We start from the raw sequence: 72,089 nt of genomic DNA on the forward strand, positions 1-72,089 counted from the left end.
AATGAAATTGCTGTGTCTGGTCTGCGAGTTTAGGAGGGGTGATGGAGTTACCGAGAGTATGTCCTTTACTACCCACTACCTTCAATTGCTTCAGAAATAGCAGTGGGTCAATGGTGATTGAGATGGAACTTGCACTGCATGAAATTACTCCGTCCACCTGTAAAAGTCTGTCCTCCCACCTGCCGGTTCAAAGAATGACGTGAGAAAACATCAGAGGGAAAGGCATTTAAGCGCACCTGTAATTGCCTTCGTAGAGATACTCTACAAAGGCTTCTGAATGTTGCGCTCCACAAAGCACAATGGAACCCGTCCTGATCTCCATTTTGAAGTAGTCAATTTTCTTCTTCACGATCGGCTGATCTCTGCTGATGACCCGGTTGGACATGACTCCAACCGGGTCACCAGGAGGGAGCAGCCAATGAAGTTGGAAGTCCCACGCAGTTAACTACGTGGGACTTCAATGGCTCTGCCCATGCTAATACAACCTTTTGGTCACTAGAGGCCTCTATCATTCAATTAACGGGGTCACCTTACGTTCCCTCAGCCCTATTGTTGTGAAGGTCCATGCCACTCCTACAAGCTGCCAATTACCCCAGGTCACGCCCCTTCCCACTCCCTTAATCACCTCTCCTCTACCTTTTTCACTCCTCTGTTTCACCATAAGGCCCTAGGAGAGTCTGAGGAGCGGAATGGCGAAAGAGATTTATACTTTTCAATTCACATTACATCCTTGCCTTGCGTTGTGGCTGGCAACGCAACATTCTTGGTCTGCAGCTCAAATTGACAGTAAATATCACAGTAGCCACTAGCCAGTAAGTAACTATTTAACAATCCAAGCAATTCTTCTTCTAAAACTTAACAATATTGAATAATGCAACCAAACCATATTTCACTCTTGAATAATGCAACACTCCACAAGCATGTGCAGACAATTAAAGGGTTTATTTTCTTGTCATACACATTAAATTAGCCGACAATACACAGCTAACTTACATTTAGCAGAAGCTCTTATCCAGAGCGACTTACAGTTAGTGAGTGCATACATTTTTCATACTGGCCCCCCGTGGGAAACGAACCCACAACCCTGGCATTGCAAGGGCCATGCTCTACCAACTGAGCTACAGGGGACTCGAATTTCTGCTAGCGCTAACAATGTGCTTCATGATCAAGTAACGTTAGACTATCAATAATGAACGTTTACCCCTCCCATACGCATATAAAAGTACAGTAATGTCATCGTACAGTGTCATTCATATAATATAGGCTACACAGCTAGGTAACGCTAGCTAGCTAAACAAAATTATTTCTGCATCCTCACATAAATGTGCTGGTTGTAGCTGAATGCTGACATTTAGCTTAACCATAGCTAGATAGAAGCTCCTATAGGCTTACACTAGCTATCATATTAAAGTTACCTAAGAACAAATCCGACTTCATTTGATCAAGATCAAACGCAAACATGCAACAATTTGAACGATTTTACTGAGTTACAGTTCATATGAGGAAATCAGTCTATGGATTTCATGACTGAGAATACAGATATACATATGTTGGTCACAAGTACCTTGGGATCTCGTCACAGTATTTCTGTGCATTCAGATTCCCATCAGTAAAATGCAATTGTGTTCATTGTCCATAGCTTATGCCTGCCAATACCATAACCACACCGCCACCATGGGGCACTCTTCACAATGTTGACATCAGCAAACCGCTCGCCCACATGACGCCATACACGTGGTCTGCGGTTGTGAGGCCAGTTGGACGTACTGCCAAATTTTCTAAAACGACGTTGGAGGCAGCTTATGGTAGAGAAATCAATGTTCGATTCTGTGGCAACAGCTCTGGTGGACATTCCTGCAGTCAGCATGCCAATTGCACGCTCCCTCAAAACTTGAGACATCTGTGGCATTGTGTTATGTGACAAAATTGCACATTTTAGAGTGGCCTTTTATTGTCCCAAGCACAAGGTGCACCTGTGTAATGATCATGCCGTTTAATCAGCTTCTTTATATGCCACACCTGTCAGGTGGATGGATGATCTTGGCAAAGGAGAAATGCTCACTAACAGGGATGTAAACAAATGTGTGCACAAAAGTTGAGAGAAATAAGCTTTTTGTGGATATGGAACATTTCTCAGATATTTTATTTCAACTCATGAAACATGGGACCAACACTTTACATGTTGCGTTTATATTTTTGTTCGGTGTACATTATATCCCTTTGATATCTCCATGTCCTCAGTTTGATCATGCTATTTGCTCCTTTGTTATGTTTATCCTGGCAGTCTCCTCAGTTGGATGTTATATGTTAAGCCTATTACCCATAGTCACCTGGCACTATTGCAATGTCTGTATCTTTATGTTATGTGCTCCTAATGTTTGCCTTTTGTATCTCCCTTCCAAACCACCACATCCTTGTCACCCACATCCAATCCTATCTCCAAGGCCTTACACGCCACAACTCCTAACAAATCCTTTCTAACCTTCCCACCGGCCTTACAGGCCCTACAAAACCTCCATCCCAAACCCTTCCCCCAATGTCCCTCTGTTTATTCAAGTATGTGTGTAATACCCCCTAAACCTGGATTCCTGCTCCATCTCTTCATTTGCATTCTGACAGATGTGCCATGGTGGCAGCAACAGTCCTGAACCTAACTTACAATCAATCCATGCCTTAGTCCTTTTCTTTGTCTATGTTCCCTCAGCCCTATGTTACCTCAATACCCCCTGAATGGCACAAATGCTTATTGTTATAAGGTAGAAAATGCTGATGATTTTTGCATCTACAAGGGTGTACTGTATATGGGATCTACTGAATATGTTAAATTACTATGACCTTGACCTTTTGTCAATATTACAGTGGCCAGAATTGCATTTTCAGAGATTTCAAAAAAATTCTCAGTATCTACTCAAGTAGTTTTTATAATGATTGGCTTAAATATGTGAAATTATATGGCCTAGGACCCACTGAAATATTGAATCATTGGGGACTGGAAACACATTTCTGAGTTGAATAAGTGGTTATTTATCTCGGCATTTACAGAACTATTTTGATTAGATTTGGCACAAATAAGCAAGGCCATTGGACTGACTAAAAATGTCTAAAGAATATGTACTTCGCAGAAGGTCAAGGTCACAGTGACTGGAAATGTGTAGTCGAGGTAATGACCTAGATTTATTATATATGGCCTGACCACCACGTTTATTGAAAAATTATGTTACAATAGACATACATCTGATCTGTCATTGACGTTCCTTATTTATTAATTAATGCAACAGTGGATCAACTGACCTGTAACAATTACGCTATGAGTCGAGAAGCAGGTTCAGGTGAAACGTTTAATAAAACAACAAACATGAAACGAGACAGCGTAACAGTGGCGATATAGCATAAACACAGGAACAATACTGACTGAGGACTAAACGTAAGGGAGGGACATATAAAGGGGGAGGTAATGGAGTCCAGGTGTGAATCATAATGAGCTGCAGATGTGCGTAATGATGAATCCCAGGACCGGTCGTTAGTATTCCGGCGACGTGTCGTGGGGGACAGCTTCAGCTAGGGGACCAGGAACCACTGGCCTGAGAAGGGCGACATGAAAAGAGAGTGAGATACAATAGTGACTGGGCAGCTGTAACCTATACATCACCTCGTTGACCCTCCGGAGAACCTTGAACGGCCCCACAAACCGGGGCCTCAGTTTCTTGCAGGGCAGGCGGAGTGGGAGGTTCCTGGTAGAAAGCCAGGTGCGATCCCCAGGGTAGAACATAGGGATCTCACTGCAGTGGCGGTCTGCCTGTTCCTTTTGACGTTGGACGGTTTGCTGGCGTCTCATGTGAGCGTTGCTCCACACCTCTTCTGCGCGACGGAACCACTCATCAACCGCAGGAGCTTCGGTCTGGCCCGGGGTCCACGGGGCCAGGGCCGGCTGAAAACCCAGAATACACTGGAAGGGGGTCAACCCAGTGGAGGAGTGACGTAGCGAGTTCTGGGCGTACTCTGCCCATGGAAGGAATCGTGCCCACTCTCCCTGTTGGTCCTTACAGTGACTCCTCAGGAACCTCCCCAGCTCCTGGTTCATCCTCTCCACCGGTACCCGGAAGTGAGGCTGACCGTGACCCTGAGCTTCTCCATGTAGGCCCTCCATACTCGTGATGTGAATTGAGGCCCACAGTCAGAGACGATGTCCTCCAGAAGGCCATAATGGCGGAAGACCTGCTGGAAGTCTATCCACTACCACCAAAATGGTGGTGAAACCATCAGAGGAGGGGAGATCGGTTACAAAGTCAATGGATAGATGTGACCAAGGTCGCTGAGGCATGGTAAGTGGCAGGAGCTTCCCTGCTGGAGCGTTCCGGGGGGACTTGGTTCGTGCACATACGGAACAGGAGTTGACATAGCGAGTGACGTCCTGCGCTAAGGTGGGCCACCAGTATTTCCCAGAGATGGATTGGGTAGTGCGAGAAATACCTGGATGTCCAGCGACGACAGCTGTGTGTGCCCAGGTCAACAGCCTATCCCTTATCCCTGTGGGAACGTAAATGCGCTCCGGAGGACAATTAGTGGGTGCGGGCTCCCTCCCCAGAGCCTGGCGGATGTCCGCATCTACGTCCCAGACCACAGGAGCTACAACTCGAGAGGATGGAATTATGGTCGCATTCTAGACAGGACCCTCTCCCGAATCGTAGAGACGGGACAGTGTCGGCCTTGGTGTTCTTAGAACCTGGGCGATAGGTCAGCGTGAAGTCAAACCTTGTGAAGAAAAGGGCCCACCTTGCTTGTCCGTATGTACTCCAGGTTCCGATGGTCGGTGAGAACGACGAATGGTTCCTTGGCGCCCTCCAGCCAGTGTCTCAACTCCTCTAATGCCAACTTCACCGCCAGCAGCTCACGATCACCGACGTCGTAATTCCTCTCTTCAGGGGACAGTTTCTTAGAGTAAAACGCACATGGGTACAACTTCTGTGGGTTACGCTGTCGTTGAGACAGAACTGCCCGCACACGTACCTCTGAGGCTTCTACCTCCACCACAAAGGATGTCGTGGGATCTGGGTGTTTGAGCACTGAGGCGGAGGTGAAACGTCCTTTGAGTAGACAGAAGGCCTCATCGGCTGCTGGGTTCCACACCAACCTACGGGGCCCTCCTTTAAGGAGAGAGGTGAGAGGAGCGGCGACAGAACTGAAGTTCCTGATGAAGCGGCGGTAGAAGTTGGCAAACCCCAAAAAACTATGTAAACCCTTTTAAGGTGGTTGGAACAGGCCATGACCTGACTGCATCTACCTTCTTGTCATCCATCTTCACACCCTGCGGACTGATTTGGTAGCCTAAGAAGGACACCATCCTCTGGTGAAATTGGCACTTCTCAGCCTTGACAAACAGGTGGTTGGCGAGAAGGCGTTCCAGGACTGCTCGAACGTGAATGATGTGATCCTCCAAGGTAGCCGAGTAGATCAGGATGTCATCGATATACACGACCCCCCGGTGGCCGAGCATGTCCCTGAACACCTCGTTAAGGAATGCCTGGAACACTGACGGAGCATTGGCTAAGCCATATGGCATTACCAAGTTCTCGTAGTGACCAGACATCGTGCTAAATGCAGTCTTCCACTCATCCCCCTCCCGGATGCGGATGAGATTGTATGCACTCTGTAGGTCGAGTTTGGTAAAGAACCGGGACCTGCGGAGCTGCTCGATTGCTGACGGCACCAATGGGAGAGGGTACAGATAATTTTGAGGTGATTCCTCTGTAGTTAATGCAGGGACGTAACCCTCCATCCTTCTTGGCCACAAAGAAGAAACCAGCCGACGCAGGGGAAGTGGACGTGCGGATGAAACCTTGTTGGAGCGCTTCTTGGATGTAATCCTCCATGGCCTGGGTTTCAGCAACCGACAGAGGGTAGATGCGTCTGTGCGGAGGCGCAAAACCTGAAAGCAGGTTGATGGCACAGTCCCAGGGGCGATGAGTTGGAAGACAGGTGGCACGGGTCTTGGAGAATACGTTCCGCAGGTCCTGGTATACCTCTGGGATGTTGGGCTGAAGGACAACCACAGGACTCTCAACCGACGTGGAACCACAGTGGACAGGAAAGCAGGTCCTCCGGCATTTGAGTGACCAGTCTGTAATCCTCATTCTCGACCATAAGATGGTAGAGTTGTGGCGTTGAAGCCAAGGGAGGCCAAGGATGATCTTGTGGACTGGTGCACTGGTAATGAAGAAGGGAATGTTCTCCTGATGAATGGACTCCATGGTGAGGGTGAGTGGTTGAGTGATGTGGGTGACGGTTCCGGATCCTAAAGGCCGACTATCCAGGGCTTGAACCGGAAAAGGAGAGGAGAGCGGGTATGAGTTGATGTTAAGGCAAGGGTCTGGTCAATAAAGATCCCTGCGTCACCGGAATCCACTAACGCTGTAGACACAGTACATGAGGGACAGTCAGATAGTGTAATGGGGACCAAAAAGAGCCTAGTAGACAGTGATGAAGATGGAATACTCACTCCTGCCCTAGGGGGTGGAAGATCACGTGACCGTCCCTCTGCTCTTGTGGATCCCGGATTCGGACATGCCGGACACTTCTGGACCTGTGCCCTCCCTCTCCACAGTACAGACAGAGCCCCAGCTGTATGCGTTCTGCAGAGACGAGTGACCCCTACCTCCATGGGTTCAGACTGATTCCGAGTGTTTACTGAGTGAGGGAGAGAAGCGATGAGTGTACCGGCGCTCCCGAAGTAGGTTATCCAGACGGATGGCCATCGCAATGAGTGCGTCCAAGGAGAGGTTGTCGTCTCGTCAGGCCAGTTCCGTCTGGACCTCTTCATACAAACCTCTTCTAAATAGCGTACGAAGCGCCGGCTCATTCCATCCACTGGATGCTGCTACTGTCTGAAAGGTGAGCGCGTACTCAGCAGCCATTTGGTTACCCTGCCGTAAATGCAGTAGCCGCTCACCTCCCTCTCTGCCCTCCGGGGAATGATCAAAAATACATTTAAACAGATCCATGAACCCCTCATTAGCATCAAGCTTCTCCTCTCCTCTCTCCCAGACGGCCGTAGCCCACTCCAACGCCCGCCCAGTCAGCAGAGAAATCCCTGTGGCAACCTTGGACTTCTCGGTGGTGGGAGCTCCCCTCTGATGCGAAAAATAGAGAGAGCACTGAAGTAGGAAGCCACAGCATTTTGATGGTGTACCGTCATATTTATCCAGAAGGGATAAATGGGCATCGCTGACCTGATGGATTGTTGAATGGGCTGATGTGCTGGCTCGTTGGGTCGACTGGATGAAGACAATGCCTCCTGGGTGTGTTTGAGACATTGCACACTGGAAGAACCTCCTCCATAACCGATCCCAGTTGTGCCAGCTGGTCATGTTGACGTAGAAGTTAACCCTGTTCATATTCGAATTTCCTGCTGCTTCCATGGTTTGAGTCGGTATTCTGTAACAATGACGCTGTGAGTCGAGAAGCAGGTTCAGGTGAAACGTTTAATAAAACAACAAACATGAAATGAGACAGCGTAACAGTGGAGATATAGCATAAACACAGGAACAATACTGACTAAGGACTAAACGTAAGGGCGGGACATATAAAGGGGGAGGTAATGAGGAAGGTAATGGAGTCCAGGTGTGAATCATAATGATCTGCAGATGCGTGTAATGATGGATGCCAGGTATGCATAATGATGAATCCCAGGACTGGTGGTTAGTATTCCGGCGAAGTCGCACGCCGGAGGGGAGGAGCAGGAGTAGACATGACATCACCAAAATACCTGTATACATCAAGGGTGTGAAAAATATACGCTTTGTGAAATATTTGTTATCACATAACATAATGTTTTTGTCTATAATGTCCTCAGGAAATTAGTCTTCATTCTTTCAACACAACCCCCTTAAAAATCTGAACTTTATAAGTCGGCCTATTTGTAAAGGAACAAAACCTGTGTGTGTATATAGATGGGTTAGCTGACAACGTCACGAAAACAATGTGCATGCTTCAATGGGGCAGAAGTGTATGAGTTCTGGATGGCCAAAAGGAAAGCAACAATGACAAGAAACTGCCATGTGGAGAATCATAAGTGGTTCAATTGAGCTAGTTTAATCTTGTTGTTGATACCATGTCTTGTTTAGAATTTTTTTGTTGTTGTTGGTATTTTACCCCACTTTTTCGATCTTGTCTCTTCGCTGCAACTCCCCAATGGGCTCGGGAGAGGCAAAGGTGGAGTCATGCATCCTCAGAAACATGACCCGCCTAACCGTGCTCCTTAACACCCGCCAGATTAACACGGAAGCCAGCTGCACCAATGTGTCGGAGGAAACACCGTTCAACTGGCGACCGGGGTCAGCCTGCAGGCACCCGGCCCGCCACAAGCAGTCGCTAGGGCACGATGAGCCAAGTAAAGCGACCACGATCATATATTTTCTTGTAAACTCTCATCTAAAAATATAGATTTTTTAAGTATCTTAGGAACGGTGGAGAACTGACCCTTAATCTAACCTTAACCCTAACTCCTATTCTGACCCTAACCTAACCCTTAACCCCTATTCTAATCCTTACCCTGGCCCCTATTCTAACTCTGACTCCTAACCCCAATCCTAACCCTGCTAACTGGGGATTAGCTAGCTATGCTAGCAGACATTATCTTATGTAACTAGCGGGCTAGTATTTATTTCACCTCAGACTTTCTGCAAGTGAGGTTGCTAGCTAGCTAACTGGGGGCTAGCTAGTTATGCTAGCAGACATTAGCTTATGCTAACTAGCTGGCTAACATTTATTTCACCTCAGACTTTCTGCTAGTGTGGTTGCTAGTTAGCTAACTGGGCTAGCCAGTGCCTAAATTACAGCTAGAAACAAATTATCAACCATGAAGGGGCATGGAGGGGGGCCATCCTGCCCCAACATACTAACCTAACATATTACTACTTTACTCAAAAACAGTCAACATTTTCTCTCTAAACAAGTGGATGATTTATATTAAGGCTTCCCTACATGTATATATACAGTGCATTCGGAAAGTATTCAGACCCTTCTACTTTTTCCACATTTTGATACATTACAGCCTTATACTAAAATTGATTAAATACATAGTTTTCCTCCTCAATCTACACACAATACCTCAGATATTTGCAAATGTATTAAAAATAAAAAACAGATACCTTACTTACATACGTATTCAGACCCTCGAAATTGAGCTCAGGTACATCCTGTTTCCATTGATCATCCTTGAGATGTCCGCCTGTGGTAAATTCAATTGATTGGACATGAGTTGGAAAGGCACACACCTGTCTATACAAGGTCCCACAGTTGACAGTGCAATGTCAGAGCAAAAACCAAGCCATGAGGTCGAAAGAATTGTCCGTAGAGCTCAGAGACAGGATTGTGTCGAGGCACAGATCTGGGGACGGACACCAAAAAATATCTGCAGCATTGAAGGTCCCAATTTTCACCTAAAATGACATACAAATCTAACTGCATGTAGCTCAGGAACTGAAGCAATGATATGCATATTCTTGGTACCATTTGAAACACTTTGAAGTGAATGTATCAAACCAGTTGCCGTGACAAAAGTGTTTTGTTGTTATGCACTATCCTCAAACAGTAGCATGGTATTTCTTTGCTGTAATAGCTACTGTAAATTGGACACTGCAGTTAGATTAACAAGGATTTCAGCTTTCTGGCCATATAAGACATGTCTATGTCCCGGAAAGTTGTTTACAACGCCAGTCTAGTCACATATCGTATATTGAGCTGCAACCGTCCTGGTATAGGGATACTGATCCCGTAGAGGTTAAATGGAAGAAGTTTGGAAACACCAAGACTCTTCCTAGAGCTGGCCGCCCGGCCAAACTGAGCAATCGGGGGAGAAGGGCCTTGGTCAGGGAGGTGACCAAGAACCCGATGATCACTCTGAAGGAGCTCCAGAGTTCCTCTGTGGAGATGGGAGAATATTCCAGAAGGACAACCATCTCTACAGCACTCCACCAATTTTTTTACCAATCAGGCCTTTATGGTAGAGTGGCCAGATGGAAGCCACTCCTCAGTAAAAGGCACATGACAGCCCGCTTGGAGTTTGCCAAAAGGCACCTAAAGACTCTCAGACCATAAGAAACAAGATTCTCTGGTCTGATGAAACCAAGATTGAACTATTTGGCCTGAATGCCAAGCGTCACGTCTGGAGCAAACCTGGCACCATCCCTACGGTGAAGCATGGTGGTGGCAGCATCATGCTGTGGGGATGTTTTTCAGCGGCAGGGACTGGGAGACTAGTCAGGATCGAGGGAAAGATGAACGGAGCAAAGAACAAAGAGATCCTTGATGAAAACCTGCTCCAGAGCGTTCACGACCTCAGACTGGGATGAAGGTTCATCTTCCAACAGGACAATGACCCTAAGCACACAGCCAAGACAACGCAGGAGTGGCTTCTGGACAAGTCTCTGAATGTCCTTGAGTGGCCCAGCCAGAGCCCGGACTTGAACCTGATCGAACATCTCTGGAGAGACCTGAAAATAGCTGTGCAGCGACGCTCCCCATCCAACCTGCAGAGAAGAATGGGAGAAACTCCCCAAATACAGGTGTGCCAAGGTTGTAGCATCATACCCAAGAAGACTCAAGGCTGTAATCGCTGCCAAAGGTGCTTCAACAAAGTACTGAGTAAAGGGTCTGAATATTTTTTTTTTTAATAACTTTGCTAAAAACCTGTTTTTGCTTTGTCATTATGAGGTATTGTGTGTAGGCAGTAACGTAACAAAATGTGGAAAAAGTCAAGGGGGATACCTAGTCAGTTGTACAACTGAATGCATTCAACTGAAATGTGTCTTCAGCATTTAATCCAACCCCTCTGAATCAGAGAGGTGCGGAGGGCTGCCTTAATCGACAACGCCCAGTAAACAGTGGATTAACTGTCTTGCTCAGGGGCAGAACGACAGATTAAGGCAGCCCTATAAAAAGGATCTAACTTCATTGGATTATATCTACAACTTTTTCTAAATGAAAAAACAGCCCCATAGTATCCTACATGTCAACGTTCTAGGCCAATCCTGTCTGTTTTGCCCCATAGTTGCACAAGCATTGGTTATGATGCTAAACAACCAACCCGTCTATAGGATATGTATGGACAGTGGACTGGCTATTGTGTCCTAGAGATGACTGTTGGTGTTTTTGGAAATGATGGACACTGATGGATTTGGCCTATCTTGCATGGTTGACACCTAGGAACACCTACGTGAGAATGCTATTCATTGACTACAGCTCAGCATTCAACACCATAGTGCCCTCTAAGCTCATCACTAAGCTAAGGATCCTGGGACTAAACACCTCCCTCTGCAACTGGATCCTGGACTTCCTGACGGGCCGCCCCAGGTGGTAAGGGTAGGTAACAACACATCTGCCACACTGATCCTCAACACGGGGGCCCCTCAGGGGTGCGTGCTCAGTCCCCTCCTGTACTCCCTGTTCACCCATGACTGCATGGCCAGGCACGACTCCAACACCATCATTAAGTTTGCCGACGACACAACAGTGGTAGGCCTGATCACCGACAACGATGAGACAGCCTATAGGGAGGAGGTCAGAGACCTGGCCGTGTGGTGCCAGGATAACAACCTCTCCCTCAACGTGACCAAGACAAAGGAGATGATTGTGGACTACAGGAAAAAAAAGAGGACTGAGCACGCCCCCATTCTCATCGACAGGGCTGTAGTGGAACAGGTTGAGAGCTTCAAGTTCCTTGGTGTCCACATCACCAACGAACTATCATGGTCCAAACACACCAAGACAGTCGTGAAGAGGGCACGACAAAGCCTATTCCCCCTCAGAAGACTGAAAAGATTTGGCATGGGTCCTCAGATCCTCAAAAAATTACACAGCTGCACCATCAAGAGCATCCTGACTGGTTGCATCACCGCCTGGTATGGCAACTGCTTGGCCTCCGACCGCAAGGCACTACAGAGGGTAGTGCGTACGGCCCAGTATATCACTGGGGCCAAGCTTCCTGCCATCCAGGACCTCTATACCAGGCGGTGTCAGAGGAAGGCCCTCAAAATTGTCAAAGACTCCAGCCACCCTAGTCATAGACTGTTCTCTCTGCTAACGCACGGCAAGCGGTACCGGAGTGCCAAGTCTAGGTCCAAAAGACTTCTCAACAGCTTCTACCCCCAAGCCATAAGACTCCTGAACAGCTAATCATGGCTACCCGGACTATTTGCACTGCCCCCCCACCCCATCCTTTTACGCTGCTGCTACTCTGTTAATTATTTATGCATAGTCACTTTAACTCTACCCACATGTACATATTACTTCAGCTACCTCAACTAGCCGGTGCCCCCGCACATTGTCTCTGCACCGGTACCCCCCTGTATATATAGCCTCCCTACTGTTATTTTATTTTACTTCTGCTCTTTATTTCTCAACACTTTTTTTGTTGTTGTTTTATTTTTACTTTTTTGTTAAAAATAAATGCACTGTTGGTTAAGGGCTGTAAGTAAGCATTTCACTGTAATGTCTGCACCTGTTGTATTCGGCGCATGTGGCCAATAAAATTTGATTTGATTTGATTTGTAAGATGTCTGAGGTTTGGCCTCAGACCATTAATGCATTAAAAAAATTATGCATACTGGTATATGACAGTGATATATGACAAAATACTTAATTTTTCATAACTACATTTTGCATTGTCCCTGTATTTGCTCCATGATGGCCCTGCCATGGCAACACAGGAAATGTGGAACTACATGTCCCGACATGCCAGTGTGCCAGAGCGAGGTCCTCCCCATAGAGAATGATAGAGGGCTTTTTTTTTTTTACTAAAAGGCTGTATTAATATGGGCAGAGCCATTTAAGGCTTCTACCATTTTAACGTAGTCAACTGGATGGTACTTCCAACTTCGTTGGCTGATCCCTCCTGGTGACCCTGTTGGAGTCATGTGGAACCGGGTCATCGGGAGGGATCAGCTAATCGTGAAGAAGAACATTTACTACTTCAAAACGGAGATTGCCTCAATGGCGCTGCCCATGCAGTCAGAGACTCTATAATTGAACAGATACAAAGATGCGTCCTTTATCTACCTCTATGGTCCTCGCCTTCTTTTGATTGGCAAGTTGTTTGTTTCACTGTTACCAGCTGCTGGACTATTCCAATCCCTGTCGGAGAGAAAACACGCGGACCGATAGTCCTTCTCAATTTTCTTCCTCCCAGTTTACCTCATTGTGCTTTCTTTTATTTCACCCTGCTTCTATCTTTTGCTCTCTTTTACTCTTTTCCTAAGTGGTTAACTTTTCCTTCTCCCTCCCTTGCTTTCTGCTCAGTTTCACGGTTTTTATAAACTCTACCTATATAGCGTAAGGTATTTTTATTAGAAAGGATATACATTTCTATATATTTTTTTTTAATGTTCCTCAAATGAGAAGACGCAAAAGATGGAGTTGCATATTTTAGAACACAGTTTAAAAGTAGCGAGTATAGCAAAAGAGGGCATTCAGATTTGCACTCATGGATTAATCAAACTCGCCTTCTTGCCCTCTAAAACAAGGTAAGAAGCTATATAGATATGAACACTGTTATTAAATCCGTTAAAATATAACAAATTAATCATAAATATCGTATTGGGCAGTAATGTTATTGCAAACTAATTGCGGGACTGGATTATGTAGCCGATCGTTGTAGCAAAGCGGTGCAATTTTAATTGTGTTTAGTACAGTTGTCTTTTTAGCTTTAAATGAAATGCATGCTCTGTTGTTTTTGCATGTGTCAATGAGTGCTGGCAGTGGCCTATTCTTTAAATTCAGTAGGCTATTTCGTTTTGTATTTACATGTTCAGCTTTTGTAGTCCGACGTGAAGGGGTGTGTGTACGTGCATAGTTTTCAGCTCTGCGGTGTTGTTTTTCGTTGTGTGTAGCTGTAAAATTATCCGGGGTGAGGTGATTGATTTGAAATCGAACTTGAACCGGTGGCGTGAGACATTCATATATAGGCCTATAGTCGGCATTTACGTAGTCCGCGATGATGCCGAATATATCATTTGCGATGTTGCAATCATGATATGTTGTTGTTTGCGCCGCGAGCCATTATATCTGCTGCCGGAGAAGTGATTGCGCTTGACCGGTGGTTGTGTTTCTGACTACAGGCTTTGTGCCTTTCTGTTTTTAATAATTTTAATAGGCTATTAAGGGATCACAATAACAATGTAAAGATTCTTATATTAATTTCACCTGGCATGATGAGGACAGGGCAGGTTATAGCCAGGATATCTTCTGTAGGTTAAGCCTATTGCGATAGTTATACGATTATGGCATGCCACTGAGAATATTCTCAATAGGCTATAGGCCTACTCTCTAACCTAAACTTCGTTAGTGTTATTTTCCTCAAGTGATTATTTCCTCAAGGGTAATTTACATGTATGTGAGATGCATTCCAATAATATTGCAGTTTTGCATTCCTACAAAGATCTTTGTATCATTGCAGTTATAACTGCACCAGGACACAAGTTGAAGGCAAGTCTTTTTTTAGTGAGGATCCTTACATTAAGGACACATAGGATTGGAAAGGCCATTGGCTAGCCTATATGGCCAAGCTGTCCTCAGGGCAACTCCCCCTCCACCTTTCAGTGACCTTTTTTTGTGTGCTCCACTGACCCCTAAAAATACTTGAAAAAGAGGTAGAGGTCCACAGGATGTAATATACATTTTTATCATGGAGTGTTTTTATTTAGAATATTAGACTGTCCTCAGCTGTGATTTGGGCCTTGTTGCAGCTTTAAATTCATGGCATTACTACCATTTGGGAGTCACTAATATATTTTTTTATACAGTACTTTTAGATTTTACAGTACTTTTTGTAATTGCCTCATATTTCGAGTCAAGTAAGGGTGTGTTGTTAATTGTCCAGGGGTGTTTTAACAGCCTGAAACAAACTCATTTAGAAGCTCCCTGTGAAGTGCCTCACATTCATGTAGAATGTGAATGATGCTGACAAAATGTGGAGCCACACAAACACAAGGGGATGGCTTGGAAGCTGCGTACCACCTAGAATGTTGTTGATGGTCAAAGATACCTAAAAAGAAAAGGTAGGGGCGTGGATCAGAAAACCAGTCAGTATCAGGTGTGACCACCATTTGCCTCATGCAGAGTGACACATCTCCTTCGCATAGAATTGATCAGGCTGTTCATTGTGGAATGTTGTCTCACTAATCTTCCATGGCTGTGCGAAGTTCTGCGGTTGTGAGGCCGGTTGCCCATACCATAACCTCACCGCCACCATGGGGCACTCGGTTCACAATGTTGACATCAGCAAACGGCTCACCCACATGACGCCATACACGTGGTCTGCGGTTGTGAGGCCGGTTGGACGTACTGCCAAATTCTCTAAAACGACGTTGGAGGCGGCTTATGGTAGAGAAATTAACTTTTAATTATCTGGCAACAGCTCTGGGGGACATTCCTGCAGTCAGCATGCCAATTGCACGCTCCCTCAACATGAGACATCTGTGGCGTTGTTATGTGACAAAATTGCACATTTTAGTGGCCTTTTATTGTACCCAGCACAAGGTGCACCTGTGTAATGATCATGCTGTTTAATCAACTTCTTGATATGCCACACCCGTCAGGTGGATGGATTATCTTGGCAAAGGAGAAATGCTAACTAACAGGGATGTAAACAGATTTGTGCACAAAATGTGAGAGAAATAAGCTTTTTGTGCATATGGAAAATTTCTCAGATCTTTTATTTCAGCTCATGAAACATGGGACCATCACTTCATATGTTACATTTATATTTTTGTTCAGTATAATAATTTTAATTGAAAAGGGCATTTTAGAATCCCTACCTGTTAATTTACTGTGCATCTTCGCACTTATTAGCCTAATACACTGTGCAACCATTCAATTGCAAGGCTGTAGAGAATCATATTACCATGGTTGACTTGTTTCAAGTTCTTCATGAGCAATGCGAGAAACACCAAGTACTTTTAACTACTACAACAATATTTTTATGAGGACATTTTTTATGAGGACATGGCCTTGTTGCACAATCCCTCAGATTCATCTAACGTTTTTCAAGATGAGAGAGGTCAAAATTAGAGATCAAGTTAAATAAGTATATTCTGACAGCAGTTTCCAGGTACATATGCACCAAAAGTAATGGGGTAGACCTAAACTTCAAAACAGCACTCTAAAGCAGGGCTCTTCAACCCTGTTCTTGGAGAGCTGCCCTCCTGTAGGTTTTCTCTCCAACCCCAGTTGTAACTATCCTGATGGGCTAGACTAGGGTTGGAGTGAAAACCTACAGGACGGTAAGCGCTCAGGAACAGAGTTCTAGAGCCCTGCTCTAAAGGCTATTGTTAGATTAGCATCCTTTCATCAACTCAACACCTTAAATTAACACAAATCCAATAGTGGAAAAGCGCCACGTCGTACTGAAGGTGAATGTAATCGGAAGTCTCCGTTATATTAATGGCAGTGAGACACCCTTTCTCCATGCATATGTATTAGTAAAGCTCTCCATCATATCAACCCAAGGACACTTGAGATGATGATAAGATGACACAACAACAGGAGATGTTTTGGACAAGTAGGCCACTTCAGCATTTAGGAGATGACGTACGCCATCATCATTAAAGAAATGACGCATGGCATCAGACTTTCCACAATCAACATGTATCATGGTGCCCCTCGATTAAAAGAGAGGTGTGGGTGAATTGGACAAACATAGCTCATCAGCCAGTGTCTCCTCTCTCCCAGAATTGTGAGCCGGTTCAGGTTTTACGATCAGCATAAAAGTCTGCAGCAGCTACTGGCAGTCCCAACTCAAGATACATGTATTTGGGTATGTTTGCATAGACAGATGCATGGAGCTAAAATATTCAAAAAAACATCTCTCCGGTTTTGCAATTCCTCTGGCAACGAGGTTTACACAACTGTACAGAGCTCCTATCACTCATAACTGAGGAATGAAATGTAAGAAATAGCTGGGTTTATTTCAAGCTGAGAAATACCATGGCGTATTTCTGTGTTGTCTTGATGACCTGATTGGCCTCAAATATAGCCCATATGTCATTAAATACGGTGATAAAGAAGATATTAACAGACTTGTGATCACACACACATTGTTTGCGTTGAGTGTATGCATGTGTTGCTTGCTTTCCACAAAAGGAACTTTGGGGGCCATGTGGGGTCACAGAGATTTTTTGGAGGCTGATTACCTTAGATTCAGACAGCCTCTCTGTCTGACCAGGGCAAGCTGGTGTTTTTTCTCTGATCCATCTGCTTCCTTAAAGAGGTTGTACGGAAGTTTAGTTGCTAATTGTTTACCAAAAATGTTGGCTTGAGTTGACTGAATAGTTCGTATACACATAGGCAATAGGCATATGATATAACATTAATATAAAAAAAATGTACTAATGAAACCACAATACTTTAGGCTAACAATATGCTTTTGCTCCTCTGCATTGTCCAATGCGGTAATTTCTGGGCAATAGGTAAAGGTTCATTATTGCCTGCAAGCAGCTTCCAATAACTCCTTCCCATTTTTTATAATTGAACTTAGATAATGAATATGTTCTGTTGAAACTAACTGGTGATTTACAAGTAGCATAATGAACCACGTTATTCACTGTAAAACTCTTTCGTTTCCAGATGCAAATTTTTCAGTTTGACGGAAACTCCGGAGGACTATACCATTATCGTCGACGAGGAAGGCTTCAAAGGTGGGTTTTGTAGTCGCTACCTCTGGATCTTTAAGGTTACTGTGGAAACAAGGATCGGACCACGGGAAATAATTTGTAGCCCTATGATTTTCTCTAATTACTCGTATCTTGACTGGCTGTCGATGTTTGATCACATATTGCTCCATCAGTTTTCCCCCCTTTTCCATTATGGGTTAAGAGGCCAAGCTGTCACTGATTTGGCTTTGTGGTTGAGTGAGTGAATCCATGTCATTACAGACTGTTTCCAGGGTGACCCTTGTTGGTCACCATGGATACTAGAAGCTCTGCGTTGTGAAACAGGTGCAGGTATTCTACTGTAGATTGGCTGGAAGTTTCTATTGTGCTTATCTGTATGTGGGCAATTAATGGTAACGGAATTGCGCTGAGACTCAGATTTTTCACTTAAAATGTATGCCAAACAATAAACATTGATTTAAAAGTTTAACAAACCATACAACTATATGCACAAGGACTACTTTTAACATTGTACACTGAAAATGTAACAAAAACACATTCACTGAAAGAACTGTGCAGATGAAAAGTTTGGTAACAGAATTTTGGTAATCTCTCTGTTTGTGACCATGTTTTCACACCTTCACTTTGAAAAAATCTGTTTTGGTTATTGAATTACAGTAAGTGAAGTGAATGTACACCTGGTAACATTATTGCGGTAACGTAATTTCATTATGGGTCCCTGATTTGTACCTCACAACATAATTATGGATATTCATTTCTTTCTCTTCATTATTATAATATTATTTTAATGAGATCCACCACCAAACAAGACCAAAATTGGTTGGTCTGGATCAGACAAAATCTGAACCAATCATAGACGTTTCTCTTTCACAAGTACAGCGCAGAACAGTAGACTATAGTTCAGTACATTACAGTAGAGTTCAGTATAGTAAAGTATAGTACAATTCAGAGAAGTAAAGCATTTATTTTTTCCTACACTAAATATAAATGTTGATATTAGTTGGCAGGGGCGTTTATGTTAACATTATTGTGTTTGTATGTATTTCTAATACCTTTTAAAGGCAGAGAGAGCGAGCAATGACTTCAACCAATGAGCTTCAGTCCCTCGCCATCTGAGTGACAGCTAGAAAGATGCACATGATGCACACACAGCAGAGAGAGCAATGACATGGTGCACAAATCAGATTTTCGAGGAACACTTTTGGCTCGTGAGTGCTACTTTCAGAACTACTGGCTAAAAAGTATACAAAAGTACAGGAGAATCTCTTTTAAGACTTTTTCTGGTAGTTGCTTTCTAAGGCCCATTTTTCCACTTATTTGACAATAAATCAAATCCTTTGCCTATACCAAATTTTTAGGATGGAAAATGGTTGAAAAATGTATATGCCTTAATTTCTCAAATATGGACTCTTAGCTTTCATTTGACACCCAATTTGCCATGCTCCTATGAACTTCACATGTTGGTGCTCATGGGGCCTTTTACATGGAAATGACCATGTATTACGTTATTTTGCAGCATTACACGATGAACGATGACTTCAAATACTTGTTGTTTGGTCATGCCAGTGCATGAAAATAGCCGCACACACATTTAGCTCTATATCGAGGCTGTTAAAACAAAACCGAGATTGTTGGCATAGCTATGCTCAGTGGTAAATGAGTTATTATAAGCTTATTTACTCATTCCAATGACACTCATGAATGCAGTTTGTTTAACAAGGTTTCTTTCAAGGTTTTTCTACACACATTATTGATTATATGATGAAATAAGTAAGCATAGTCAGTCGTGTGATATCTTATTGTTCTTAGCAATGGAGTCAGGTCTTTTTCCAAGTCAGACCCCTCTCGTATTAATGGCACCCAGGCTTGACAATGCCTCCTCCAGCTCATCAGCGGAGGAGAAAGTCAAACAATCATCCGTAAAATAAGGGACATTGAGAGTCCGGTGACGCTGTTAGCGGCCTCATTTATCGCTAAGGGGACCACTGACAGACAGACACGTCCATCTGGGGCCACACCTTTTAACGGCATTTTCTCGTCCGGTTTCAGAACTGCCTGAGTCGGAGCACCTTAGTGTCGCCGAGGCCACGTGGTTGGCTCTCAACGTGGTGTTGGGGGGCGGGAGCACCACCAACTCTCAGCCAATCGGAGTCACCAAAATAGCCAAGTCTGTCATCGCTCCCCTGGCAGACCACAACATCTCTGTGTTTATGCTGTCCACCTATCAGACGGACTTCATCCTGGTGAGTGCAGTTCCACTACAGACCCCTCTTAAGTCTAATTTATACCCTACGGCAGGGGCAACTTTGATGGGGACCACAGAATATAAGGGGCGGCAGTGGGTCTGCGTACCCATATCCATACCAACACATGCAGTCAACTGATTTGCGCAATCAATCCATTTGTGCAGTTAAGCTACTTAACCCTTTTAACTAAATGCATTATACCAATAGCCAGGGCCGGCCCTAGCTTTTTGGGGGCCCTAAGCAAGATTTGGTTGGGGGGCCCCGCCACCTCGCTGGCAAAACATTTGGTGGTGGAGAGAACATTTTTAGTTTGAAAGTACATTTCCTGCAATTCTACACATTTTGCTATGGGGAGGAGAGAAAATGTTGCAATTTTAGAAAAAAAAATCATGCTATTATACTCATTTTGCCATTGGGCAGAGAGGATTTATTTTCAGTTTTACAGCTAATTTCCTGCAATTCTACACATTTGGACATGACTTATGCCATGTTAATATGACACCTGAGTGAGAGTGACTAACAAAATCAATGGGGGCTCCCTGGAGGTCAGGGCCCCTGTGCATGTGCCCTACGTGCCCAGTCAGTATTCGGCCATGATATCTGGCTAGACTAACTTACCAATAAAAAAAAATGTTAGCTGACATGACTAATTGAGTGACTGTCAGTGACTGACATAATGAGAGAAACCGCTGATGCACAACCACATTTCAAAATGTCACCTTGTGTATTCTACTATTCTAACTCTCATCAGTAAGTTGAGACCCGGTTATATATTTTTGGGTCGGGGCCCCGGTTTTGGAAATTCATCCGCGGGCCGTCTGTTGCCCATCACTGCCCTTCATAGTCGACAACGCAAAACTTACAAATAGCTGCACAAAATGGTGATCCTGCGTAGTTGCGTAGCAAAACTATGCAGATGTGGGCAGCCCCGCAGTTACAAACTTGACGTAAGTAAACAGGATTGCCGTTTTGCGTTCTTCAATTGCGTACCTACTGTACAAATGAGGCTTTAGAAGTGCTGTTGTATGCCTTCCTCAACTCTGCAAGGAACACATGCAAGATAACAGCCAGAAAATTGCAAAAACATGGTTATTGCCAATTGTCATGAGCATCTTGGCACGTCATTCTCCCGTCACGTGTTATTGATCCTCAGTCACATTCAGTTTGAGGATGTACAGTGAGCTCCAAAAGTATTGGGACAGTGACTCATTTTTTGTTGTTTTGGCTCTGTACTCCAGCACTTTGGATTTTAAATTATACAATGACTGAGAAGTGCAGACTGTCAGCTTTAATTTGAGGGTATTTTCATCCATATCGGGTGAACCGTTTAGAAATTACAGCACTTTTTCTACAGCACTTTTTCTACATAGCCCCCCCCCCCCATTTTAGGGGAACAAAAGTATTGGGACAAATTCACTTATGTATTAAAGTAGTCAAGTTTAGTATTTGGTCCCATATTCCTAGTATGCAATGATTACATCAAGCTTGTGACTCTACAATCTTGTTGGATGCATTTCCTGTTTGTTTTGGTTGTTTCAGATTATTGTGTGCCCAATAGAAATGAATAGTAAATAATGTATTATGTCATTTTGGAGTCACTTTTATTGTAAATAAGAATATAATTAGTTTTCTAAACACTTCTATATTAATGTGGATGCTACCATGATTAGGGATAATCCTTAATACAACGTGAGAAAGTTAGACGCACAAATATTATACCCCACCAAAAAATGCTAACCTCCCCTGTTATTGTAATGGTGATAGGTTAGCATGTCTTGGAGTTAGGATATTTGTGCGTCTAACTTTCTCACTCATCATTATTCACGATTCATTCAAGACTAGAGGTGTTTAGAAACATATTGTATTTTTATATTCTATTTATTTACAATAAGTGACTCAATACAATATTTACAATTTTTGGTGGTCCTCTGTAGCTCAGCTGGTAGAGCACGGCGCTTGTAACGCCAAGGTAGTGGGTTCGATCCCCGGGACCACCCATACACAAAAATGTATGCACGCACGACTGTAAGTCGCTTTGGATAAAAGCGTCTGCTAAATGGCATATTATATTATACAATTCATTTCTATCGGGCACAAAATAATCTGAAACACAAACAGCAAATGCATCCAACAAATTTGTAGTCACAAGCTTGATGTAATCATTGTGTGCTAGGAATATGGGACCAAATACTAAACTTTTGACTATTTTAATACAGTGAATTTGGCCCACTAAAATGGAAATACCCTCAAATTAATGCTGACAATCTGCACTTCAACCTCATAGTCATTGTATCATTTAAAATCCAAAATGCTGGAGTACAGAGACAAAACAACAGCTCACTGTATTTGTCAGTTTAGCTGCTTATTCTTGCAAGTATTACTGAACATGGTAACCTGTTATGTTACCAGTGGTCCAGTGGAAAGGAATGAAGGTAGCCTACTGTTATACATAGGTAATGGAAAATAGCTTATGAAACATGCCATTTTAGTCTAGTATTCCCCCACTCGATATGAAAAGACAATAGCAGCAGATCTACAGTACCTCCCTGGGCGGCACTTTTGCTTTGACCAGCTGCTTAATTACACCAGTCCTTTCTCATGCCAGGCCTTTTTGGCCACAGGGAGTCTTTTTATTACCTGCTACTAAGAGGGGGAAGAAGAAAACAAGGTCTGCTGAATAACTGTGGCCTTTGTAAGGAAATAATAAATAAATTGTTGATAATCTGGCTGTAGTTATTTAAAGAGGATCAGTCTCGGCTCAGTCTCTTGCTGGAATTCCCGGTAACATTCATGGCCACTGTTTTCCCTCCACGCCACGGCCTAATCACTGGCTCTAAAGAAATGGAGGAAACAACCTGCGTCTCTCTCATCCGTTTCTCTCGCTCGCTCACTCTGCCTCAGTCTCTCTGTCTACTTGTCTTGATGTCTTACTCACTATCTTTCTCTATGGTTCTATCTTGCATGCTCTCTTTATCGGTATTTGAGGGTCAGAGGAAGACCAGCCAGGCCGAAGCCTCTTTTTTTAAATGATGATTTACGATGATTTGCGTTACATAAACGGTGGGGCCCGACCCAAATGCAGAATGCAGTCATTTAGAGCAGGGTTTCCCAAACTCGGCCCTGCCCCCCCCCCCCCCCCCCCCCCCCCGGTGCACGTTTTGGGTTTTGCCTTAGCACTACACAGCTGATTCAAATAACCAACTCATCATAAAGCTTTGATTATTTGAATTATTTGACCTAGAATTGCATGAAATGCATTTATAAAAGGCCACATTCTTTCCGGACCCTAGACTACTAAAAATTTTCCCCATGTGGCGACTTCTGTAAGTACCTCTACTCTACTGCTCTATACCACTACGCAAATGCGATGATATGCATGCAATGCTTTATTATAAAGGTGATTTTTATTTTAAAGGTCACCCCCCTCTCTCGCTCACTTTTTGTTCCGGCACCTCCCGATTTACAAATTATGCACTGTAAATTGCTCTGGATAAGACCTAAATGACTAATGTAAATGGAACTGACAAGGTAGCTTTGCATTAGGCCCATGTAATGGGCAGCTATTTGGGGCATTTTAATTACACTTTGAAATTAGATTTGGAAGCAGAAGACAGTCTCCACCCTTTTAAAGCATTGCATTCATTTGGGAGGTTGTTGGGCCAAACTTTTTACTAATCAGACATACAGTACCTGCCTAAAATGCTTTATTAACATTTGCTGTAGCCACGGGCTCCTTTCTTTTACTTACACTTGAAGTGTTCAGATAAGCAATATGCAGAAGCTCTGAGTTCTTTTGAAATGTCACTGAATTGTTTGCTATTGGGACACCATTGTTTCTTTTCCCTGATACGTGCAGATTAAACTTGCAGTGTTTGAAGTGCAAATGTGACTTACTTTCTGATGTAATTGAATCAACCGTCAACCGTTCAAATGCTATTTCACGTTTATATAAAACTCTAACTTTTAGGTTTTCCCGGTTGTAACAAGTGTGTTGCGTTTTGGTTGACCCCTAGTTGTTGATGGTGTTGTGGTTGTCAGGTTCGAGAGCGGGACCTGCCCATGGTCATGCACACCCTGTCTTCTGAGTTCACCCTGATGAGGGTGGTCAACGGAGAGACCGTGGCCGCCAACAGCCTGGGAATCACCAATGGCTTTGTCAAGCCTAAACTCGGTAGGCACACAATACTTTTATTCACTATTATTCAATATACAAGACTGACATTTTATCCCTTTTTCACACTATTGTGTGGACACAAACTGTACTGTGCTTGCTCGGATATTGACTTTTGACATTGTCCTTTCCAGTACGGTTCCAGCAGCTATGGGACATAGTAACCAGGCCAGCACAGTACAGCTCGGCTCAGTAGTCTGAGGATTTACCCCAGTGTTTACCCAAAAGTCTCAAACTTTCTGTTTCCATCTACGCGGGCCGGCACCCGTGACTGTGAAAGTTCCCAGAACATTCTTTAGGTTGTAGCAAAAACTGTCCAGTTGGGTAGGTTACTTTCTAAATGTAATCTGTTACATTTACTAGTTACCTGTCCAAAATTGTAATCACTAGCGTAACTTTTGGATTACCCAAACTCAGTAACATAATTGAATTACTTTCAGTTACTTTTAGATTACTTTCCCCTTAAGAGGCATTACAGGACTGCCCAACCCTGTTCCTGGAGAGCTACACTCCTGTAGGGTTTCACTCCAACCCCAGGTGTTACTAACCTGGTTCATTTTATCAGCCTCCTAATTATTAGAATCAGGTGTGCTAGATTAGGGTTGGAGCAAAAACCTATAGGATGGTAGCTCTCCAGGAATAGGGTTGGGCAGTCCTGCATTAGAAGAAAACAAATAATGTATATTACCAATTGAATGAATGAATCTATTGCAGGATAAATCAATGTTAGAGTTTACATAGCTGGCCATAAATGGGTGTTGCATTTTACTTTCTACTACAGATAATAATAATATGAGGCTATATATTTACATTAAAAACCAAGTCTGTCAGATTTCCAGTCAAGCCAATTAATTGAATATCACTTGATCTTCAAGAATAGGACTCGGAAATATAGATTAGCCAAATTGTTTTACCTGACCATAACCCAAAAACGAATGACTTATTAGCCTACTCTGTTTATCTTGTTGTCATGGAGGACTGATTGGACTCATTGCTTTGAGTTGAAAAATAAATGCTGCTCTATGGAATGGCATGCTCTGAGCACTAGACCAACCGAAAAATGCTATTTGCATGTGAAAAATGTATTATTCTGAACAAAAATATAAACGCAACATGTAAAGTGTTTCATGAGCTGACATAAAATATTCCAGAAACCTTCCATACGCACAAAAAGCTAATTTCTCTAATTTTGTGCACAAATCTGTTTACATCCCTGTTAGCGAGCATTTCTCCTTTGCCAAGATAATCCATCCACCTGACAGGTGTGGCATATCAAGAAGCTGATTAAACAGCATTATCATTACACAGGTGCACCTTGTGCTGGGGACAATAAAAGGCCACTCTAAAATGTGCAGTTTTGTCACAAAACACAATGCCACAGATGTCTCATGTTTTGAGGGAGTGTGCAATTGGCATAAACAACATGTTTGAACTATTGCATTCCATGCCTCCATAGGCTGTATTAAGCATAAGCGCGATTTCATGTTATTTTTTCAGGAGGGGAGTTAGGCTACATGCAGCTATTTACATGTTGTACACAAAATACATGATCAACATGTTCGTACAAACTCGCTGATAGTTTTTTGCCGCAATGCAAAACTCAAGTGGGGAGTTACATGCAGTTATCTACAGTGCATTCGGGAAAGTATTCAGACCCCTTGACTTTTTCCAAAATTTGTTTTACATTAAAGCCTTATTCTAAAATTTATTAAATTGTTTTTTTCCCCTTATCAAACTACACACAATACCCCATAATGACAAATCCGAAACAGGTTTTTAGAAATGTTTGCAAATGTATATATATTTTTTTATGGAAATATCACATTTACACAAGTATTCAGACCCTTTACTCAGTACTTTATTGAAACACCTTTAGCAGCGATTAAAGCCTTGAGTCTTCTTGTTTGTGACGCTACAAGCTTGGCACACCTGTATTTGGGGAGTTTCTCCCATTATTCTCTGCAGATCCTCTCAAGCTCTGTCAGGTTTGATTGGGAGCGTCGCTGCACAGCTATTTTCAGGTCTCTCCAGAGATATTAGATCGGGTTCAAGTCCGACCTCTGGCTAGGCCACTCAAGGACATTCAGAGACTTGTCCCGAAGCCACTCATGCGTTATCTTGGCTGTGTGCTTAGGGTCGTTGTCCTGTTGGAAGATGAACCTTCACCCCAGTCTGAGGTCCTGGAGCAGGTTTTCATCAAGGATCTCTCTGTACTTTGCTCCGTTCCTCTTTCCTCTGATCCTGACTAGTCTCCCAGTCCCTGCCGCTGAAAAACATCCCCACAGCATGATGCTACCACCACCATGCTTCACCGTAGGGATGGTGCCAGGTTTCCTCCAGATGTGATGCTTGGCATTCAGGCCAAAGAGTTAAATCTTGGTTTCATCAGACCAGATAATCTTGTTTCTCATGGTCTGAGAGTCTTTAGGTGCCTTTTGGCAAACTCCAAGCAGGCTGCCATGTGCTGTTTACTGAGGACTGGCTTTTGTCTGGCATCTCTACCATAAAGGCCTGATTGGTGGAGTGCTGCAGAGATGGTTGTCCTTCTGGAAGATTCTCCCATCTCCACAGAGGAACTCTGGAGCTCTGTCACCTCCCTGACCAAGGCCCTTCTCCCCAGATTGCTCAGTTTGGCCGGGTGCCAGCTCTAGGAAGAGTCTTAGTGGTTCTTCCATTTAAGAATGTTGGAGGCCACTGTGTTCTTGGGGACCTTCAATGCTGCAGAAATTTTTTGGTACCCTTCCCCAGATCTGTGCCTCGACACAATCCTGTCTCGGAGCTCTACGGACAATCCCTTCGACCTCATGGCTTGGTATTTGCTCTGACATGCACTGTCAACTGTGGGACCTTTTATATAGACAGGTGTGTCCCTTCCAAAATCATGTCCAATCAATTTAATTTACCACAGGTGGACTCCAATCAAGTTGTAGAAACATCTCAAGGATGATCAATGGAAACGGGATGCACCTGAGCTCAATTTCGAGTCTCATAGCAAAGTGTCTGAATACTTATGTAAATAAGGTATTTCTGTTTATTTTTAATAAAAAACAGTTTTTGCTTTGTCATAATGGGGTATTGTGTGTAGATTGATGAACATGTTTATTTCATCAATTTTAGAATAAGGCTGTAACGTAACAAAATGCACTGTAGGCAGCATATGAAACACAAGCAAGACACAGACACGCAGTCTAATGTTCTTTTTTTTCATCATCATTGAAAACATTGGCTTACAACAGACCGAGAAGGTTGTAGCCTTAATAATGGCCTTGAATGTTTGTTCAAATCGCCACTGGGTTTTTATTTCAGCTGTCCAGAAATATGAGGCAGAGACCGGCTACATCATCATGGTTCAGAAGCAATGATTTATACACTAGATGACTGGCAGAGAGCGCTGTTTTGACGCCACTGCGTTCCAGGTGAAGCTGGTTGAGAGAATACCAAGAGTGTGCAAAGCTGTCATCAAGGCAAAGGGTGGCTATTTGAAGAATCTCAAATATAAAATAGATTTTGATTTGTTTAACACTTTTTTTGGTTACTACATGATTCCATATGTGTTATTTCATAGTTTTATGTGTATATATGTATGTGTGTGTATGTATGTGTGTATATATACACTGCTCAAAAAAATTAAGGGAACACTTAAACAACACAATGTAACTCCAAGTCAATCACACTTCTGTGAAATCAAACTGTCCACATAGGAAGCAACACTGATTGACAATAGATTCCACATGCTGTTGTGCAAATGGAATAGACAACAGGTGGAAATTATAGGCAATTAGCAAGACACCCCCAATAAAGGACTGGTTTTGCAGGTGGTGACCACAGACCACTTCTCAGTTCCTATGCTTCCTGGCTGATGTTTTGGTCACTTTTGAATGCTGGCGGTGCTTTCACTCTAGTGGTAGCATGAGACGGAGTCTACAACCCACACAAGTGGCTCAGGTAGTGCAGCTCATCCAGGATGGCACATCAATGCGAGCTGTGGCAAGAAGGTTTGCTGTGTCTGTCAGCGTAGTGTCCAGAGCATGGAGGCACTACCAGGAGACAGGCCAGTACATCAGGAGACGTGGAGGAGGCCGTAGGAGGGCAACAACCCAGCAGCAGGACTGCTACCTCCGCCTTTTGTGCAAGGAGGAGCAGGAGGAGCACTGCCAGAGCCCTGCAAAATGACCTCCAGCAGGCCACAAATGTGCATGTGTCTGCTCAAACGGTCAGAAACAGACTCCATGAGGGTGGTATGAGGGCCCGACGTCCACAGGTGGGGGTTGTGCTTACAGCCCAACACCGTGCATGACGTTTGGCATTTGCCAGAGAACGCCAAGATTGGCAAATTCGCCACTGGCGCCCTGTGCTCTTCACAGATGAAAGCAGGTTCACACTGAGCACATGTGACAGACGTGACAGAGTCTGGAGACGCCGTGGAGAACGTTCTGCTGCCTGCAACATCCTCCAGCATGACCGGTTTGGCGGTGGGTCAGTCATGGTGTGGGGTGGCATTTCTTTGGGGGGCCGCACAGCCCTCCATGTGCTCGCCAGAGGTAGCCTAACTGCCATTAGGTACCGAGATGAGATCCTCAGACCCCTTGTGAGACCATATGCTGGTGCGGTTGGCCCTGGGTTCCTCCTAATGCAAGACAATGCTAGACCTCATGTGGCTGGAGTGTGTCAGCAGTTCCTGCAAGAGGAAGGCATTGATGCTATGGACTGGCCCGCCCGTTCCCCAGACCTGAATCCAATTGAGTACATCTGGGACATCATGTCTCGCTCCATCCACCAACGCTACGTTGCACCACAGACTGTCCAGGAGTTGGCGGATGCTTTAGTCCAGGTCTGGGAGAAGATCCCTCAGGAGACCACCCGCCACCTCATCAGGAGCATGCCAGGGCGTTGTAGGATGGTCATACAGGCACGTGGAGGCCACACACACTACTGAGCCTCATTTTGACTTGTTTTAAGGACATTACATCAAAGTTGGATCAGCCTGTAGTGTGGTTTTCCACTTTAATTTTGAGGGTGACTCCAAATCCAGACCTCCATGGGTTGATACATTTGATTTCCATTGATAATTTTTGTGTGATATTGTTGTCAGCACATTCAACTATGTAAAGAAAAAAGTATTTAATAAGATTATTTCATTCAGATCTAGGATGTGTTATTTTAGTGTTCCCTTTCTTTTTTTGAGCAGTATGTGTATATATATATATATATATATATATATATATATACATACATACATACATACATACATACATACATACATACATACATACATACACGTGTGTGTGTGTGTGTGTGTGTGTATATATATATATATATATATATATATATACACACACAGTGAGGGAAAAAAGTATTTGATCCCCTGCTGATTTTGTACGTTTGCCCACTGACAAAGACATGATCAGTCTATAATTTTAATGGTAGGTTTATTTGAACAGTGAGAGACAGAATAACAACAACAAAATCCAGAAGAACGCATGTCAAAAATGTTATAAATTGATTTGCACTTTAATGAGGGAAATAAGTATTTGACCCCTCTGCAAAACATGAGTTAGTACTTGGTGGCAAAACCCTTGTTGGCTATCACAAATGTCAGACGTTTCTTGTAGTTGGCCACCAGGTTTGCACACATCTCAGGAGGGATTTTGTCCCACTCCTCTTTGCAGATCTTCTCCAAGTCATTTACGTTTCGAGGCTGACGTTTGGCCACTCGAACCTTCAGCTCCCTCCACAGATTTCTATGAGATGAAGGTCTGGAGACTGGCTAGGCCACTCCAGGACCTTAATGTGCTTCTTCTTGAGCTACTCCTTTGTTGCCTTGGCCATGTGTTTTGGGTCATTGTCATGCTGGAATACCCATCCATGACCCATTTTCAATGCCCTGGCTGAGGGAAGGAGGTTCTCACCCAAGATTTGACGGTACAAGGCCCCGTCCATCGTCCCTTTTGATGCAGTGAAGTTGTCCTGTCCCCTTAGCAGAAAAACACCCCCAAAGCATAATGTTTCCACCTCCATGTTTGACGGTGGGGATGGTGTTCTTGGGGTCATAGGCAGCATTCCTCCTCCTCCAAACACGGCGAGTTGATGCCAAAGAGCTCGATTTTGGTCTCATTTGACCACAACACTTTCACCCAGTTCTCCTCTGAATCATTCAGATGTTCATTGGCAAACTTCAGACGGCCCTGTATATGTGCTTTCTTGAGCAGGGGGACCTTGCGGGCGCTGCAGGATTTCAGTCCTTCACGGCGTAGTGTGTTACCAATTGTTTTCTTGGTTACTATGGTCCCAGCTGCCTTGAGATCATTGACAAGATCCTCCTGTGTAGTTGTGGGCTCATTCCTCACCGTTCTCACTGTTCAAATAAACCTACCATTAAAATTATAGACTGATCATTTCTTTGTCAGTGGGCAAACGTACAAAATCAGCAGGGGATCAAATACTTTTTTCCCCTCACTGTGTGTGTGTGTGTGTGTGTGTGAGAGAGAGAGAGAGAGAGAGAGAGAGAGAGAGAGAGAGAGAGAGAGAGAGAGAGAGAGAGAGAGAGAGAGAGAGAGAGAGAGAGAGAGAGAGAGAGAGAGAGGGAGAGAGAGAGAGAGAGAGAGAGAGAGAGAGAGAGAGAGAGAGAGAGAGAGAGAGAGAGAGAGAGAGAGAGAGAGAGAGAGAGAGAGAGAGAGAGAGAGAGAGAGAGAGAGAGAGAGAGAGAGAGAGAGAGAGAGAGAGAGAGAGAGAGAGAGAGAGAGAGAGAGAGAGAGAGAGAGAGAGAGAGAGAGAGAGAGAGAGAGAGAGACTACATTTTGTTTTTGCGACTTATTCTATTAGACACCTTAATGCATACATTTCAAAAATATATAAAATGTTACTGTCCCCACTACAACAACAAAATACTTAAATACATGTAATTTTGTCCTTGAAACATTTAATTGAAATACTGTAGAATTCCATTCATTCTTTTGGAGAACTGCTTCTTCTGAGGAGTGCCAATATGGCCAACCGGTGGCTTCAATGCCTCTCATTGGCCAATACATAGCATCAGTAGTCCAGGGTTTATGTACTGTACATCATTGTTCAGAAGTGGGTGAGTAATGAGAGATACGTGAAGGGAGGTAGAGTTTGAGCAGCAGCTACGCCCAATAAATGTTTGTGTAGAATTTGCAGCCACAGACTTTTTAATAAAATCTCAATCAACACTCTCCCAGGGTCAGGCACGTGCACAGATGGGGGGGTCTACCTGTGCCCGAGCACCTGGCCCTTCGCCCTCCCACTCGCCAAGTGCCCTTATGGGTGGTGGTGTAAAAAATTTTTGTATACTGTTTTTGCCGTTCTTAACCCACTGCCCCCAAGTCGTCGCGAAGTTGTCAAGTTTGCCACCCCACCCCCACCCCTCCCCAGTTGGCCTGCCCTGTACGGAGCTTACATTCGCCCAGTTGTGCCTTTTTCCCAGTCTGCCCTGTACAGCGATTGCTCACGGAAACGTGGTCACCGGTCGAGTGTGTTTGTGTGTAGCAAGCTACCTAGTTTAAATATCAACAGTACTGCCACAGCAGCATGACATTTGATTAACAAGTGATTTACATCATCGTCAATATTCAGTCTGGTTGGCTGCGCAGCAGCGCTTCATCACTTATTTACTTATAGAATCGATCATAGCCGCGGGAAGGGTGCTGGAGGTGCTGCAGCACCCCTGATAAATTGAAATAAATTTGACAAAGTTAAAGAATAACCACTGTCAGTTCAGAAATAAATTAAATAATTCAGAATAGCTTACTACTCCATGAGTAGGCCTATAATTTAGCCACAGAGGATCAATAGCGTCTTTTAAAAAAATTGCCTACAGTCGGGAACGTGCGGCAAATCTCTCAGTGAACAGCATGCAGACAAAACAGGCCTTTCGCAATATTTCAAATACAATCGCGGGAAAACACAGAAAACTAAATATTTTGGTAACCTACAACAGGTCTTTATCAACTTCCGAATAGGCCTATTGAGCGAACATTGTTTTATTTTTAAGATAAAAATGTCGTCCTCATATTGTAGCCTATTTGTAGTCTCCACACACCTAGGCCTAGGCTATTGATGGATTCAAGATGAGGTTGTTTTTATTGATCTCAGATTCTGTTTGTCAGTGTCAAAGTACCCCTGTCATTTCAATAATTTGTGCGGTATAAAAAAAAGATTCTGCCAAAGTTTCCAGTCATGTAAAATGATGTAGAATTGCGTGAAATTAGTTTATAAAAGGCAAACATTTTCCCGGACTCTAGGCTACTAAAACTGGGCCCATGTGTGCAACTTCTGTAAGCGCTTCTATGCCACTACACAAATGCGATGATATGCATGCAATGCTTTATTATAAAGGTTTAAAAAAAGGATCTCATGCGTTACGGTGCCTCAGAGCTCCCTAGGTCACCGCCCTTCTTGCGCTCACGATCTAACAAATTAAGCACTGAACACAGGTAGTAGTCTAGATTAGTTAACCACCATATATTAAAATATCCACACAAGCCACTAGCCAGCCAGCCTTATCATGAGTTAGATGATGAAAATTAGGCAATATTATTTAGTCATTTAAGAGCTTTGAAAATAAATCACAATGTACAAAACATTTAGCTAGCTATAACTAGGAGATGTACATAAATCATCAGCATCAATGATCAGCTGATAGCCCACCTTATTTTCCCGATGTCAATCATGTCTTTAGGAGGCACTGTAACTAGCTTGCTTACAATTTGTGTTTTTATTTTATTAGGATCTCTTTTAGTCCTAATTAGGACTTATCTTCTAAGAGTCCTTAATGAGTGAGTGTTACAGAAATAAATAGGCCTATGCAAAAAAAGTAATATGTTTTTGCTACAGAGGCAGTTGGTATGTTTTTAAAGTAGTTTTCTTCCACAAGGGGGTGAGTGCCCTTTTTTCCTTTTCAGCACTTGCCCCCTGAAAGGTCTGTGCACGGCCCTGTCGAGGGTGTCTCAGTGAGAGTTAGGATATGCAAAAAACTAAGAAGCCGTTTTGGAGGTCCTGGGCTTGCGTGGTTACACGTGGTGTTGTGAGGCCGGTTGGACATACTACCAAATTCTCTAAAACAATGTTGGAGGCGGCTTATGGTAGAGAAATTAACATTCAATTCACTGGCAAATAGCTCTGGTGGACATTCCTGCGGTCAGTATGCCAATTGCATGCTCCCTCAAAACTTGAGACATCTGTGGCGTTGTTGTGTGACACAACTGCACATTTTAGTGGCCTTTTTATTGTCCCCAGCACAAGGTGCACCTGTGTCATGATCATGCTGTTTAATCAGCTTCTTGATATGCCACATCTGTCAGGTGGATGGATTATCTTGGCAAAGGAGAAATACTCATTAACAGGGATGTAAACAAATTTGTGCACAAAATTTTAGAGAAATACTAGCATCATTTTATTTCAGCTCATGAAACATTGGATCAACATTTTACATGTTGCCTTTTCTATTTTTCTTCAGTGTACATTACCTGGAAACATAATGAGAAAGTTTGGGGAATGTTCTGTGGTGGTTGTTCGATGTTGTGCACTTTCGTGAACGTTAGAACATTCCAAGGATTTGTCTTTTTTTCTGAAGGAAAAATAAAAGTTAGCAAAACATTGTTTGAATGTTTTTGGGATGTTATCCCAATGTTAGATGAAACCCTAACTAGAATTTAATGGGAATCTTAGCTAATGTTCCCAGTTTACTGGGTAGTGTCGCACTCCTGATGGAAACACAATAACACTAGAGCTTACATCAACATAAAACACTGCCGACCCACTGGTGTAGGGGTTAGTTGCCATGGAAAAGCACCATTAGACTCTGATACAGTAATGCACACTCAGTTTCAGGTTATGCATTGGGATTTCTCTGATACATTTCCATTTGTATTTCATCCCCTGAATAAGAATAATGCTGAGACTCCCTGATATGACTTGGCTGTTATGATGCATCCTCCTCTTGACATGTTTCAAGGCTGGCAGACATGTTTGTTAAAAGTAAGTAATCCAGCACGTGCTTTCAAGGTTCTGCCTCAGAACAGAGGCCCTGATATGGCAGGCAGAACATCTGTTGCTTATCCATCAAGTCAACCTCTTGCTGGTTGAGTGATTTTGTTGTCTAGATTTGTAACTCCTTGGTTACATATTTGATGGGTAGTATGAATCAGCCATTTTTGTAAAAGCATTGGAAATGTCCTCCTCTTTCAAAACTGAGGGAGACATAAAATGGTTGAATGCATATGTTCACAACCCCCAGTATCATATTAATAAAAGCATGTTTTCTCTCTCTCACTCTCAGTGCCCCGTCCCATTATCCACCCTCTGTCCAGCCCCAGTAACATGTTCTGTGTGACCAGCCTGGACCCGGACACACTGCCCTCTGTGGCCACCCTGCTCATGGACGTCATGTTCTACTCAGGCGGGTAAGGACCCTCTCCTCAGTACTCCTCCTGTTTCACATATGGCTGTCACCAGAGGCCATCTGCCGTCTCTTTTTAAGAGACTATCATACACACAGCCACAGGAGCACTTAGCTGCTCGAGTTCAGACCATTTGTTTAACATAGGATGTCTAAAACCTAGGATGAGGGTTAGACTTGAGCAGGGGCTGTCGTAGGATGGTTATGCTGCTGTTAGTAGGCAAGAAACTAATTTTCACGATTTCACTAAAATAAATCCATAAACCATAGCATGTTTTTGGGATTATTCAGTAATTTTTACCTGATTTTAAGTAGAATCCTGTTGAAAAAGGTTAAAAGTTCCATTTATATTCCTAAAACATAAGTTGAAAATGATATTGTTGCTGCTTCCTGTTGTCATGGATTTTTAATAAAAATAGCCAAGTGTCAAAACACCGGTTTTAAACGTAAAAATTCATAATCAATATTCTGAAATAAGTTGTGATATGTTGAAGACCATGACATAAACATTACTCCCTATACATGTCTCACTTGTGTTTTGCTAAATTAGTACCTTAACTGCTCACGCACCAATATTTTCCAAGCGGTCACTCTTGACTGAAATTGATTAGCTTTTTGTACTGTAATCAATAGTGTGCGCAAATTAATCACTCACATAGATATTGTATGGAAATCAATATAACTGGGACAATAACCACGGCGACATGTACCGTTTGCACTCTTCTAACAGACAAACCTCAAAGAACTTGGGTATACTACATATACCAGTCGATAGATGAAAGACATTTATCAACTCATCTCTGTGGGGAAATGTTTACGGTAGATGGCCAATACGAAAAAGGAAACAACACTTTTTGGACTGGATAATTTCAACAAATCAAATTCCCACATTGATTTCTAAATAGTGACAGGCTTGGCTTTCGTATGAGTGATAGTTTGACCCTCATATCCGCGTGTGGTATTGTGGCCAGAGACGTTTGTAGGAGGAACACAAATTATTTCTCACCACCGTCCTCTGGAAAATGACTGCTGCCACCGACAGGCGCATCTGACAAAAACACTAGTACTAAACCAAAGATATTTATCTGTTTTTAAGCAATCGATTTTGTGAAATTGTGATGACTATAAACTTTTATAGTATCATCACCGATCTCTGGTAAAAAGGATGTATTTCCTGTAATAAGTGTGGTGAAAACGTTAGCCTGTGTTATGTAGTAACACATTCTGTCCACTATAGGGAAATTGGCTTAATATAAAACTCTGTCAAAATAATTTAATGTTTAGATTTAGGATGATGGTAATGAAGCACACTCACAGGTTTTTACAATAATTACATCCATTTCTTATTACTTTAATCATGGAGAGAGTTTAAAAATGCTCCTAAACACAATTTAACTGGGCGCTCTAGACTGGAACTTCCATAGTGTCTGTGCAGCAGCCTAAACGTACGACGTCCCTCCTAGGGTTGAATATTTTCCCAGTATTTTACAAATGTTCCATCCCGAGAATAAATCACTTGTCTCCCTGGAAACCCGGTATTTCCCGCCAAAACCGGAAGTGTCATTCAAAAGCATTATAAAGCATTTAAATAGGCCTAAGTCTGGATTTGATTAGAGCTTTGATTGAAAATTCAAGCCTGACACTACGTGATCATGATGATCTATACATTAAATACATTTTATGAGCTCTACATTAGTCATTTTAATGAGCCCAAGCAAGCCCAAATAATTGTGCCATTATCCAATACATACTGTATATGATATAAGCTACTGCAAATTGCGCACGATAGAAAAACATAAAAGCCCATAGATGTAGTGATCTATATGCTCTCTTGGGTAAATAAATGAAACTAGCTCCATTAGGCAAATCTTTTTGAGTGTGAACTATACTGTACTGTACTGTATTATATGGACTGGAATTACGCACATTGTTCAAACCATGATAAAGCAGGGATAGAACATGCGATTCTGGTGCAGCACATGCGGCCTACAAAGTTACAGAAGGCTTATACTTCTTCTCACGGAGATTTAATGGTTATGGGTCTGAATAAATAACTGCTATAGCCTACCGCCATCGCACGTTCGCTCTTCTTTCAAACTACCCGTGAGTTCTATTGGCTGCTGTATTTAACATTCAGCAAACAGTAGCTTGCGTTCCTCTTCGAATACTCTATTGGTATAAGAAACGCTGAAAATAACGTCCAGCAAGCTATTCTAGTCTAGCTTTCTTGCACGGGACTCCAAGAGCTAAGGAGCGTTTTTTGAAAGAGAGGCCAGTGGAGCACAGGTGCTGCGTTCATATTGCGCAAGAGACAGAGGCTATAAGTTAGAAGCTTATTATGCATAACCCATCATTAATTAGCTAAATATAAGGCTAATACTGCATTGAATGTATTACCTGAAAGAGGTAGTCTAGGACATCTCTCTCTCTCTCTATCTCTCTCTATCTCTCTCTATCTCTCTCTCTATATATATATATATCTCACATGCATTGTGAACTGCGCTCCATATTGAGATGGGCTGTCACCCTGAGCGTTGATGATTTATCATGCAGCAGCCGTAGAGAAGCCAGAAGTAAAATTTCACGCCATGCTGTTAACATAAATAATGTATTATAATTGACCAGTTTCTCAGTTATTTATCCCGGGAAAAGGGAGTGATTTTGGGTGGTAAATCTCGGTAACCGGGTTCCGGCCGTACAACCCTAGTCCCTACTTTTAGGATTAGACTTTAAAGGTGGTGAAAAGTTTGACTAGCAGACCACTCGACATGATGATGATGACTAGGTTGGAATGGGTTTTTGGACAGGACCAAATGTAGTTGCAAGATAGTTAGATTGGACATACTTGAATCTCTGTACTTTCTATTCCAGGATAAAGGAGCCCGGGGCGTCTACCGAGGACACTGGACACATCCGCTTCTTCTCTTTCTCTCTGATTGAGGGCTACATCTCTCTCGTCATGGACGAGCAGACGACACGGCGGTGGGTGCTCTCCATGCTTTCACATGGTTATGGTGTCTATTACCGTCAAAGGCAAAACAATTTGCGGTTTGAAGTCATTTGTGGACAACTTGTTTGCTGGGTTTGCTGCTGGGTTGTTAGGAAACAAACATAGATGATCATAGAGGGTTTACAAATAAAGACGGTTATGTAGAGGTAACCCGAACAGCTGCATTACTAATCACATGTGGATTAAACTAAAGGATTACAGTACCACTACATTAGTAGATACACTATATATACAAAAATATGTGGACACCCCTTCAAATTAGTGGATTCCGCTATTTCAGCCACACCCGTTGCTGACAGGTGTATAAAATCGAGCACACAGCCATGCAATCTCCATAGACAAACATTGGCAGTAGAATGGCCTTATTACAGAGCTCAGTGACTTTCAACGTAGCACTGTCATTGGATGCCACCTTTCCAACAAGTCAGTTTGTCAAATATCTGCCCAGCTAGAGCTGCTCCGATCAACTCCGATCAACTGTAAGTCCTGTTATTGTGAAGTGGAAATGTCTAGGAGCAACAACGGCTCAGCCGCGAAGTGTTAGGACACACAAGCTCACAGAACGGGACCGCGGAGTGCTGACGCGTGTAAAAATCGTCTGTCCTCACTACAGAGTTCCAAACTGCCTCTGGAAGCAACGTCGGCACAACAACTGTTTGTCGGGAGCTTCATGAAATGGGTTTCCATGGCCGAGCAGCCGCACACAAGCCTAAGATCACCATGCGCAATGCCAAGCGTCGGCTGGAGTGGTGTAAAGCTCGCCGCCATTGGACTCTGGAGCAGTGGAAACACGTTCTCTGGAGTGATGAATCACGCTTAACCATCTGGCAGTCCGACGGACTAATCTGGGTTTGGCGAATGCAAGGAGAACGCTACCTGCCCCAATGCATAGTGCCAACCTTAAAGTTTGGTGGAGGAGGAGTAATGGTCTGGGGCTGTTTTTCATGGTTCGGGCTAGGCGCCTAAGTTCCAGTGACGGGAAATCTTAACGCTACAGCATACAATGACATTCTAGACGATTCTGTGCTTCCAACTTTGTGGCAACAGTTTGGGAAAGGCATTTCCTGTTTCAGCATGACAATGCCCCGTGCACAAAGTGAGGTCCATACAGAAATGGTTTGTCGAGATCGGTGTGGAAGAACTTGACTGGCCAGCACAGAGCCCTGACCTCAACCCCATCGAACACCTTAGGGATGAATTGGAATGCCGACTGCGAGCCAGACCTAATCGCCAACATCAGTGCCCGATCTCACTAATACTCTTGTGGTTAAATGGAAGCAAGTCCCCACAGCAATGTTCCAACATCTAGTGGAAAGCCTGGCTGTTATAGCAGCAAAGGGGGGGACCAACTCCATATTAATGCCCATGATTTTGGAATGAGATGTTTGACGAGCAGGTGTCCACATACATTTGGTAATGTAGTGTACTTTATCATGGGCTTGTTCTACATTGACAAGGTATCCCTTATATAGGTCAGTGGTGTCTCCAAGCTATGAAGGGGGACAATAAGTGGACCAAGCTTTTAGCACTTCCGAAGTGATGTATTTTTCACCATAGCATGTAGGGCAACCACTGGCCTACAATCTGAATTTGACCAAATCATAATTTTTTATGTTATTGCTATAGATTGAATGAGTATGTACATTCATTTTTTCCCTTCTAGGTTTCCCAACAATGTCCTCTTCACTAGTGCTTCAGGGGAGCTTTGGAAAATGGTTCGCATTGGAGGACAGCCTTTAGGATTTGGTAAGTAGGACCGTTGTGGTTCTCTCAGGTTGGTTTCCACAGGTCTCCCACATGTTAGTCAGATCTCTGTGCAGAGTACACATCACCAGGAAACACTGTTTGATGCGAGTGTAATTTGGCTAAGATTCTGAAAAACCTCCAACTGTGATGCCAATCTGAATATTACTTGGCAATGTGAGGAATACATTAAATGCCCAGATACACCTCAAGTCTGAAAGAAATATCTGATATTTATGGATATGTGTTCTGTATTCTTATTGCCTTGTGTCAGACGAGTGTGGTATCGTGGCTCAAATATCGGAACCCCTGGCGACTGCTGACATTCCAGCTTATTACATCAGTACCTTCAAGTTCGACCATGCCCTGGTGAGTGATGGTTTACAACTCTACACCCTCTCTGTATCTCTCTCTCTCTGTTTGTATGGTAAAGAGGTCAGTTTAAACTGGAACCTTTGGAATAATAATGATTTAACTTCCGTCCTCCTATCTCTCATAGGTCCCAGAAGAAAACATCCAGAGTGTGATTGGAGCTTTGAGGACCAATGAGAGCGCAGGACAGTGAAGGCGAGGTGGGAAGAGACCGTGGAACGAGCGATTTATCATGTCAAAAAAATAAATAAGTGCCAAGACTGTGGTTCTGGGAAGAGGGTAATGCAAAGCTTGAGTGGTGTAGATGGGGGACGGGGGAGGGACAGTGTATGTGTGTGTGTATAGGCATGCTTTTGTACAAGACCATCAACGTGTCCCTCCCATTCTGAGACGGTTCCAACTACGCTCCAAACCCCACCTGCCACCCCCTTGAGCATCTACTCTTACCCCAAACAACATCCACCTCTTTGGGGACCCAAAGCTAGAGTGACTGCAGTGTTTTTTCTTTTCTCTCGCTCTCCTATTTCCTTCTCCTCCCCCTCAGACCATTTCACCATGGCAACGTGACCTACTGAATTTGGGCCTATTTCTTGGACACCAGCCTGAGATGCTGCCAAGCAGCCCTCCTTTTACTCTTCATGTGCCACCCATGCGGTCCATGACTGCCTATAGTGATAGGTGTTGCTTTAGTATACCAGACTTTACTTCCTAACTTTACATAGTTTTTCCAAGCTGCTCTTTCCATAACAAGCATACTGTATTAGTTACCAGTCCTCCTCTTATGGAAAGAAAGAGAATGTACTCTACAAAAAATTATCAATATTTGTATTTATTTTTCTCAGTGCCAAGAGGTTTTAAAGACCCGATGCCTTGTCTAGTGCTCAGCATGTGTGCAATTTCAGATCCGATTTTGTCAGATGGGGAAATTAAAGACTGGTGAATGTTTACTGATGAATCACAGAGCCACTGATCTATAGAACATATCATATAAACAACAGTCTAATGTGCTATATATAAGCCAATTTTCATGTAGTCTGGGTCGTTTCGGGAGAACTAGGTTATCGTTTTGCGTCGAGTGCCACACAATGCTTGACTACAAACCAGTCCTTTACCACAAACTAGAAGAATAACTTCAACGCTAGGAAAGCAAGTGTGGAGGAGAAGGGGTGGGGGACTTTGCGGTCGTGGACTTTGTTTTTTTGCGGTCGTGGATCATTGAACCAGTCATGCAACCCTGGTGTCAGTTTAGTCATTCTCCCCCCCCTCCCCCACCCCGGTCTGCACTTTAATACAGGTCCATCTTACTGACCTGCTGTACTGATGTGAAAACGGGGAAGACTATTTCATCCTTGAAGGATTATCTTGAGAAGTGGAGACTTTTGTTGGTCTTAAAGCATTGGTGGGTATTTTATTCTCTGTGACAAGCAAAAGCATTCTTCTGTTAGCTTTGATTTGCAGAAACCATGTATTTATCAGTGTTAAAAACATAAATGGTGACATTTCTTCTGATAAAAAAAGCTCTTTATTTTCAGCTTGTGTTTGGCTTCACAAGTCCCTCACCTATCATCTATACCGTTTTTGTTTGATTGTCTTCATTTCTAACATTAGTCCCCCAGAGCCTTAGCATATTCAAAACCACTTGATTCAAACCATATCAGAAATTATAAGATGGATAAAACTCATCTTACCATTATCCTAATTTAGACGAATGGATTCTGACAGGAACGTGCAGCTTTCAGCAATTGTATTACCATATGTAGTCGCATTTCAGGAAATGTGGGCACAATCAGAATGTAGACAAGATCAGGACAAAGGACCCATTTTAGCACCAGGTATAAACGGGGCTTCTGATTTCATGTGATGGGCTAGAATGTAAACCTCTCTGCATGGGGCATTGGGGACTGCTGTTGGGAGTCCTTGTATTGAGCTAGATGCTGTACTACTCTTATTGGCTTTTTACTCCAGAATCTTTTTTATTATTTGGCAGGGCTAGGTTTCCCACTACAATGCACCCTGCTTATAACAATCAAAAGCGATAGATTTGAAGTGGTCAAAAAGTGAGACTGAATCATTCTTATTACTTACAATGTACAGTGCATTCAGAAAGTATTCAGACCCCTTGACTTTCCACATTTTGTTACGTTACAGCCTTATTCTAAAATAGATTAAATTGTTTTTTTCCCTCAATCTACACACAATACCCCATAATGACTAAGCAACAGTTTTTTAGAAATTCTTGCAGATGTTTTGAAAATAAAAAACAGATCACATTTACATAAGTATTCAGACCCTTTATGCAGTACTTTGTTGAAGCACCTTTGGCAGCGATTACAGCCTCGAGTCTTCTTGGGTATGACGCTACAAGCTTGGCACACCTGTATTTGGGGAGTTTCTCCCATTCTTCTCTGCAGATCCTCTCAAGCTCTGTCAGGTTGGATGGGGAGCGTCACTGCACAGTTATTTTCAGGTGTCACCAGAGATCAGTCAGTTGAACTATCCATTAGGCCCTAATCTATGGATTTCACATGACTGGGCAGGGGCGCAGCCATGGGAGGGCATAGACCCACCCAATCAGAATTAGTTTATCCACACAAAAGAGCTTTATTACAGACTGAAATACTACTCAGTTTCATCAGCTGTATGTGTGGCTGGTCTCAGATGATCCCGCAGGTGAAGAAGCCGGATGTGGAGGTCCTGGGCTGGCGTGGTTACACGTGGTCTGCAGTTGTGAGGCCGGTTGGACATACTGCCAAATGTTCTAATAAGATGTTGGAGGCAGCTTATGGTAGAGCAATAAACATTTAATTCTCTGCCAACAGTGCTGTTGGACATTGTTGCAGTCAGCATCTGTGGCATTGTGTGATAAAACTGCACATTTTAGAGTGGCCTTTTATTGTCCCCAGCACAAGGTGCACCTGTGTCATGATCATGCCGTTTAATCAGCTTCTTGATGGATGGATTATCTTGGCGTTAGTGGAAATCCTCACTAACAGGGATGTAAACAAATTTGTGCACACAATTTGAGAGAAGCCTTTTGTGCTTCTGGAAAATTTCTCGGATCTTTTATTTCAGCTCATGAAACATGGGACTAACAATTTACATGTTGCGTTTATATTTTTGTTCAGTATACTTTGCTTATCAAGAATGAAATCGCCCAAGGCGGATGTGATTCCTAGAACACTATGTGATGGAGGAAAAATGCAACAGGATTTTAACTTTGTCCCCTATAAATAGACAAGACGGGAATCAAACAGACAAGACGGGAATCAAACAAACCACAATGCGCACTGCACTTGACTTTTGGAAGTTGGTGAGGGCTTTGTCTAGCCCTTACATGCTGATGCGCGTTAGTTTTCTAAAGGCTATGACCAGAGCTAAAGCTATCAGTGCTAGCTCAGAAGCAATCACGTTTGTCTGCCATTTTAAAATGTTGTTGCTAATCATACTAATTTGCAAAAAAAGTTTGCTAAAGGTGGGGGAAAATAGTATTTTGCAGGAGTTCATACTCTGTAGTCAACCGTGCCCACCCCCCACACTTGTCTTTTAACAGCAATTTCCCTTCCTTATAGTCAAGTGCAGTGCGATGACGGCGCATTGCGGTTTGTTTGAATCCTGGCCAAACACTTTAATTTGACCTTTGTTGAGAAGGCATCTTCCAGTACAATTAAATGTGTTCTGAAATTGGTATTACAAATAAAGCTTGTATTCTATACTTGAAGTGCTACTAAACATAATCAGTTATACCTTTTATTGTTGGTCACTTTAACCCTAGTGTTAACCACATCTTTGTTTGACCAAGTCAGTTAATCCAAGTATTGACACAACAAGTGCCAACAATGGATTGCTGTCCTCATGGGTAGTCAAACCGGCAAGGTAGACCCCCCCCGTCCTAATTGTTTCAAATAGGAAAACATCCTAAAGATAACAATGAGAAGCATAGTATCAGGTCTCTCTGTATTATGTGACCTATGCAAACACTACAGAACACATACACTACATGGTCAAAAGTATGTGGACACGGCTATTATTAGTAGATTCGGCTATTTCAGCCACACCTGTTGCTGACAGGTGTATACAATCGAGCACACAGACATGCAATCTCCATAGACAAACATTGGCAGTAGAATGGCCCTTACTGAAGAGCTCAGTGATTTTCAACGTAGCTGACTAAAATAATGTAATAGCCTACATAGATAAAAAGGGGGTGTCCGCTCACTGTTCTGCTGCTGCCAAACTTGATATTTTAATAAAGCTTTGGTGAAGATTTATTTCAAAGCGGTCTCACGAGCCAAACCCGTTATCGACGGTCTTGACTACTTGGCAAATGCATTGGACTTAAAAAAAGCCTTCATTGAGGCTATGCTTGTTTTTAAAAAAAATCAAATTAAAACAATGTTTCTAAATATAAGGGTTAAGGGCACAAAAATAGCATATGGACACTGTGCATCACAGTTGGATAGGCTGCGCTTCTGTTGTCAAAATCTATGCCATAAACAACTGTGTTACTGGTAAAACCAGCTTTCGGTTGGTCTTAAATATCCTCATCAGCGCACACTGAAATTGGCACTTTGGCAAATGTTTTTAAGGACACACCTAATATAATACCACCTCTCCCAGTTGTCAGGAGACCACTTTTTTGGGGGGGACAAGCTATGTTTTCAAAACTTATGTTTACATGCATTTAGATTATTTCCAGGGATACACAACACCCTGAAATATACACTATATATACAAAAGTATGAGGACACCCCTTCAAATTAGTGGATTCGGCTATTTCAGCAACACCCCATCATAGGATGCCACCTTTCCAACAAGTCAGTTCATCAAATGTCTGCCCTGCTAGAGCTGTCCGGTCAACTGATATTGGGAAGTGGAAACGTCTAGGACAGGGTTCTTCAATTCCGGTCCTGGAGGGCCGAAACACTTCTGTTTTTTATTTCTACCTGGTAGTTAATTGCACTCACCTGGTGTCCCATGTCTGAATTAGCCCCTGATTAGGAGAGGATGAAAAACAGAGGTGTTTCAGCCCTCCAGGACCGGAATTGAAGAACCCTGGTCTAGGAGAAACAACGGCTCAGCTACAAGGTGGTAGGCCACACAAGCTCACAAAATGGGACCGCCGAGTGCTGAAGTGCGTTAAATCGTCTGCCCTCGGTTGCAACACTCACTACCGAGTTCCAAACTGCCTCTGGAATCAACGTCAGCACAATAACTGTTTCGTCGGGAGCTTCATGAAATGGGTTTCCATGGCCGAGCATCAGCACACAAGCCTAAGATCGCCATGCGCAATGCCAAGCATCAGCTGGAGTGGTGTAAAGCTTGTCGCCATTGGACTCTGGAAACGCGTTCTTTGGAGTGATGAATCACGCTTCACCATCTGGCAGTCCAACGGACTAATATGGGTTTGGCGGATGCAAGGAGAACGCTACCTGCCCCAATGCATAGTGCCAACTGTAAAGTTTGGTGGAAGAGGAGTAATGGTCTGGGGCTGTTTTTCATGGTTCGGGCTAGGCCCCTTAGTTCCAGTGGAGGGAAATCTTAACGCTACTGCATACACAATGACATTCTAGATGATTCTGTGCTTCCAACTTTGTGGCAACAGTTTGGGGAAGGCCCTTTCCTGTTTCAGCATTACAAAGCGAGGTCCATACAGAAATGGTTTGTCGAGATCGGTGTGGAAGAACTTGACTGGCCTGCACAGCGCCCTGACCTCAACCCCATCGAACACCTTTGGGATGAATTGGAACGCCGACTGCGAGCTAGGCCTAATCGCCCAGCATCAGTGCCCGACCTCACTAATGCTCGTGTCCCCGGAGCAATGTTCCAACATCTAGTGGAAAGCCTTCCCAGAATAGTGGAGGCTGTTATAGCAGCAAAGGGGGGACCAACTCCATATGAATGCCCATGATTATGGAATGAGATGTTCGACGAGCAGGTGTCCACATACATGTAGTGTATATATCATATAAAAAATCAACAGTGACGGTAAAATGCCAAATGTCCATTGTTCTGGAGATCCGACAACCCAGTCTTGTTTCAGCACTTCTCTGCAGGAAAAAAAAAATCCATGGCTCCACGGAGTCCATTTTAGGCAGAACCACATCAGCCTTGAGCCAGCAAGTGCTGCTCCACTGATCTCCACATCATCGAACACTGATGTCAGATCAATACTGTGTAGAGATTTGTAAAGTACTGCAGACTGCTCGACTGTGAGAACTCAGCCGTGCTAGCTAGACACAGGGAGCAGCCAGAAGCTTTCGATGTTGGACACAGTCACCGCCCATGGAGGACAGCTGGCTCTGGGGTTCAGGCCTCTATTGGAAGCAAGGGGACATAAGGTGAACAGGGCTAGATCCCCCTCATTGATACAGGGGGAGGTGGGAGAGTCACGGGGAAGAGCAGGGTGTACTGGCTCTGGCCATGTCAGCTGGGGACACTCAGATGAGACTTGACCAGCGCCACCATGTGGTCCACCCCGCATGCTACATCCATCACATGACCTGGCAACGCCACCTAAAACACATTGAATACAGTATGCCATAAAAATATGACCATAAGACACTTATGTAGCATTAAACATACAAGGACTGGTTGACTAGTTATGCATCCTTTAAAATGTTTCCAGAGCTTTAGTGGTCTAATGTCAAGCTGAGTCCACCTCCCACACCATATGTTGTGTATATCCAGCTAGATGCCTCAATCCCAAATGAGTGGGAAAAATAGGCACCATCTGAGTTTATCATATTAGATGGTGCCCGTCTTTTCCATTTGTAAGGGATTCAGGCATATAGCTGGATCTACTCAACATATGACATGGACTCACCACCTTTAAGGTCTGAAACGTTGGACTATCACTTTAAGGTCTGAAACGTTGGACTATCACTTTAAGGTCTGTTGTAGTGGCCTATCACTAAGTTGTTTGCATAAAACACAAATGTAAATTATCAATAACAACAAAAGTAAGTCAACTTTATTTTTCTGGTCCTCTTTGTTTGCAATACCAAGACATCCTGTCACATTCGTTCCCCAAAATGAAGAGCTCACCACGATCTGGAGCAACACAAGCTCCATCAACACCAACACCGCCTGCCTGCACCATTACAATAGGCAGACATTCGACATGTTTGATTGTATTATTATATCATCAAATGGCTTGAATGGGGTAATAAATTGCGAACAATATGAAAACATACAAGAACATGAAAGGTTTCATATCTTGCATCATCCACTGAACGGTACAGCACCACATTACTAGTTCCTGGGTGAGAAGTCATACTTCCCATATGTCAACATATACAGCTTGAATTGTAACATTATTGTGAGTTCTTGTGACTAAAGAGGGATTGTAGTTTTTTTTGTCCAACATAACCAATTTCACATACTGAAAATCATGAGTTAACCCACCTGTGACAACAGAGAAATGGTTCAGTCCACAGTGGATAAGGCTCATGGTCACTGCAGGGTTATACTCGGCGCAAATGAACAGTGTAGGAGGGACCAACTCAAGGGTTTGGGATTCAGAGAGATTAGGGCCCTTTCCAAGAATGCTGTAGCCCCATACCAACACCGCCCCTCTCTCTGCAAAGACAAACGTTGCCTCTACTGACACACTACATTGACAACAACTACATATTATTTATTGAAAAGGATATGATAAACAAGTCTACTGAATGGGATGCTATGCTATAGTCCAGCAATGTTACTTGTGCTTGGATGGTGGTGGTACAAGTGATCTTCCATTATTTCACTGACAAACTCCATTTTGGCTTATACCACCCTTATGTTCGATCTGAAAGGACTCAATCAGTTTTAGCAATATGGTGACGCCTAACCTTCCTATAGATTAATTGGAGCTTCCACCATACTTCTTTCACATACCCAGTCTTCTCAGATTGGTAAATATGGAAGAGGTAAGAGTAAATGGAAGTGGCCAAAATGTAACGGGGCCTGGTACTCACCGTTCAGAATGGCCACCTGTGTGCCTCCACAAGCCGCCTGGGTCACCTTGCCCACCACTTCAAAAGGTAGTAGTCAAGCGGAGTTAATCTGAAGAGAGAGGGGACATGAAGTAAGAACATGGACAAAAGACCACCCATATAAAAAGAATTATGATACATATAGTATAGCCTGGTGGAACCAGCCTGATCGCTGCATTCACCATAATTTTTTCACTTCACATATCTGTCTGGCATTCGTCCTCATTGATACTGTTTCAGCCTACAGTGAGGTCCAAAAGTATTTGGACCGGAATACTTTTGGTTGTTTTGGCTCTGTACTGATACAATGACTGAGGTTAAAGTGCAGACTGTCAGCTTTAATTTTAGGGTTATTTTCATCCATATCGGGTGAACCGTTTAGAAATTACAGCACTTTTTGTATAGTCCCCCCATTATGGGGAACAGAAAATATTTTCACAAATTCACTTATGTGTATTAAAGTAGTATTTGGTCTCATACTCCTAGCACGCAATGACTACACTCAGTGTACAAAACATCCTAATATTGAGTTGCACCCCACCCTTTTGCCCTCAAAACAGCCTCAATTCGTCGGGGCATAGACTCTACAAGGTGTTGAAAGCATTCCACAGGGATGCTGGCCCGTGTTGACTCCAATGCTTCCCACAGTTGTCAAGTTGGCTGGATGTCCTTTGGGTGGTGGACCATTCTTGATACACACGGGAAACTGCTGAGCATGAAAAACCCATCAGCGTTGCAGTTCTTGACACAAACCGGTAAGCCTGGCACCTACTTCCATACCCTGTTCAAAGGCACTTAAAATATTTTGTCTTGTCCATTCAACCTCTGAATGGCACACATACAAAATCCATGTCTCAAGGCTTAAAAGTCCTTCTTTAACCACACTCCTCCCCTTAATCTATTCTGATTGAAGTGGATTTAACAGGTGACATCAATAAGGGATAATAGCGTTCACCTGGATTCACCTGGTCAGTCTATGTCATGGAACGAGCAGGTGTCCTTAATGTTTTGTACGCTTGTGACTTTACAAAGTTGTTGGATGCATATGCAGTTTGTATGGTTGTGTTTCAGATAATTTTGTGCACAATAGAAATGAATGGGAAATAATCTATTGTGTCATTGGAGTCACTTTTATTGTTTCTAAACACTTCTACATTAATGTGGACACTACCATGATTACAGATAATCCTGAATGAATCGTAAATAATGATGAGTGAGAAAGTTAGAGGAACAAAGTTCATACCCCCAAGACATGCTAACCTCTCACCATTACCAATAACAGGGGAGGGTAGCATTTTTTGGGGGGTATGATATAAAAAAAATGTGTCATGTCCAAATACTTTTGGACCTCACTGTATGTCTGTAATGAGCAGTATTATTCAAAACTACCTTCAACGATTGGATCCCTTCATCAACCTTATTTCAAAAGTCCAACTATTGGAGAAAGGCCAGACGTGAAGTAGAATAGTGAATTCAGCTATCAGACCGGTTCCACCAGGCTAACATAGTATAGCCTTGTGAGAAACAAGAGTCACAAAGTTTGGCAAACTTGGTTTGAGATTTCGCATTGTGATAGGGGCCATATTGGTTCCTCACCTAGGTGGCCTCAGTGACCGAGGAAAGCTGGAGGTACTCAGAGTTGCCCCAGCCATAGAGCTGGCCGTCCTGGGACACGGCCAGGCTGCAGTCTCCGTAGGTGGTCACCTGCTGCATCCTCACCCCAGCCAGGTCCCCTCCTACAGCCACCCGACCTGGAAATGATGTTGTGGTGGCCCAGACCTGCAACAAATACAATAGCTTTGTCTTTCTAAAACACTTAAGTATGTGTGACACTTGACCTATGCATGTGTGTAACAGTCTTTCTGGGGGAAAAAAATGCTTTGTCTTAATAAAACAGTGAACAGTGAGACTTGACCTATGCATGTGTAAAGCTCACACGACAGGAGAGCCACGCTGTAGATTCACACAATTTCATATTATTTGATTAAGAAAACTTGGGTAATCCTGCTTAGAAATACACTGATTAGCTTACTGATATCGGAGAAAAGTACACAAAGGTGGAGATACTTTATTTTTCTGCCTCCTGGAATTTGTACAAGGGACCACTTGTGTGTGTGGGCGGCTATTAACCTGTCAATCCGTCTGCCCCCCGGCCACAGGCCTACACCTTGCCCGTCTCAGTCAGGAACAGACTGTGGTCCTGCCCGCACACCACCTACAGGACAGACATGGCATCTGCAGGCTTTAGTCACAAATAACAGTCACACAATGCATTTTCGCTCCAGGGTCCAGTTTCCCTTATGTTCAGTTCTAGGATCAGCTTTCCCTACCCCAATCCTAACCTTAATCATTTATTATTTTTTTTGCCTTTATTTAATCAGAGTCATTGAAAAACATTATCTTTTACAATAACGACCTGACCAAGATGGAGCAATAATGACTGAGGTGCAATAATGGCTGAGGTGTCTCAGTGTTCCCGTTACACAAAAGAGACTAAACACAGCTGGGTCACTGGGCTGGATAAGCCATCCATCTTGTGAATGATGTGACTGGCACTGCAATGGAGGTAGAGAGAAAGAGAGGTAGAGAGAGCGAGAGAACAGCCAACAATCAATTACTCAAGGAGGCCGGTCTGTCCAGAAAAGGTCACCTCTGCCCATCAGCCATTTTGCATAAAGACCCCAGGCCCCTCGCCTAATGTCCCATACAAACAGCCCAAGAACCTACTAATCAGGAAAGGCATTCACTCTAAGTAGGCTTCTAAAGAGGCCGTATGTATCAAGCGTCTCAGAGTAGGAGTGCTGATCTAGGATCAGCTCCACCTTGTCCATATAATCTTATTCATTGTGATCAAAAAGGCTAAATTGATCCTAAATCAGCACACCTACTCTGAGACGATTAATATATACGGCCCCTGAACACACATTTCTAATAGGATTATAGTTCAACTCGAGCGCTTAGGCAGTCATTCGGCAGAACAGCACAGTCTGAAATTCCTGGAGTGAATACATTTCCAGCCTGCATAGATTTTACACTAGGAGTCATTAGCATGACTCAACATACACCCGGCCGTGTTGCATGACAACAGCATGACAACGGCAGAGAGGCAGACTTCCCTTTGCATTTTGAGCATCGTTTGAGCCTGATCAACTGCGTCAGTAATATGGTATGTAAATAATTAATAGCGGCATGTGTGTGTGGTACATATGGATTTCATCTTCAACAATCTTCCTCCCACACTGGCCATAGGCATTGTTCCCCAGACTGAACACTTTGATGTGGGAGAGAGAGAGAGAACGAGAGAGAGCGAGAGAGACATGAAACATGTGGGAGGATGATCCATATGCTTAGATTAACAACAGTAAAATGGAGCACAGTGCAGCATAAGACAGGACCCATGCTTACTGCACTGATTGTAATGCCACTCATATTTCAGCTGCATTGTATTGCTGTGATACTGTGTCTGTAAAACTAACAACAGTAGCACTTTATTTTAAAGTAGAGAAATTACCAGGTATTTTCTTAGAAAGGTATAAATAACACAGTATTAACCTATACATTACATGTTTGTTTCTTTGGGATGAAATAAAACAAGGATTCAGGGCACCAATAGGTACCAGGTAAGTTGCCAATTGTTAGATTACTATATACAGTACCTCAAAGTACTGATTGTTACCACATACTTTCCTAGTAAATACCAATGGAAAGAGTACCGTATACTTAAGTGCAACCAAATAAAGGATCGTAAACGCAACTATAACGCCCTCTTCGCCGATTATTGGCTCAAACATATTTCTACAAAGTGCATAAGCGAAGGTCAGGATTCAAATTACACATTGACTAAAAATAGCATGAAGGATCAACATCAATATTTTCAACACGTAAGGGACCTCATGTGGACCACAGGTCGATATCTTAACATTACGGGGTTGACCTGGTCAGTTATGAGTGCCCTGGCTTGCATCCATGAGCTGTAATTTGAACTAATTAGAATAGAGTAAACTTTATTGTCCATGTCACATTGAACAATGGAAATGTGTCTTCTGCTCGGTTCTCAACTGCCCCTAGACATACAGTTGAGACGAGCACAGGGTCAAGCTGCGGGGCCCCTGGATAGAGAGCAAGTTGTTGGGTTAAGGGCTTTGCTCAATGTCCCAACGGTAGGGAAATGTCTTAACGATGTGAACCCAGCAGCCCTCCAATTGCCAAATCAATTTGCTCTATTTTTCCTAGTTTCTGAGTGACATTTTCATCCAAAATGTTTTTTTTTTTTTTTTTTTTTTGCAAAAAAGCACACACAGTGAGCAAAATAACCCTAAATAGACAGGATGGCATATTATCCAAGGTATAAATTATAATCTCTGAAATTATATATTGCGCTAGCTAGCTTAGTTGATTTCCATTTCCTTACATTTATGTGAATGTCTGTCACCAGAGCTTATCCCCCCCAAAAAGCCACCTTCTCAGGGATATCATAAAAGGAAGGTGTAACACAAATCATGTTGCTCACGCCAATGACATCTCCACCCCTCAGCCACCTGAGAAATCATGAAACAAAAAAAAAATAATGAGCTAGATATTGGGTTGTCATTGGCAATTTGACAGAGAGGAGAGAGGCTTGCTAGAATCAGAGTTGTGGAAGTGGGGTTTAACTTTCTATAGTACTAATGTGCACAAAATATATCATTTCAAAGAGTTCATACAGCCATTTTGAAACGAGCTAAATAACCAAGGTAAACATTGGCAACCACAGCACTACCCATCTTCTAACAGGGCTAACGTTAGTAAGCTAACGTTACCATTTCAGTATCAGTGCAGTGATTAATTGCATTTTTGCATGCAGCATTTAGATCGTTGTAAACAGCTAAAAACACATCCTTTAGCTAGCTAGCTATCACCACTGACTATAATAGTCACTCATCATCATATAAAAAGTGTAAAGTTAGCTACAGTAGCTTTGTGAATGGTCTTACCTATGGTCCTTTTGAATCTTCACGACACGAGCTTCAATGCAAGAGCGACACCTAGATACTGATATAATCGTAATATTCATAGCTACCTACATTATGGTGACATGAGTTGTGTGTGTATTCAATGGCATTTTGACATGCGTGTGTCCGCAGAGGCGGGAGCCATGACAGTCTCCCTTAACTGCACTTTCAACTTTGATCGGGTTCAGAAAGGAACCAATGCAAGCGAAGCAAGTGACAGTATGCCACATGCTGGGCTGGAGTGTAAATTCTGAATCCCAGGTTATTATCTGAGCAACTGTCAATGTTATCTGAATCATCAACGTTGTCTCACACCCATCTTACAATAATATAGCACACATAGGCCTACATCGCGACGATCGGGCCGACGTCGTCGCGATGTAGGCCTATGTGTGCTATATTATTGTAAGATGGGTGTGAGACAACGTTGATGATTCAGATAACATTGACAGTATGGAGAGCGTTTACATATTAGCAAGATTTCGCCGATACTTCGGCATTAGATCATATTCGCCCTTCAGCCGCTGTTTGGACGATGCATGTCAAAGCTGCATGCTGCCTAGCCGCTCTACAGACGAAATTAAAAATATATTTATTTGAGGTCAGAGCCAACAGCAAATAAAAACAGTTTCACTACACGATAAGAATTACCCTAACCAAATGAGTGTAAACATCGAAGTTAAATGGAAAATATAAGAAAGATGATTAGCTCAATTATACTGGCAATAATAAAATACAGTATGCTTTACTAGACTATAAGTGATTTGTTTGTGGGTAAAATTAAGAGAGAAGATTCAAGTTAATGTCAAGTTTATTATTGCTATACCATCAACTTCTTAAAAGAACTCCAGCACAAAGAGAGAAACAAGGAACGAAGAAACAGAAACATCACATTTAACAAAAAGATAGCTTATGCAGAGGGTGTTTATAACTATAGTTGGTTCGATAAAGATGGAATTAAGATTTTATTATAGGCTAAGAGCAGTGAATATGTGATGAATATATTTACAAAAAAAAGGTCACGTTTGAGTCCAAGAACGCAGTCGACAATAGACAAAAATGATTAAATGTTGGCTATGTCCAGATAGAGAGCAATATACCAAATGATATAGGCAAAACTCCTGTAAACAGACCAATTCACACAACTGAGAATTCCGTTGAGAACTACCAGTATATTTTCCAAGCAGTCCTATGGTCAAGAACGAGATGACACAGGCGCAAATTAGGAGAAAACATAAATGCGCACTTTAAACAGACAAATCAATAATCATTTTAGACAAAGTACAATACATTTACATTTACGTCATTTAGCAGATGCTCTTATCCAGAGCGACTTACAAATTGGTGCATTCACCTTATAGCCAGTGGGATAACCACTTTACAATATGTATATTATTATTATATTATTTATTTTTATTTTTTTGGGGGGGGGTAAGGTGGGGTAGAAGGATTACTTTATCCTATCCCAGGCAGGGGCGGTGTGTTCAATAGGGCGATATGGGCGACGCACTGCCAAACGGGAAAAGGAAGGGATTTTTTTTCTAATCAGTTATATCACGGCAACAGTAGTTATCAGTGTTCTAATCTGATCTGACTGCCACTAAATGTCCAATCAGGCTAAAGTCGTGCTTCAAATGCCCCCCCCCCCCCCCCTTTTGGGGCGATTTCAGTCAGGTTGAAAATCGCCCAGAAGTCTGTCATAGACTCCCATGTAAAATCTATTTTTTTCAAATTTCAGAGCTTTCAATACAATCTCTATGGGTTTCTGAGGGCTTGCACTTACGCGCTTTCGTCATACGTAACGTAACCATGAACATAACTAAGAAAATAGCGGGTAGCAGCGTCTCTGTTGCGACCTGCAGTGTGGCGTTATCTTATGTTTTTAATTTGTACACTTAGTGGCGTTATTTTATGTTTTTAATTTGTACACTTAGTTTACAAACATTCTGCCAACCATGGATTTCCAGTGGTGGGTTTTGGACTGATCTTGTTGATCGTGTACATACCCGCTACGAACGGACTAAATAATGAAAACGCTGCTTGCAGCGGAATCCAATACAGCAGAACAAACTTCCCTTACCCACCACCTTGCTGATTAATGCCCATTCACTGAGGGAGAAAGCGGATGAGTTGTCAGCGAATCTGCGCTTCCAACACGAATATCGGGAGGCCTGTTTGCTGGCATTTACTGAGACTTGGCTGGATGACAGAGTCCCGGACAGAGAAGTGGAGCCGGCCGGCTTCACCCTGGTCAGAGCGGACCGCGATCTGACAGTCACAGGGAAAATCGATCCTGGTAAGAGAGCGACTCTGTACCCCCGACATTGAACTGCTTTCTGTGTCACTGCGACCTTACTATCTGCCCCGTGAGTTCCCCCAATTGTTTGTTACCGTTGTGTACATTCAACCAAAAGCTAATATAACAAAGGCATCAGAGATTATTTATAATCTGTCACAGAAACTGGAATCCATCTCCCCAGATCAGTCAATAAATGCTTCTGGTATTGACTTATATGCTGCCCCTGTCTTCATGTTGTTGCTGGACATATCTTTTTTTAAATGTGTGTAGGTCACCTAAATCATCAGAAAAATTGCCCCCCCTGAGAATTTTTTCAGGAGCCGCCACTGATCCCAGGTATTCCTTAAAGAGGTGGGGTTTCAAGTGTCTCCGGAAGGTGGTGAGTGACTCCGCTGTCCTGGCGTCGTGAGGGAGCTTGTTCCACCATTGGGGTGCCAGAGCAGCGAACAGTTTTGACTGGGCTGAGCGGGAACTGTGCTTCCGCAGAGGTAGTGGGGCCAGCAGGCCAGAGGTCGATGAATGCAATGCCCTCGTTTGGGTGTAGGGACTGATCAGAGCCTGAAGATACGGCGGTGCCGTTCCCCTCACAGCTCCGTAGGCAAGCACCATGGTCTTGTAGCAGATGCGAGCTTCAACTGGAAGCCAGTGGAGTGTGCGGAGGAGCGGGTTGACGTGAGAGAACTTGGGAAGGTTGAACACCAGACGGGCTGCGGCATTCTGGATGAGTTGTAGGGGTTTAATGGCACAGGCAGGGAGCCCAGCCAACAGCGAGTTGCAGTAATCCAGATGGGAGATGACAAGTGCCTGGATTAGGACCTGTGCCGCTTCCTGTGTAAGGCAGTGTCGTACTCTCCGAATGTTGTAGAGCATGAACCTACAGGATCGGGTCACCGCCTTTATGTTAGCGGAGAACGACAGGGTGTTGTCCAGGGTCTCGCCAAGGCTCTTCGCACTCTGGGAGGAGGACACAACGGAGTTGTCAACCGTGATGGCGAGATCATGGAACGGGCAGTCCTTCCCCGGAGGAAGAGCAGCTCTGTCTTGCCGAGGTTCAGCTTGAGGTGGTGATCCGTCATCCACACTGATATGTCTGCCAGACATGCAGAGATGCGATTCGCCACCTGGTTATCAGAAGGGGGAAAGGAGAGGATTAGTTGTGTGTCGTCTGCGTAGCAATGATAGGAGAGGCCATGTGAGGATATGACAGAGCCAAGTGACTTGGTGTATAGCGAGAATAGGAGAGGGCCTAGAACTGAGCCCTGGGGGACACCAGTGGTGAGAGCACATGGTGCGGAGACAGATTCTCGCCATGCCACTTGGTAGGAGCGACCGGTCAGGTAGGACGCAATCCAAGAGTGAGCCGCGCCATCTGAGTAGGGGCAGAGTGAGTAGTGTTGGAGGAGAGCGAGAGAGAAAAGGATACAAAGTAGTGGTCGGAGACTTGGAGGGGAGTTGCAGTGAGATTAGTAGAAGAACAGCATCTAGTAAAGATGAGGTCAAGCGTATTGCCTGCCTTGTGAGTAGGGGGGGACGGTGAGAGGGTGAGGTCAAAAGAGGAGAGGAGTGGAAAGAAGGAGGCAGAGAGAAATGAGTCAAAGGTAGACGAAGGGAGGTTGAAGTCACTCAGAACTGTGAGGGGTGAGCCATCCTCAGGAAAGGAACTTATCAAGGCGTCAAGCTCATTGATGAACTCTCCAAGGGAACCTGGAGGGCGATAAATGACAAGGATGTTAAGCTTGAATGGGCTAGTGACTGTGACAGCATGGAATTCAAATGAGGAGATAGACAGATGGGTCAGGGGAAAAAGAGAGAATGTCCACTTGGGAGAGATGAGGATTCCTGTGCCACCACCCCGCTGACCAGATGATCTCGGGGTATGCGAGAACACATGGTCAGACGAGGAGAGAGCAGTAGGAGTAGCAGTGTTTTCAGTGGTAATCCATGTTTCCGTCAGCGCCAAGAAGTCGAGGGACTGGAGGGTAGCATAGGCTGAGATGAAATCTGCCTTGTTGGCAGCAGAACGGCAGTTCCAGAGGCTGCCTGAGACCTGGAACTCCACGTGGGTGGTGCGTGCAGGGACCACTAGGTTAGAGAGGCAGCAGCCACGCGGTGTGAGGCATTTGTATAGCCTGTGCGGAGAGGAGAGAACAGGGATAGACAAAGGCATAGTTGACAGGCTACAGAAAATGGCTACAATAATGCAAAGGAGATCGGAATGAAATGAACTAAACATCTGGGAAAGGAGAGAGCGGGGCCTCCCTCACTTACGTTTTACTGAAACACCCAAATATAACTCTCCCAACTTCCACCTCAGAAACTATAATTGTTGTAAACTACAGCGGTTCAATGTTTTCTAGGAATAGACTAACTTAGTTTATTCAGCTAGCTAACTTGGTACAGTATTCTTCCGTAAAAATCGTCCAGGGCACCTAGTCATATGACGCCACAGCCAACTAGCATGCCGGACTCCAACAACACGGTTTAGCACCAATACTCGGCCACAATAAACCACCAGTGTGTCAACACGCCAAGCAGATCATTCGTGTCCGTGTCTAACGTTGTGGGTTAGTCCCAACAGCTTGAGCGAGTCCGTCGTCAACTTATTCAGCCAGTTAGTTAGCTAGAATAGTTAGCATACTAGCTAGCCACTGCTTTCAGACAACGAAGAAACCCCTCCTCCCACGGCACGAACACACAGAGAGAGCCAAGCTAACGTTAACTAGTCACCCATGTCCCGAATTCCCTTGAACGACTCTGGCTACCGGTATGTAAAAACAAAACACAAATGTAGGTTATAACCTATCCCTAGCAGCTACTGTTAGCTAACCAAGTGCAAAGCTAGCCACTGAATTGACTCAGCCAGTTCGCGTCTGTTCGCTAGGTCGTTCCAGCTATTGTTTAGTAGCCATCCAGGTAGCTAGCAACAAGCTAGCTAAATTTCAAGCACAGTAGCCACTTACTACCTAACGTTAACGCTTCAGACAATGAGGTTAGAAAAACAGCTGAATGGTAGGCATTATTGTATGTAATTATTGTAGGCAGCTAGCTGGCGTAATTACAGGTACTCTCAGGCGTGAATAAACTATCCACAGTTGCTAATAGTTACCAGTAGCTACCCGCCAGCTAGTCCAGGTAGTGGGTTAGCTAGCTTCGTGCTTCACCGGGCTCAGCCGAATACAATACTAACCTACAATAATTACATACAACAACCCACGATAACTACATACAATACCTAACTACAATCTAAATACATAGTATAAGCTTTACTAGACAAAGCCCAAACTATGTATATAAGCCATATAAGCCAAGCTTACCTCCCGCCAGAGAGAGACACAACCTCACCCGACGACGACGACAACATGATAAACACACAACAATTGCTACAGTAACGCAGGGCTTGAAATTATAGGCATCCCGTCATCCCGGGGATGATTTTTAAAAAAATGTAATGGGGCTGTTCAAAACAGACTGGCACAGTTCTGGGATGATAGAACCAAAATTCATACAACCCCTGTACATACAACCCCTGTACATAGCTTAAAATGTTGACTAAGTATTATTTCTTCACATTATAAGTGCAACAATCGCACACCGCAGGCTACTCGCAGATGGTCCAAAAATGCAACCGGCGGGAAAACACATTCAAAGGCACTGTTCTCCCAAAGCGCACCGGCGACTCAAATGCGAGTGGTTTCATGTGACAGAGATACAAATATTCGTGAGAAATGTAAAAAGAGGGAAGATCTAACAACTACCATGGGTTGTTAATATGATTAGGTGTACGTTCGTAAAATCGCTCTGGCTAGCTACTACTATTTCAAAGCACTCTCGTCTGAGTGTGGCAGAGGGCAGAATAACTGTTGAATTTACGAACACAGCCTAGGATTGTGCGTTTGGCTTCTGGATATCGAAAATAAAGTTTCTTTGAAAACCAACAGAACGAGAGAAGATACTGGTTTCAATGGCATAATGTTAATGGGGAAATGTTTAGCTTAAAATGAGAAATAAAAATCCTGAAAATCACATTGTAGGATTTTTATTGAATTTATTTGCAAATTATGGTGGAAAATAAGTATTTGGTCAATAACAAAAGTTTCTCAATACTTTGTTATATACCCTTTGTTGGCAATGACACAGGTAAAATGTTTTCTGTAAGTCTTCACAAGGTTTTCACACACTGTTGCTGGTATTTTGGCCCATTCCTCCATGCAGATCTCCTCTAGAGCAGTGATGTTTTGGGGCTGTAGCTGGGCAACACGGACTTTAACTCCTTCCAAAGATTTTCTATGGGGTTGAGATCTGGAGACTGGCTAGGCCACTCCAGGACCTTGAAATGCTTCTTACGAAGCCACTCCTTCGTTGCCCGGGCGGTGTGTTTGGGATCATTGTCATGCTGAAAGACCCAGCCACGTTTCATCTTCAATGCCCTTGCTGATGGAAGGAGGTTTTCACTCAAAATCTCACGATACATGGCCCCATTCATTCTTTCCTTTACACGGATCAGTCGTCCTGGTCCCTTTGCAGAAAAACAACCCCAAAGCATGATGTTTCCACCCCCATGCTTCACAGTAGGTATGGTGTTCTTTGGATGCAACTCAGCATTCTTTGTCCTCCAAACACGACGAGTTGAGTTTTTACCAAAAAGTTCTATTTTGGTTTCATCTGACCATATGACATTCTCCCAATCCTCTTCTGGATCATCCAAATGCACTCTAGCAAACTTCAGACGGGCCTGGACATGTACTGGCTTAAGCAGGGGGACACGTCTGGCACTGCAGGATTTGAGTCCCTGGCGGCGTAGTGTGTTACTGATGGTAAGCTTTGTTACTTTGGTCCCAGCTCTCTGCAGGTCATTCACTAGGTCCCCCCGTGTGGTTCTGGGATTTTTGCTCACCGTTCTTGTGATCATTTTGACCCCATGGGGTGAGATCTTGCGTGGAGCCCCAGATCGAGGGAGATTATCAGTGGTCTTGTATGTCTTCCATTTCTTAATAATTGCTCCCACAGTTGATTTCTTCAAACCAAGCTGCTTACCTATTGCAGATTCAGTCTTCCCAGCCTGGTGCAGGTCTACAATTTTGTTTCTGGTGTCCTTTGACAGCTCTTTGGTCTTGGTCATAGTGGAGTTTGGAGTGTGACTGTTTGAGGTTGTGGACAGGTGTCTTTTATACAGATAACAAGTTCAAACAGGTGCCATTAATACAGGTAACGAGTGGACGACAGAGGTGATTTTCTGGAGAAAAAAAATCTCAATTTGTCTGTCATAGTTGACGTGTACCTATGATGAAAATTACAGGCCTTTCTCATCTTTTTAAGTGGGAGAACTTGCACAATTGGTGGCTGACTAAATACTTTTTTTCCCCACTGTACGTACGGTCACTGTGGGGACAACATCATCGGTGCACTTATTGATGAAGCCGGTGACTGATGTGGTATTCTCCTCAATGTCATCAGATGAGTCCCGGAACATATTCCAGTCTGTGCTAGCAAAACAGTCCTATAACTTAGCATCTGCGTCATCTGACCCCTTTCGTATTGAGCGAGTCACTGGTACTTCCTGCTTTAGTTTTTGCTTGTAGGCAGGAATCAGGAGGATATAATTATGGTCAGATTTGCCAAATGGAGGGCGAGGGAGAGCTTTGAACGCATCTCTGTGTGTTGAGTAAAGGTGGTCTAGAGTTTTTTCCCTCTTGTTCCACATGTAACAAGGCAGTAGAAATGAGGTAAAACAAATTGAAGTTTCCCTGCATTAAAGTCCCTGGCCACTAGGAGCACCGCTTCTGGATGAGCATTTTCCTGTTTGCTTATGGCTTTATACACCTCGTTGAGTGCGGTCTTAGTGCCAGCATCGGGTTGTGGTGGTAAATAGACAGCTACGAAAAATATAGATGAAAACTATCTTGGTAAATAGTGTGGTCTACAGCTTATCGTGAGATACTCTACCTCAGGCAAGCAAAACCTTGAGACTTCCTTAATATTTGATTTTGCACACTAGCTTTTATTGATAAATAGACACAGACCGCCACCCCTTGTCTTACCGGAGGCAGCTGTTCTGTCTTGCCGATGCACGAAAAAGCTGTATATTATCCATGTCATCGTTCAACCACGACTCGGTGAAACATAATATATTACAGTTGGTAGAATAGTCTTGAACGGATCTCATCCAGTTTATTCTCCATTGATTGCACGTTGGCCAATAGGACGGATGGTAGAGGCGGGTTACCCACTCGCCTACTAATTCTCGCAAGGCACCCGGACCTGCGTCCCCTGTATTGGCATCTTCTCTTCATGTGAATGACGGAGATTTGGGCCTGGTCGGGTATCTGGAGTAAATCCTTCTCGTTAAAGAAAACATCTTAGTCCAGTTCGAGGTGAGAAATTGCTGTTCTGATATCCAGAAGCTCTTTTCGGTCATAAGAGACGGTGGCAGAAACATTATGTACAAAATAAGTTACAAACAACGTGAAAAAACACACAAAATAGCACAATTGGTTAGGAGCCCGTAAAACAGCAGCCATCTCCTCCGGCGCCATTTAAAACTAACAATGAGTAAGACATGAGGGATACAAAGAAATTGTCAAAAGCCACCCACGGACCCCCCACTCTCCATGCCAATCCCACCCCAACAACGAGTATACAGCATCAGTTCTCTATGTCTGACAAGTACTATGGAGCTGCAGCTCAGAGTATTTTTTTCTTCATCCTATGTAATGTATTCTTTGAGAATTTGGTGATGTTTTTTTCCCCCTGTTCAGAGAAATTACTAATTTAAGTGGTTAGATTTATGTCCCATCCTACATCCTGATATTACCAGGTTCTGACCACTAGATGGTGCTGTTCCTGCTATTAGTTGATTATGTTAAAGGGATAGTTCACCTAAATTACAAAATGACATTTCGGTCTCCTTACCCTGTAAGCAGTTTATGGATAAGTTATGACAGCAACCCATGCTTTAGTTTTGTTTACCTGGTCACTGTTTCAAAAGCTAACATTTATCATTTGTGGCATTAATCCAATGCAAGTCAATGGTACCTATATAAAAATGTTCTCGCTTGAAATCTAAATAATCTTTAAGTAACATCATTGAGTTACACAATGCTTTTTATATACTTTAGGATGATTTGGACATGAAGTGTGAAAATGCTAATATACAGTGCCTTCAGAAAGTATTTATACCCCTTAACTTATTCCACATTTTGTTGTGTTACAACCTGATTTAAAAATGAATTAAATATATTTTTTTCTCACACATCTACACACAATTCCCCATAATGACAAAGTGAAAACATTTTTAGAAATGTTAGTAAATTTATTGAATATGAAATACAGAAATATCTCATTTACATACCTGGATTGTGCAACATTTGCCCATTATGCTTTCCAAAATTCAAGTTCTGTCAAATTGGTTGTTGATCATTGCTAGAGTAGACAACCATTTTCAGGTTTTCACATAGATTTAAGTCAAAACTGTAACTCGGCCACTCAGGAACATTCACTGTCTTCTTGGTAAGCAACTCCAGTGTAGATTGGCCTTGTGTTTTAGGGTATTGTTCTGCAGAAAGGTGAATTCATCTCCCAGTGTCTGGTGGAAAGCAGACTGAACCAGGTTTTCCTCTAGGATTTTGCCTGCGCTTAGTGCCGTTCTGTTTATTTTTTATCCTGAAAAACTGCCCAGTCCTTAACGATTACAAGCATACCCATAACATGATGCAGCCACCACAATGCTTGAAAATATGGAGAGTGGTACTCAGTAATGTCTTGTGTTGGATTTGTCCCAAACATAAAACCTTGTATTTAGGACGAAAAGTGAATTGCTTTGCCACATTTTTTGCAGTATTACTTTAGTGCCTTGTTGCAAACAGGATGCATGTTTTGGTATATTTTTTATTCTGTACAGGCTTCCTTCTTTTCACTCTGTCAATTAGGTTAGTATTGTTGAGTAACTACAATGTTGTGGATCCATCCTTAGTTTTCTGCTATCACAGGCATTAAACTCTATAACTGTTTTAAAGTCACCATTGGCCTCATGGTGAAGTCCCTGAGTGGTTTCGTTCCACTCCGGAAACTGAGTTAGAAAGGACACCTGTATCTTTGTAGTGACTGTGTGTATTGATACACCATCCAAAGTGCAATTAATAACTATTCAATGTCTGCTTGTTTTATTTTTACCGCTCTACCAATAGGTGACTTTTTTTGCGAGGCATCGGAAAACCTCCTAGATTATTGTGTGTGAGGGGTACAGAGATGAGGTAGTCATTCAAAAATCATGTTAAACACTATTATTGCACGCAGTAAGTCCATGCAACTTATTATGTGATGTGTTAAGCACATTTTCACTCCTGAACTTATTTAGGCTTGCCATACCATTTCATTTTTAATTAATTTGTAAAACAATTTAAAAACGTAATTCCACTTTGACATTATGGGGTGTATACACAAGTGACAGAAAATCTCAATTTAATAAATGTTTAATTCAGGCTGTACCACAACAAAATGTGGAAAAAGCTAAGGGGTGTGAATACTTTCTGAAGGCAATGTATTTATTGAATATTGTATGGATCCTATAAATTAAAATGGCCAATTTGGGTGCAATCAATTAGCTTAATTTCTCAGAGATCAAATTATATTTCAACAAAATAATGTTGCAGGAATGCTAATCTTATCTGTTTCTAACAGAAACATTTTCAGAACAATCTGAGATGGTGAGTGTTGAAATCCTCTTTCTTGTACTTTTTGAGGTGGGTTAAGGTTAGGTTTAAAATCAGATTTTAAGAAGATAAATTCTAGAAATAGGTGGAGTTTAGCCATAATAGGACTTTGTGGCTGTGGTAACTAGTGACGACCCCATGCCATAGTTCCTGGGAAATATTAGCTGAAAAGAGTGCTAATGCAAAATTGCTAATCATGTGAAATTCATAAAATATTCACTCAATAAATATTCTCCCCTACTATGGGTCATATTAGCGGCTATCCCGGTGTAAAAACACTTTTTAAAATCCATTACATTAGCTTTGTAAATCACAGTCTAAAAAACAATGCGATTATTTACCTTTGACCTTGAAGGGAAAGGATGTCAGAAGATCTTCTAGTTTTAGTTACAACACAATAAAAACGCAATAAAAATGGTAATTAACGCCGCCAACTTGAACGGGGTGTAATAACAGCCGAGGTTGATGCTTTTTGCCTACTGTAAACATTGCACTCAGAAATTACCATATGAATAGTTGATTTGAACCTTCTGACCAACTAGTGGGTCAAGCGGTGTCCCACTGTTTTTAAATGTTTAAATTTTGTATTTCACCTTTATTTAAGCAGGTAAGCCAGTTGAGAACAAGTTCTCATTTACATCTGTGACCTGGCCAAGATAAAGCTAAGCAGTGCGATAAAAACAACAACACCGAGTTACATATGGGGTAAACAAAACATAAAGTCAAAAATACAACAGAAAATATATATACAGTGTGTGCGAATGTAGGAAATTATGGAGGTAAGGCAATAAATAGGCCAAAGTGCAAAATAATTACAATTTAGTATTAACACTGGAGTGATAGATGGGCAGAAGATGATGTGCAAATAGAGATAATGGGGTGCAAATGAGCAAAATAAATAACAATATGGGGATGAGGTAGTTGGGTGTGCTAATTACAGATGGGCTGTGTACAGGTGCAGTGATCGGTAAGCTGCTCTGACAACTGATGCTTAAAGTTAGTGGGGGAGATAAGAGTCTCCAGCTTCAGAGATTTTTGCAGTTCATTCCAGTCATTGGCAGCATAGAACTGGAAGGAATGGCGGCCAAATAAGGTGTTGGCTTTGGGGATGACCAGTGGGATATACCTGCTGGAGCGCATACTACGGGTGGGTGTTGCTATGGTGACCAATGAGCTAAGATAAGGCGGGGATTTGCCTAGCAGTGATTTATAGATAACCTGGAGCCAGTGGGTTTGGCGATGAATATGTAGTAAGGGCCAGCCAACGAGAGCGTACAGGTCAAAATGGTGGGTAGTATATGGGGCTTTGGTGACAAAACGGATGGCACTGTGATAGACTACATCCAATTTGCTGAGTAGAGTGTTGGAGGCTATTTTGTAAATGACATCGCCGAAGTCAAGGATCGGTAGGATAGTCCGTTTTACGAGGCCATGTTTGGTAGCATGAGTGAAGGAGGCTTTGTTGCGAAATAGGAAGCCGATTCTAGATTTAACTTTGGATTGGAGATGCTTAATGTGAGTCTGTAAGGAGAGTTTACGGTCTAAACAGACACCTAGGTATTTGTAGTTGTCCACATATTCTAAGTCAGACCCGCCAAGAGTAGTGATTCTAGTTGGGCGGGCGGGTGCAAGCAGCGTTCGATTGAAGAGCATGCATTTAGTTTTACTAGCGTTTAAGACCAGTTGGAGGCTACGGAAGGAGTGTTGTATGGCGTTGAAGCTCGTTTGGAGGTTTGTTAACACAGTGTCCAATGAAGGGCCAGATGTATACAACAGGAGTATAGCCTACCTGGCTGGCATGAAAATGAACCATGGGAAAAGAGTCCTCCATTTGCTATTTAAGTGTATAGATGACACATATTTTTTTCCCCTACCCCTGTTTCGAGACAGGTGCATGATAATTGTCCATTCTAAATCTTTTTTTTCTTCACACATATATTATTTAGTATATGTAAAGACAAGATTAAATCAAAAATAGTCTGATGGGTGACAATATTAGCCTATCACTTGTGAATGATATATTATCACTTGTGAATGATGCCTAGCGTAAGTCAAGAAACAATGCATATGGTTTTTTTGCGACTTTTTCAAATCATAGTCCCACACCTGATGTAGCCTAGCCCATAGGCCTATATGTTTTGATAAGGTTTGTATCACAACTAAAGTGGCCAAATAACTTCTTAAAATTAAGCACATTAATCCGCTTTATAATGGGTGTAGAGCCTAACTGGCATACATAAGCAGTGCATGAGTTTCAAGTTTGGGGAAGATAATTGTCACCATAAAAATGTACCTTTATAATGAAAGCATTACATGCATAATTGCATTTGCGGTCACTTTTGATAATGGTGTTTTCCCGCTAATGGAACATTCGTGCTTATAGCCTACTGCCGTGTGGGCATTACTGCGCTTATAATGTGAAGAAATACCCTAATAGTTTATCAACATTTTAAGCTAAACCTTCTGATCTGTTGTGTTAGCCTCATTGCGTAAAAATGTTTTTTTGATGCTAGTGGTTGTATTAATTTGGGATCTATCGCATCCCACAACTGTCCCAGACTATGTTTGGAATATTAATTTCTCGCACAGAATAGGTCAACTTTTGTACTATGGGGGATAGTAGATTGACATCGGCTAATGCTTTTGCTGTTGATTATGTTGTTGGAGTCATGCGTGGCCACGCAGTCGTGGGTGAACAGGGAGTACAGGAGGGGACTAAGCACACACCCCTGAGGGGCCCCCGTGTTGAGGGTCAGCATGGCGGAGGTCTTGTTACCTACCCTCATCACCTGTGCCGGCCGGTCAGGAAGTCCAGGATTCAGTTACAGAGGGAGGTGTTCAGACATGAACTTGGAGGGGACTATGGTGTTGAACACTGAGCTGTAGTCTATGAACAGCATTCTCACATAGCTGAGCTGTAGTCTATGAACAGCATTCTCACATAGCTGAGCTGTAGTCTATGAACAGCATTCTCACATAGCTGAGCTGTAGTCTATGGACAGCATTCTCACATAGTTATTTCCCATCTTGTCCAGGTGGGAGAGGGCAGTGTGAAGTGCAATTGAGATTGCGCCATCTGTGGATCTGTTGGGGCGGTATGCGAATTAGGGTGGGTCCAGGGTGTCTGGGTTGATGGTGTTGGAGTTGTTGGAAACAGTGACAATGGTGGTCAGTTTGAAACATGTTGGGATTACAGACTGGGAGAGATTGAAAATGTCTGTGAAGACACTTGCCAGCTGGTCTGCGCATGCTTTAAGAAGGCGCCCTGGTATTCCGTCTGCGAGTGTTAGCCTGTTTAAAAGTTTTACTCACATCGTCCATGGAGAGCGAGATCACACAGTCATCTGGAACAACAGGGGCTTTCACGCAAGAATCAGTGTTGTTTTCCTCGAAGTGAGCATAAAAGGCATTTAGCTCGTTTGGGAGTTCTGCATCACTGGGCATCTCACTGCTGGGTTTCCCTTTGTAATCTGTAATAGGATTCCAAGATGGCGTAGCAGTGCGGTCGCGGTTTTATTCATTGTCCTTGTGTAAATATCCCGTTTCTTGTTTTTTTGTCTATTTTGTATATATTTCTAAATTTTTACTTTTCATTCTTTAACTAAATATACTTTCCTGCAACCCGCCTCACCCAACGTGGAAAGGATTCTATTATTTCTTTATAACTTTCATCAAGAACCTTAAGCTGAAACTAGTGTAGCTGCAACTGAATGGCTACTAGCTATTAGTCACCGTTAGCGTCTTCACCATTGTCCGTGGCCTACACTACCCACTAGCCAGCTCTAGCTCTAGCCTGGACAATTCGTCGGCCAGTCTGCACAGCGTGCTATCGACCCAGAGCTTATTGGACTTTCTGCCGGAATCACTGGACCCTAGCGCCGGATCATCGCAACCAGCTAGCTAGCTGCAACCTGTTGTTGGCTAATTACCATTGCCCTATAGCAAGCACCAGTTAGCCTTGAGCTAGCCTCAGGCCCATCTCCCGGCTATTTACCTCTCTGTCAACCAGATGGGACCTCCTAGTGTTGACACTGAGCCCCGCCGATCCAACACAACTGGTTTGCCGACTAAATCGTCTGATGTGGTTTCAACAGGCTTCCCGTTGCGACGACCACGAAGATCCATCTGCCAGCCCCGGCCCGCTAGCACACGCAAACTACAACTGTGCTCCCTGCTAGCTGTGCTGAAGCACCAATTTGAACTGCTCTCGGACTCACATATTGCTGTTCACTGGACCTTATGATCACTCAGCTGCACAGCTGATGCCTGCTGGACTGTTCCTTTACACGGTACACTGTCCTGTTTATTCTGTTTAGCCTCAGCCCAAACGTTATCGCTATTACCAGTTGTTGTCTTTGCTCTCTCTAATAACACCTGTGATTGCTTTATGCCTCTCTCCCATGTCAATTATGCCTTGCCTATTGCTGTTTGGGTTAGTTCTTATTATACAATTTCACTGTAGAACCCCTAGTCCCTCTCAAACTGCCTCAAATAGTTCCTTTGTTCCACCCCCCATACACGCCGAGACCGGCTCAATCGGTGCCTCCAGTGATGCTATCTCTTTCATTGTTACCCAACGCTTAGGGTTACCTGAACTGTACTCATATCCTTCCATATCCTTTTCTGTACATAATGCCCTGAATCTTTTCTACAACGCCCGGAGAACTGCCCCCTTTATTCTATGTACCCAACGCACTAGAAGACCAGTTCTTAAAGCCTTTAGTCGTATCCTTATTCTAGTCCTCCTCTGTTCCTCTGGTGATGTAGAGGCTAACCCAGGCCCTGCAGCCCCCAGTATCACTCCTACTCCCCAGGAGCTATCATTTGTTGACTTCTGTAACCGTAAAAGTCTTGGTTTTCTGCACGTAAATATCAGAAGCCTCCTTCCTAAGTTTGAGTTATTCACTGCGTTAGCACACTCCGCCAACCCTGATGTTCTAGCAGTGTCTGAATCCTGGCTTAGGAAGGCCACCAAAAATTCTGAAATTTCCATCCCCAACTATAACATTTTCCGTCTAGATAGAACTGCCAAAGGGGGTGGAGTTGCAATCTACTGTAGAGATAGCCTGCAGAGCTCTATCATACTATCCAGGTCTGTGCCCAAACAGTTTGAGCTTCTACTTCTAAAAATCCACCTTTCCAGAAATAAATCTCTCACTGTTGCCGCTTGCTACAGACCCCCCTCAGCCCCCAGCTGTGCCCTGGACACCATATGTGAATTGATTGCCCCCCATCTATCCTCAGAGTTCGTACTGCTTGGTGACCTAAATTGGGATATGCTTAACACCCCGGCCATCCTACAATCTAAACTAGATGCCCTCAATCTCACACAAATTATCAACGAACCTACCAGGTACAACCCTAAATCCGTAAACATGGGTACCCTCATAGATATCATCCTGACTAACTTACCCTCTAAATACACCTCCGCTGTCTTCAACCAGGATCTCAGCGATCACTGCCTTATTGCCTGCGTCCGTAACGGGTCCGCGGTCAAACGACCACCCCTCATCACTGTCAAACGCTCCCAAAAACACTTCAGCGAGCAGGCCTTCCTAATTGACCTGGCCCAGGTATCCTGGATGGATATAGATCTCATTCCGTCAGTAGAGGATGCCTGGTTGTTCTTTAAAAGTAATTTCCTCTCAATCTTAAATAAACATGCCCCATTCAAAAAATACAGAACTAAGAACAGATATAGCCCCTGGTTCTCCTCAGACTTGACTGCCCTTGACCAGCACAAAAACATCCTGTGGCGTACTGCATAAGCATCAAATAGCCCCCGCGATATGCAACTTTTCAGGGAAGTTAGGAACCAATATACACAAGCAGTTAGGAAAGCAAAGGCTAACTTTTTCAAACAGAAATTTGCATCCTGTAGCACTAACTCCAAAAAGTTTTGGGACACTGTAAAGTCCATGGAAAATAAGAGCACTTCCTCCCAGCTGCCCACTGCACTGAGGCTAGGAAACACTATCACCACCGATAAATCTACAATAATCGAGAATTTCAACAAGCATTTTGCTACGGCTGGCCATGCTTTCCACCTGGCTACCACTACCCCGGCCACCAGCTCTGCACCCTCCGCTGCAACTTGCCCATGCCCCCCCCGCTTCTCCTTCACACAAATCCAGACAGCTGATGTTCCGAAAGAGCTGCAAAATCTGGACCCCTACAAATCATCTGGGCTAGACAATCTGGACCCTTTATTTCTAAACCTAGCCGCCGAAATTGTCGCAACCCCTATTACTAGCCTGTTCAACCTCTCTTTCGTAACGTCTGAGATCCCCAGAGATTGGAAAGCTGCCGCGGTCATCCCCCTCTTCAAAGGGGGTGACACTCTAGATCCAAACTGTTACAGACCCATATCCATCCTGCCCTTCAAAAGTTTTTGAAAGCCAAGTTAACAAACAGATCACCGACCATTTCGAATCCCACCGTACCTTCTCCGCTATGCAATCCGGTTTCCGAGCTGGTCATGGGTGCACTTCAGCCACGCTCAAGGTCCTAAACGATATTATAACCGCGATCGATAATAGACAGTACTGTGCAGCCGTTTTCATTGACCTGGCCAAGGCTTTCAACTCTGTCAACCACCGCATTCTTATTGGCAGACTAAATAGCCTTGGTTTCTCAAATGACTGCCTCGCCTGGTTCACCAACTACTTCTCAGATAGAGTTCAATGTGTCAAATCGGAGGGCCTGTTGTCTGGACCTATGGCAGTCTCTATGGGGGTGCCACAGGGTTCAATTCTTGGGCCGACTCTTTTCTCTGTGTATATCAATGACGTCGCTCTTGCTGCTGGTGACTCTCAGATCCACCTCTACGCAGACGACACCATTTTGTATACATCTGGCCCTTCATTGGACACTGTGTTAACAAACCTCCAAACGAGCTTCAATGCCATACAACACTCCTTCAGTAGCCTCCAACTGCTCTTAAACACTAGTAAAACTAAATGCATGCTCTTCAACCGAACGCTGCTTGCACCCGCCCACCCGACTAGAATCACTACTCTCGACGGGTCTGACCTAGAGTATGTGGACAACTACAAATATCTAGGTGTCTGGTTAGACTGTAAACTCTCCTTCCAGACTCACATTAAGAATCTCCAATCCAAAGTTAAATCTAGAATCGGTTTCCTATTTCGCAACAAAGCCTCCTTCACTCATGCTGCCAAACATGCCCTCGTAAAACGGACTATCCTACCGATCCTTGACTTCGGCGATGTCATTTACAAAATAGCCTACAACACTCTACTCAGCAAATTGGATGTAGTCTATCACAGTGCCATCCGTTTTGTCTCCAAAGCCCCATATACTACCCACCACTGTGACCTGTACGCTCTTGTTGGCTGGTCCTCACTACATATTCGTTGCCAAACCCACTGGCTCCAGGCCATCTATAAATCACTGCTAGGCAAATCCCCGCCTTATCTTAGCTCATTGGTCACCATAGCAACACCCACCCGTAGTATGCGCTCCAGCAGGTATACAGTGGGGAAAAAAAGTATTTAGTCAGCCACCAATTGTGCAAGTTCTCCCACTTAAAAAGATGAGAGAGGCCTGTAATTTTCATCATAGGTACACGTCAACTATGACAGACAAAATGAGGAAAAAAAATCCAGAAAATCACATTGTAGGATTTTTAATGAATTTATTTGCAAATTATGGTGGAAAATAAGTATTTGGTCAATAACAAAAGTTTCTCAATACTTTGTTATATACCCTTTGTTGGCAATGACACAGGTCAAACATTTTCTGTAAGTCTTCACAAGGTTTTCACACACGGTTGTTGGTATTTTGGCCCATTCCTCCATGCAGATCTCCTTTAGAGCAGTGATGTTTTGGGGCTGTCGCTGGGCAACACGGACTTTCAACTCCCTCCAAAGATTTTCTATGGGGTTGAGATCTGGAGACTGGCTAGGCCACTCCAGGACCTTGAAATGCTTCTTACGAAGCCACTCCTTCGTTGCCCGGGCGGTGTGTTTGGGAACATTGTCATGCTGAAAGACCCAGCCACGTTTCATCTTCAATGCCCTTGCTGATGGAAGGAGGTTTTCACTCAAAATCTCACGATACATGGCCCCATTCATTCTTTCCTTTACACGGATCAGTCGTCCTGGTCCCTTTGCAGAAAAACAGCCCCAAAGCATGATGTTTTCACCCCCATGCTTCACAGTAGGTATGGTGTTCTTTGGATGCAACTCAGCATTCTTTGTCCTCCAAACACAACGAGTTGAGTTTTTACCAAAAAGTTATATTTTGGTTTCATCTGACCATATGACATTCTTCCAATCCTCTTCTGGATGCACTCTAGCAAACTTCAGACGGGCCTGGTCATGTACTGGCTTAAGCAGGGGGACACATCTTGCACTGCAGGATTTCAGTCCCTGGCGGCGTAGTGTGTTACTGATGGTAGGCTTTGTTACTTTGGTCCCAGCTCTCTGCAGGTCATTCACTAGGTCCCCCCGTGTGGTTCTGGGATTTTTG

The 72,089-nt window shown here is 43.4% G+C and overlaps 1 protein-coding gene and 1 pseudogene across 2 annotated transcripts; one reads left to right on the forward strand and one right to left on the reverse strand.

The window, feature by feature from the left end:
- The first annotated feature begins 13,113 nt into the window (after positions 1-13,113).
- LOC311136073 (cytosolic arginine sensor for mTORC1 subunit 2-like) lies at positions 13,114-41,153 on the forward strand. The gene is made up of 9 exons (XM_084170143.1): positions 13,114-13,517; positions 17,617-17,687; positions 19,713-19,906; positions 23,948-24,080; positions 34,378-34,501; positions 37,369-37,479; positions 39,171-39,253; positions 39,525-39,619; positions 39,750-41,153. Exons 1-9 carry the CDS (start codon positions 13,405-13,407, stop codon positions 39,813-39,815), a joined length of 990 nt encoding a protein of 329 aa, XP_084026269.1. The 5' UTR covers positions 13,114-13,404; the 3' UTR covers positions 39,816-41,153.
- A 2,203-nt stretch (positions 41,154-43,356) lies between these two features.
- Positions 43,357-51,040, reverse strand: LOC311135844 (RCC1-like G exchanging factor-like protein; annotated as a pseudogene). Its single transcript, XR_014615423.1, has 9 exons — positions 51,004-51,040; positions 50,803-50,869; positions 50,102-50,153; positions 49,729-49,813; positions 49,195-49,377; positions 47,581-47,668; positions 47,027-47,200; positions 46,592-46,672; positions 43,357-46,135 (listed from the first exon to the last, which is right to left on the reverse strand). The product of XR_014615423.1 is annotated as an RCC1-like G exchanging factor-like protein (transcript).
- Between the last annotated feature and the right edge of the window lie 21,049 nt (positions 51,041-72,089).

Source organism: Coregonus lavaretus (assembly GCF_964263955.1).
Source record: "Coregonus lavaretus genome assembly, chromosome: 10".
NCBI lineage: Eukaryota > Metazoa > Chordata > Actinopteri > Salmoniformes > Salmonidae > Coregonus > Coregonus lavaretus.

Coding starts and splice junctions, on each gene's coding strand:
- LOC311136073 (XM_084170143.1), top strand. CDS start 13,405: ATGGAGTTGCATATTTTAGAACACAGTTTAAAAGTAGCGAGTATAGCA. Junction 37,480..39,170: donor GACGAGCAGACGACACGGCG/GTGGGTGCTCTC, acceptor TTTCCCTTCTAG/GTTTCCCAACAATGTCCTCT. Junction 39,254..39,524: donor AGGACAGCCTTTAGGATTTG/GTAAGTAGGACC, acceptor GCCTTGTGTCAG/ACGAGTGTGGTATCGTGGCT.